The sequence below is a fragment of the Neolamprologus brichardi genome, chromosome 23, assembly GCF_056152115.1.
Source record: "Neolamprologus brichardi isolate AB-2024 chromosome 23, ASM5615211v1, whole genome shotgun sequence".
Lineage (NCBI taxonomy): Eukaryota > Metazoa > Chordata > Actinopteri > Cichliformes > Cichlidae > Neolamprologus > Neolamprologus brichardi.
The window spans coordinates 38,459,557-38,531,645 of NC_142125.1; the positions used below are offsets into that span (position 1 = coordinate 38,459,557).

Consider the following 72,089-nt stretch of genomic DNA (forward strand, 5'->3'; position numbering starts at 1 on the left):
ACTTTTCTGTTGTCCTGCTATTTCTGAAAATTTTGTAGGAAATGTGTTCTTCTTCTTCTTTTTATTATTATTAATCATTTTGGTGGTTTTTCTCTGACTAGAACTTCTTTTTATGGGAAAAAAATCCTCTATTTAAAAAAAAGTGTCAAAATTTGCAAAACCTGGAGTTTATATAAACTCAAAATAAACACAATATTCCCCTAGTATTCGTGTTCATAATGAAAGTATATGACAACTTAGTAATATTTCGCTCACTGATACCTATTACAGTGCGTCAACAACAAACAAGCTCCTCTTTTCTGTACCAGCAGTTACCCTTTAAGGTAGTTTACAGAGAAGGGCTGTAAGTAAACACTGTTCTCATTGGTTGGGTGTAAGCATTCAGCTGTGCAAGCATGAGAAGCTTTCATGCAGTGTGTGTGTGTGTGTGTGCATCTGATTAGATGATTATTTCTCGACAAGATAAGCGGGTGAAATGGAGACTCCTGTTGACCGCTATTCAGGTAATCAAAACACACACACACACACACACACACACACACACACACACACACACACACACACACACACACACACATAATTCATGCCACGTCATGCCAGATTGCATTACCTGTCCCTTTTCATAGACACATAATGAGATCATGGAAACCTTAAACGGATGGTTGGTACAAGAAAGAAAGATGGAAATTAAAAAATATATTAAAAGAAAAAGAAGAGAGGTCAAATCACAGAGCATAGATGAAAAGTTTAAGATATCTAAAGTTTCTAGATTTTAAAAAGAAAATGAATAAAATGCTCTTAAATTGCTGAATTATCCTAATGAGAAATTTTGAAATATCTAACACTTCATTAATGTTAAAAATTCAATAACTTTGTCGTTAAACTGTTTGCAGTTCTGTTTATTTAATAGGATGGAGAGAAAGTGATAAGTAAATATGAATAGAGTGAGATGGAGATAAACAGAGAGGGAAATCTGGCTGCCTATCGGCTCAGTTCACTGTGTCAATTTGTCCAAACAGAGGAAACTCAGGTTGCATTGCAGGGCCAGGTAACACGAGCTCTGACAGACCACACCTATGCAACATTGATCCCGCTGCTTTACAAGCAAACGCTTGCAAAAACAGTAAATGTACAGTGTGGCCGGTTTTCATGCCAGTCTAAAGATGATAGGTTTTAAAGAAATCACTAAAATCTATAACTGGCATTGACTTTAAAGAAAAGAAGAAGAGAAAGTCAGATGTTGGAAAATATTGAACTTTATTAGACAGCTGGAAAAAAGACTTTGGACTTCAAAAAACAGGAAAACATCAACATTATTATTATTATTTTACTGCTTTTATCTCCCCCCATGCACTTGTCATAATTGGTTGGTCCATTAGTTGGCTTGCCACAGTGCTGCTAAGTGCGACAACAACAAAGTTTGAAAAAAGACTTTGAATAGCAGGATATGTAGCTCCTGATGTAGAAGTACAGTGGGGTTAAATGTGGGTACAAATTGGGCAGCCTGTTCTACCTCAGCCTTTTACCTAAGAAACTTTACGGCACTGGAGAGATGCTGTATTTCTCTGTCTGTGTGGAAATTTGATGTTTTCATATCACAGATGGTGATCAGAGGGACTGAAATGTGAGTCTTACAGGTAAAACATGAGACCTGACATGTACATTAGGCTATTATAGGAGTTTAGTGGGTGGCAGCTGTTCTGCTTAATGTGCAGGACTTACTGTAGAGCGAGTGGTTCAGGGACCTTTTTCTTCTTATTCTCAGTAGGGATGCACTGACTCAACTTTTTTCCAGCTCACAGTTGTTATTTATTAGTAAGATAATAAATGACAAACAGCCCTAAAATGAATAAAATACATAATCTCAGCAATTTTTAAACATGTGCAAACATACATGGAAATACAGAAGATAAAGGCAAAACAATTCTGACAAGCTTGAAAGTCAACATCTGCCAAGACCACCTTTGTTCTTCAGCACAGTCGATCGTGGCTCAAGAGTTGGGAGTTCGCCTTGTAATCGGAAGGTTGCTGGTTCGAGCCCCGGCTTGGACAATCTCGGTCATTGTGTCCTTGGGCAAAACACTTCACCCGTTGCCTACTGGTGGTGGTCAGAGGGCCCGGTGTCGCCAGTGTCCGGCAGCCTCGCCTCTGTCAGTGCGCCTCAGGGTGGCTGTGGCTACAATGTAGCTTGCCATCACCAGTGTGTGAATGTGTGGATGACTGGATATGTAAAGCGCTTTGGGGTCCTTAGGGACTAGTAAAGCGCTATATAAATACAGGCCATTTACCATTTACCACAGTCTGAACTCTCTTAGGCAGCTTTCCTGTCATGTCTTTAAGCAGTCTTAAAGGAATAGTTCTCCAGGCTTCTTGAAGGACATTCAAAGCTCTTCTTTGGATGTTTTGTTCTGTTCTCTGTCAACATGATCCCACACTGCTTTTAATAATGTTGAAGTCCGGGCTGTGGGGAGGCCAATCCATGACTGATAATGTTTCATTGTCTGTTTTTTCTATCCAGGTTTGCTTGTGATCATCGTCATGCTGAAGATGCTTTTCCAGATGATATTGCATAAAACCTGATGTTACTTTTCTGAATTTTAACCAAAAATGTCAAATTTGGATTCCTCACTGCACAACACCTGCTGTAATTTTGTACAATCTGGGATGACTTGCCTTTTACCCCTTTTCCCCTTCTTTATGAATAGAGTGTGCAGGATACACCGATATCTGCTCCTGTGTGCAAGGAGGAACAGGATGAGCATTGCCAGAGCTACAACATGACTATCAGCAGGACACTGGTGTGAATGTCTCTGACCAAACAATCAGAAACACTTTATGAGGGTGGTCTGAGTGCCCGGTGTCTTCTAGTGGGCCCTGTGCTCACTGCCTGCCATTGGCATTTGGCACATTCTGAATTGACATGTCACATTCTGGCACCTTGTGTTTTTCACAGATGAGAGCAGGTTCACACTAAGCACATGTGACATAAAGAATATTTTGCTGCCTGTAACATCAGTGAGCATGAGTAGTTTGGTGGTGATGATCTGGGGAGGCATATTCATAGAGTGATGGACAGCACCATGGCTGCCATTAAACATCAGGATGAAATCTTCGGACAGTTGTCACACGCTACGCTGGTGCAGTGGGTCCTGGGTTCCTTCTGGTATACAGCAATGCCTGGACACATGTTGTGGTATGCGGACAGTTCATTTGAGGGTGAAAAAATTGATACCATGCTCACCTGACCTAAATCCAACAGAACACTTCTGGGACATTACGTTTTCATCCATTTGATGCCACCAGGTTGCACCGCAGCCTGTCCAGGATCTCAGTGATGCCCAGCTCCAGATCTGAGAGCAGATCCTCCGGGACACCATCCATCATCTCATTAGGAACACCATTTTGGACTAGCCAGCCACATCATTTTAAGTCTTTGAATTCAGCCCTCTGTAGGTTGATCATTTTCATTTCATGAATATTTCAGCATGATATTTTTTCCCATTGAGATCTGAGTATTCCTTTCATTTTTTTTTTACATTGTATTCCTTGCTGTCCTTAGATAGCAGCATCACACCAGAAAACACTTTACAGTAACAAACATTTTGTCGTGTCATTTGGAGGCGTTTTTTTCGTTGTTGTTTTATTAAAATTGGTACAGGCAGTAACAGCTATCGCAGCAAAAAACGTGATTGAGCGGAGATCTTGGAAGTGCAGTGCATAAGCACCTCACCAAAAATAACCCACGATCTTGAAGATTAGCGGTTTCATCTGCCTGCGTGTCTTTAATCTCGGTGTCGTGTTAAACCGGGATGCCAAACCTGGCAGACGGCTCCTCTGATGGATTTCAGACATCACAGCAGTGGAGACAAGGTGGCTTCCTGGACACATTTCTGCAGCTGCCTGCACGCTTCATTATGCGGCTTATTCTCCTCATATTGCCCTCGGTTAACACGCTGATGCAACAGTCAGCAAGCTCACTCTTTCACTCCTCTTCCCTCCTCTCTCTACTCTGTCCTTTCTTCTTTCTCAGTGACCTCCTTCCATGTTGCCTCCTTTCTTTTATCTCTCCTTCCTCCTTTTTACACTCTCACCATTTGTTATTTCTTTTCCTTACTCCAAATTTTTATTATTTTTTCACCATTAAAAATCATGGCGTTTCTACAACTATTCAGTAGCTCTATATTTTTTCATCTTTCCATCTTTTTGCCCTCGTCTGCTTTCCTTTCTTGTCTGTTATCCATGTGTAACTTCATTTTCTTATCACATCGCCCCTCCCTCTTTATTTCCTGTCTTTAACGTCTTCCCTTCTTTAAAAAAAGTTTTTCTAGTCTTTTAAATTTGTTTATTTTATCACAGTCCTTCCTTCCTTCTCTTCTCCGTATTCTTCCTTTAATTCTTTCCCTCATTTCTGACTCTCTCTCTCTTTTCCTTCATACTTTTTTTTCCTGTTGGAATGTGTGATGAGCCTCCAGCTAATCCCATCCCTAAAGCACCTTAGCAACGCTCGCTAAGGGAATTTGAAGGGAGCTACACAAAAAAAAAAAAAAAAAAAAAATCACATATATACACACAGACATGCACAAAGCCCAGTGAGCAGCCCCCTATTGGCAGCAAGTGGATCCGGGGATGCACTAATACATCTTCAAATGTGCTTTTTAAAGCGTTTGGAAAAGCTCTGTCGTTAGGCGATAACTCCCCACCGGTTAAAGGATGGATGCTCCCGTTGTGTTTCAGCACTGCTTTTCCCTCCCTCTGTTTTTTCTCATCCTTCCACATCCCTCACCATCACCCCCCCTCCCCCAATTCTTCTTCTCATCTCCACCGACCAAGTTGTCTACTTTAAAGACAAAAAAAAAACAAGAAAAAGTTTGTGTCTAAACAAGAGCCACATTGTCGAAAGTTTCTTCATGAGGATGTTTGACACGACTGTAGAGTCGGCGGGCCGTTTGATGTCTTGCTTTTGTTCTTCCTATTAGTTTATTCTTGCGTTTTAAATATTCAAAAGATGCACCAGCTGTCATAAGGTGCAGGTTAAATGATTACGTGAAACTGGTCGCCAGTAATGACAAACCCACAAAAAACCAACTCCGCTCAGCTCTGTGGAGCAGCAGTTGGTTTATTCATCTGCAAACAGCAGACGTGGAGTCACAGTAAACATTTCTAAGCATTTAGAAGCTAAAGTGCCAAATGAATGAATAATAGATTAGCCTGAAATATGACTTTAACTCCATCAGCTTTCACTGATGTGTACAACTTGTTCTACCGGCCCTGTGTTGCTTCGAAATATTTATTCCATGAAAACGGTGTGATATAATGAGGTTATGCAAGAAGCTTCCTGCGCCTTCCCTTTATGTACAAGATGTTCTTTGGTGTCAGCGCCCTGACACACCAGATGTGGCAATAACAGAATCAGTCACAAGTTTAACAGCTTCCCAATTTTTTAGATTTAAGTTAGATTTAAGAGTTTGGTCTGGGGTAAAGTGCACAACATGAAGAATGCTGCAGTGTTCACATACTTTGTGTGTATCCACAAAGTTTAGATCAAGGTGGAATAATCCCTCATCAGCACTGCAGTATTTTCTTGCCGGTTTTTGTATTTTGCTCATTCACATCTTAATAAACATGATTTATTTTTACTGATCAGACATGATATAAATAGGGAGTAGGTTAAGATATTTTTTAAAATCAACATAGAACTTTTCTCCATTGAGATGGACAAGATGGACTTGGACAGTAGATGTACAGGTATAATTTCTGTTTACTGTACTGTGCAAAACTCTTGAGCTGTTGAACTCTTAGGCAGCTTTCTTGTGATTTCTTTAGGAGTGATCTTCAGGAATAGTTCTCCAGGTTTGTTGAAGGACCTTCAAAGCTCTGCTTTGGATGTTTCTGCCTTTTGTTCTGTTCTTTCTCAACATGATCCCACACTGCTTCAATAATGTTGAGGTCCAGGCTCTGGGGAGGCCAATCCATGACTGATAGTGCTCCACTGTGTATTTTTCTATCCAGATTTTACTGCACTGGCAGTGTGTTTGGGATCGTTGTCATGCTGAATGAAAATGAAACTGTTGTCAGTCAGCTGCTTCCCACATTTTATTGCATGATGGATTCCTTTACTTTTGACAAGCTCCCCGACACCACTGGCTGAAATTCTGCCCCAGACTGTAAGAGAGCCTCCACATTTTACAGAGGCCTGCAGGCACTCTCTCCTGACATCCTCTGCACATATCGATAATTGATTTGATTTAATTTGATTTGAATCAGAAACTTCACATTTGGATTAATCTTTCCGGTTGCCACTAATTTTCAGTCCAGTACTTGTGTAACTTGGCATTCCTCAGCCTTTTCTGCCTGTTTCTCCTTTCTGATCTGGAGGGCCAACAAAGTTCCTTGTGATACAAAATAAAGTGGCTCCTTTGCTTTCAGTTTTCTGTTATTTGTACACACATCACTGGTTCATTCTTTGCCTTAGGAGCCTTTTTTATACCTAACATAGGTCAGTGTTAAATGGCTTAACAAACAAAATCATTCCTCTGAAAATGGTCAGACAAGGACTGGACTTACAATCCTTGCACCTCTCTGCATTGAAGCATACTTGTTATTAATCTCTGGCTCTCTTCCACAGCTTGTCTTTTGTCCTGCCTTCTTTCTCTCACCCCCAGCTGGTCGCAGCAGATGGCCGCCCCTCCCTGAGCCTGGTTCTGCCAGAGGTTTCTTCCTGTTAAAAAGGAGTTTTTCCTTCCCACTGTCGCCAAAGTGCTTGCTCATCGGGGGTCATATGATTGTTGGGGTTTTCTCTGTATATTATTTATATTCATACTGTACATACTTCCCAGACTTACCTGAGTTCATAGGTCAGTTCAAGTGTACACGTCATAAAGAAACATCATGTATAGTAGAAACTGAGGAATCAGCTTTTCTTGTTTAGCACAGGGCTGGACAGAGGTAGGCACTGCGCTATAAATATGGTTTTACCTTCTAAATTCAGTGTATTTTCATGTACATTCAAACCTCAAGCAAAGAAGCCAGGTTAAAGTGAAAATATGCTATGTTCAAATTTGGTCTAATCACAGTAAACAGATTAAGCTATATAGGTGATACGATTAGTGTGTGTGTGTGTGTGTGTGTGTGTGTGTGTGTGTGTGTGTGTGTGTGTTTGCACACGCTCGGATTCTGAGGCTATAATGAGAATCTGTAAATACCCTCAAACTGAATCCCTCTCCATGTTTAATCTGAGTCCATAACTACTGGCTGCCAACACAGATCATCCCCATGCACTCACACAAACACACATATAAACACACACCTACACACACACACACACACATGCACGCTCACAATCGCAGCAAAGACAACAATATCAATATTCAATATGCAACATCCACAAATGACACAAACAGGAAAACCATGTATAGATGACACCACATATTCTGACAGATTATTCTCTCACTCACACACACACACACACACACACACACACACACACACACACACACACACACACACACACACACACACTAGAAGGCCTACATAAGTGGATCAGGGAGGTGGGTGTGTGTAGGAAACTTCAGCCAGGCTATCGCTAACAAGCATGCTCCCCTCTCTTTCCCTGTCTCTCTCTCGCTCTTTATACAGCAAATCCCTCCACTCCACGCCAGAGATTAGCATATTGTTTTACCCAAATGCACACACACACACACACACGCACACACGCACACACACAGACGCACTCTCTGCTACTGATTATGAACATGTAGCGTTGCATTGCCCCAGATGCATGGACACTGGAGGGAAATGTTCACTCACAATATCACGAATTAAAAGTTAGAATTAAAAAAGTCGTTCCTCTACCGTAACAGAAGGGGACAGTAACATTTTTTCCCCTCTTTGGAGACTTTTTAGCAAGCGACATCACACACTGCTGGGTAGATAAACAGTAGGGTGTTTTTTACTTAATCTTCCTGAGCAGAGACACTCTCTAACGGCACTAAGAACTGCAAAGTAAACAGCTTTAATAAAACAGCTAATATTAAAAACAAACAATGCATTATATCCTTTAATTTGGCAATAATGATCATTTTACAGTTTGGGTCTTATTTTGATTGTGTTAGTAAGCATCCCTGTCAGCTATAATAAGGTTGTAATTACAAAGTTGAAGTTGCAGATACGTGAGAAACATGTGAAATATTACTGTGTAGATTTCATTCACCCGTGAGTTTGACCTTCAGAGTAATTGGTTTTGATGACCCAGGCTCCACTGTTTCTTTAGACTTCTTTCATCCCTGTTATGTTAACATAACTGTTGGTCTGAAGTATGAGCTGAGCTGTAATAAACTGGGAACATTGTTTAAAGTGACCGTGAATCAGAAGTTAGCGTTAGTTGAGATTGGAAATGTGACAAACTGCAAACTAATGGTAAAGTGCGTCTTCTAATCATTAGCCAGGTTGGCTACTTAATATATAGGTTCACAGGCTGGTGTCTTCATTCTGTCTGATGGCCACCAGATAGTGATAGCTGTGGTTGTAAAAGTACTTCCTGTCCTATGGAAGTCTACAGGAAAACAGCTTTGTGACTGGATAAACACTTTCCCGCTGAGTTTACGGACTCAGTCACTCGCTTTAGATCATATTGAATTAAATAAGTTTATTTTGTAAATGTTCGTGATACCACGTTGGAAAATGGAGCACTGTGTGTGGAATAAAATCACTTGGCTAACAAGCCATTCTTTTTTTTCCATCAACCTTTTTTTGAAAGATGGGGATGGTGGAAACTTGTGTTGAAACTTCAAAAACCAATAGATGACATCCTGGTAGCTAACGTGTTGTGTACTGTTTATCCCACAATAGTGCCATTTCAACTGTATAAGAAAAACACAGTTGGCTATGAAAGTGCTGTATTTGAGATGGATGAGTCATAATTGAGTTGCAAAAGCCAAAATGCAAATAATGCTATCGCTCTTTTCAGACCAAAGAAGGAAATCCTTCCAATTGAACAAAGCACCTGAAAGACCTGAGCTGTTCAAAGACAGTCAATGAGTCATAATTCAATATTCAACAACATCCAAAGTGTTATCCTTCTGAAATGCAGGTAGCCATTATATTTGGGAGACCTTTGTTCCTCTGGTTAAATGCTTCCAGTGGGTAATCTTCTAACAATCTGTGTCCCATCACTAAAATAGAACGTTAACATTTTAAATAAATGGTCTGCTGTCAGCAGTGATATAAAGACACTTTTTCATAAGGAATTAGGTTTACGTTTGAGTGCGTGGGACAATTTCTGCTGGTACTGATGACTAGATTTTTGAGATTGTGACATCCCTAATGTCACTACTGATTTAAAGTCCACTAAAACGTCAAAGTCTTTAGGGTGTTTCAGCTGTACACATGCGGAAAAAAAGATCAAATCATTCATAGCGTGTGCAGAGTGGCAGCATTTAACAGAACTGAAGAACTAATGCAGTTTGGATGCAGTGAGTCCCTCTCTTTAGTGCACACACACACAGACACACACTGCTCTGACAGACAGCCTAAGTAGTGCGACTAATGGCTCTCTGCCCTGTGTCTTACCTTGGCTACTGTGGGTCACCATGTTATAATGAGTGCATGAACTGCCTGTAGAGGCTGCACAATCACTTACACACATATGTACGCACACTCCTTCTATTCACAGTCCAGTTTGGGGAGGTGACTTATTTAGGCCTTTTTAGGGGAAAAAAGAGGATTCTTTCGTCTATAAATCACACGTTTTATATTACTTTAAAGTATTCACAACACTGATACAATATGTGCATTTTGTTAATTTCAGGTAGATAATGGTTCCCTTTTCCCCCAATAAGGTTGTGTTTGGCCATCCTCTGTACTGTTGTAGTTCCTGTAACTGCATCACCGTGCATTGTAACAGTTAGGGTTTCTAGCACAACTCCACTTACTTGGAAGGATATGACACAAAGAACAATCAAACACAATTAATGTGGAGAAAACAAGTAGTGAAACAGCAAGAATCGGATAAGGTTTAGCTTTATCTTTACTTTGATTATACATAAGATTATGTGACATTATGATTGATTTGTACATAACTGGGCATGAATAACTTATTATATTATATTATGCTACAGCATATTTCTAATTAGGTAGCTCACTCTCTTTCTCTTGATCATACTTTCTTTAACGATATAACACAAGATGTTTACAGATCATCATACCCAAATCATAACCCCTCAGTGGAGGAAACTAGAGCTGAATACACGACACATTCAGACATATGGTGACACTTGCCAAGTCATGTAAGATAATCATTACTAGCACGCAGTACTCTTGAGTCAGAACCACGCCCATCTTCAAAGTAACCTTCATTTTGATCCTTTACCTGTAAAGTTTTGCAGCTTCTTGCGTGGATACACCTGTTGGTATTCTGTAAACCACTGTGTTTAATGAGAGATGTACGTGACAGCATGTCTTGTCTATAAAGGTATACCAAAATAGTTTGTATTATGTTTGTAGGGTCTGTTGTTTGCAGACATGAGACTCGGTTATTTTATTAAAATAAAAGGCAAGCTGGTAGTTAGGATGAAGCAAAAATTAGAGCTAAGCCTTGTCCACAGCCGAAGACACAAACATGGGTGGAACACAGTCAGCACTGAAGGCTCGGGCTTAGACACTTCTAACAGTAAATACTTTTTTTCATTTTTAAAGGTCTGAATCTTAAATACAAAAAAAAAAATCCAGCCTGAATATGTTAAAAATGCAGAGTAATAAGATATAAACACACACACATGCACACAGAGTTCTCCCCATGTCATACTACACCAGATAATTATGGAACCGCTGCTGATGAATGGCGCTAATTCACTAGTGTGTTTGGCACCCGGTTTGGTGGAAGTGAGGCGAGATTTGAACCAGATCTCACCTGCAATCTGCAAATGACAGAGCTCCCCTCTGCAGAGGTGAAAGGAAGAGAGAGTGTTTCATTGGCTTCTGGGCTGGCAGGAGACCTTTTAACTCCAGTGATTACCTGAGCCTGAGCTACAGCTGTAATCATGTTAGCGTTTTCCTGCTCTCTTCCATTCCTTCCTCTTCTCTCACCTGCGTTTTTCTTTCCGCGCTAAAGTGCTTTAACCCTCCAGGAAAAGCACCTTGGTGTTTGAGGTAATTGGCTTGAAGAGACCTCACTTTTGCTCCTGCATTTATAATTGCTTAAAGGTAGATAGCCTGAAGCTTTTCTTTGCCTTCTTTCGACCAGTGTTTTGTTTTTCTCAAAGAACACTCGTTGCTTCATTTAAGGCCTTTAAACAGCCACTTGCAAACATTTTGCGTTGTTGTTCAGTGGCTCAAAATTGTGACACTTCCCTCGGAAGAAGACCACAACAGGCTTAAAACTGTGTGCAAGTAAATTGCCGGTGTTTTGAAACATAGACTAGGCCATCGCGGGACAGTAACAATCTTTATTTTGTTAGCAAGCATGAGTCTGGTTTAGCAAACTTTAAAAGGACCAATAAAAAGAAATGTAGTAGTTGTGGTAAGCAATCTGACTACTGGCTCATTTCAGCACCGGACAGCTCCCAGTTTAATGCATTTTACTGTATGTTCAATAAGGGCATCTAATAATGATCGATGATGTAATAAACAGTCTATTTCACTCCATCATTGTCCGATAGGTGAGAATTAGGAAGTGGAGACTACCAAAATATATCTACAATGATGGGATTTTTATAGTATATTGTTACCAATACCAGTGTCTTTGAATAATCATCTACTTAGTTACATACTCGAGCAGTTCTGGAGCAATTTCCCCACCAAAGTAATGAAAATATGAGAGAAAAGCATCCAGATTAAAATGCCCTCTGAAAGACATCTCTGCTGTAGAGAAAAACATCTAACTAATCCTGAACAGACAGACATTTATGGGATGTGTGTGTGTTTGTTTGACTCAAAAACCTGTGATCATGTGAATTATAAGTGTGTGTGTGTATATGTGTGTTACAGTGAAAAATATAGGTACAATATTTATCTCTGAGTGCATCACAGAGTAGAAGCATAAGAGAGCAGAGGATATAGCAGAGTAGAAAATTATATTTAGCTACAGCAAGAGCATATGGTTTTGGGTGGAAAACTCAAGACTTCATTAGTCATCTAATTACTCCATTATGAAGCAAGGTAAGACCCGCAGCGGAGAATTTTGCCATCATTAAGTACTTCATGGTTTCTGTTTTAAGAACAGCGTTTCAGGAAGCTGTGATTTAACCTTTTGGCTATGAGTGAAAGCTGGAAGAACTATTAAAACAAACAAAAAAAGACAAGAAGTATAAAAAGACAGGCAGTAAAGCCTTCCTAGTAAACCCGTAATATGCTGGAAAATGGCGCAGGCGGGTAAAACTTACAGGGGGAAAATCTACATTTAACACACACAGCCAGTGAGAAAGGGGAAAAAAACAAACACAGGATAATATGAAGTAAAATACCCTGAATTAAACCGCAGACTGTCTCCTTGCAGTTCCCAGTGGCCCTGTTACTTTATACTGAAGCGTCCAGGCGACGAGTGATGATTATAGGTCCCCAGGGAGATCTAGGGGGTACTCCCTAATTGATTGTCATGAAAGGCTCTAATTGAATTGAGAAGCGGTGGGGAACGAGACACCACACAGTCTGTTTGATGCCTGGTGACTTGTTTAAAATGCCTCCAGGCAGCTGCTCCACTATAAAGAGTGCAGGGAGATTTATAATGGAATTCATTTTATTTTTCACATTAACTTTAACTGAGGTCATCTTCATATTAGCCAAAATGCTACTTTTACACTATAGATGCCAGGACTTGTGCTTTAAAATCTATTATTTGTGTCACTTGCTTTGCCCTCGGGTGTTTTTTCTTTTGTTTTTTTTAATGTAAAAACCTTACCTTCCTGTTTTGTCTCATATATATATATATTTTTTAAATTAAAGTTTGCCTGTGAGACACTGGCTTTATATTGACCTTTACCTCGGACCATGTTTGCTTGGAATAAACAGAGAAGGGATGTAATGAAAACAGCTCAATTCAATCATATCATGGAAATGGTCTGTGGGTGAATCTGCAAACATTCAGACGCAACTAGATCAGGTTAATAAAAAGCTGATCAGTGTGTGTGTGAGAAGCCAGTTTTAATGCACATTTAAAAGCTTTAAACATCTTACATATATTTCAAATAACAGAAAAAAGGTAAGGGTGAGCAGTGGGAGAAATATTTAAATATCTAACTTTCCCAACCAGCTTAACATGGACATGCACTCTAAATTAAACAGCATGCAAGAATCTGGTGTTTTTTATGTGGAATTTAAGCTAATATGTTCAGTATCTGCTTTTCACATTACTAAAATCACCACAGTCCAGTTCGTGCTCCATCCTTGGGTACAGTTAGATCCTCACATTGTGAATCAGTCTCAGAAAAACCAAAACAAGAGCAATTATGCAGAGCAGAGCATCAAATAATTTTTAACAACAAATGAGAAAATAGACAGAAAAACTGTTCATACTCATTGGGACTTTTGATTCTTGCCTCCAGGCTGACTGAAGCCTTTTTCTGTCCAGTTTCGATCTTAGATGTTACTGATCTTTTTATATCTCTTCCAAAGGAGTTAACTTTTTGGGGAATCTAATTTATCTTAAAAGTCTTTTTTCCAATTGAGAAAAAAGATAACGCTGTGTTCATCCGTATTTTTTCCCCTCTTTTTTGAAAGATTTTGGAACGTCGACAGAAGCTGATAAAGAGAGCAAATGAGGCAGATTTTTTAGACGGCAGCAGAGACTGATGGAGAGAGTCAGACAGAGAGCAGCGAGGCTCCCTCAGCACCAATAGGTCTGCTTTTGGAAAAGAGGAGGGGGAGGAAAAGGGGGGGGGGGCGGGGGGTTGCTCGGATTAAGAGGCTGAAAAATGGTTAAAACGTGTCAACGTGTAATTGCACGATAAGGCCCCCTCGCGAGGAATCTGTTGGCCCCGTTGCTATTTTCTATGGCGTCCCCGGCTAATCTCCTCGCGCCACATTCAGTCTTGTGCAATCGGTCCCCCGTAATCTCCCATGACAGAACCGGGTCCAACGACAGAGGTGAGGGTTTTTATAGGAGGAGAGGGAGGGAAATATGCGGAGGCGTGATAAACTGACGCTGATTATCCACGTTCAGGACACCAGGAGCACATGGAATGGATTGGGGAAGGGGAGGGGAAGCGGGTGCACGGGGTTATGGAGTGGGACGTGCCAAAGCAGTGGTGTCCAAACATGTGCCAAGCTGAACATGAGGAGAGGAGGAAGACCTGCAGACACATGACTGTGGATGTGCGGATGCACAGGTCCAGCCCTCAGCCTCTCCTGATGATAGAAGCTGCTGCGTATAGCACAGTGTGGACCAGACCGAGCTGCACTTCTGACTGATGCATGCGCTGATTGATGTCTTTTTGCGTGGCGTATCTAGACAAGTGTCACTCGGGTATATTTTCATCTTACCTGGGTTTCGCGTCACATCAGGACCCGAGGATAAGCCTGATCATTTGAGTCCCACTTCTCTGATAATAGTAATTACTGAATCCCTTTCTCTTACACTTTGCGGAGGAAACGCTCCCATCATACCTCGAGGTTTAGCGAATCAATCAGAATAGCTGCGGCAGAATCCTCCACTTTCCCCTCTGCCATTTCCCTATCATCATATTAAGACATTTGCGATCAAAAAGTCCAATCAGAGCGGTATTCAGAGGCAATCATCTCACCTTTTATCACAATGAACAAATAATAATATCCTGCAGAAACAAGTTTTTGATGAGTGATAATTAAATAGTCAAATATCTCTTCACTTTTTTTTTTGTTTAAATCATCTTTATTTTTTAATCCCCATTCTTCCACAGGAAGCCACGCTTTAGAAATGCGTAGAAGAGCTGAGAAGGAAGTGAAGTTAACTTCCTGCTCAAACTTGGCGTTTTTGCAAAGACTGCACGACGCTCTTTTTTAGTAGCGCTTCATTTCATGCAGCACGAAGCCTGATTTGCAAGTCTTTTACAGCCTCAACATCTGGCCAATAATGTTGTAAACTCCATGAACAAGAACACGAACAAATGTGGAATGGGGTTTATAAATGTAACAGGAAGTATTCTAAAGTAACGAAGAAAAAGTACATCTGTACCTGACGTCAGTTGGGCTGTGTCAAAACTCATAGAAATCTCTCTAATGTACATCATTGCATTTATAAATGATTTTGTTCTTATGGATTCTAGTTTGCTGTTTTGTATTTTAGCTTCTATATTTACAGTATGTATTTAAAAAGAACTTACCTTACAGTTAGGTACTTTGAGCTGTCTGCGTTAGAACACATGATCTTTAACCTCTGATCCTGAGCTCAGTCAGAATCTGGAGTCTTGCATTTAGCTGTGGACGCTTGCAAAGTGTCACCTGTGTGATGTCCGAAGAGCATTTTTTATTCTGCCGTCTGTTTTTAACACGGTCTTAGTTTTAAACTTTTCCCAGTCTGCTTGGATCAGAGTCCATGTTGAAACATCCACTGACCTGTTAAAGCTTTCTGCTAACTAGTTCATTTTGTTTTTTCTTGTTTTAACCTTTTGTTGAAAAGAATCCAAGTAGTGTCTTGTGAGCTCCTAAATGACCCCCTCTTTCATTGATGGGCTGTTTTCCCGCGTTAAAAATAAATCCTGATGATAAAAGTCTGTCATAGCGTATCGAAATGTTAGCAGCTTTTTTAATATCAGAGAGCAAAGACAGAGCCAAACAAACCTGGCATTTTATGTAGGGAAAGAAAGAAATTATATAAGACCAACTGTGTGCATATTAAATACCTGCTGGAATCATCTTTACTAGATGTGACTCGCATCCACGCTGCCCTCTTGCTTTTGAGTTCAGACCCGAGCGGGAATTAGTCTGATAAAACCACGGGTGTTGTTTGCCGGGCTTTTTGTTGGGGGTGACCCCCGGGTTGCCCCGGCTTACACCAGGACTAATCCCCCATTCTCCTCCAACACAAAAACCTCCTCTCCTCTCCTCGCCTTCTCCCTTCCTACCTCCTCCTGCCCTCATTCATTGCTCGCTCCCTAACCCAGGGGCCTCAACAGATTCAGCCATCAAATTTGAAAAAGGAAATAATGTAACAACCGTGACAATTGCACATACAGATGGAGGCATTTGATGCTGGAGGTCATGGGATGGGGTAAGATTTGAGGGCCGGCAGTAGAGTAAAAGCACCCAGGTGAAAGCGAGCGTTGAAGTGGGCCTGAGTGAGGGCACTGGGTGAATTGGTAGTGCACTGACTATCGGATACTTGCGTTATTGGATTTTCTTCAGATTGCTGAGGTCATGACCCTGCAGTAAATAAGACTGAAGGGGAAAAACAAAAACAAACAAACAATTAAAAATTATTATTATAATAATATTTTTTCTTGGCCTATAAGTAAATTAAAGAAGCCAGGTGCACATTATAAAGTAAGTTTTAAATGATCAAGTAAGATCGGGTTGGTCAAACTGATGATGGAGACAAAAATGTCCTCTCATCCTAAAGGAGGGCATATTTTAGCCGGACATGACTCCCACAAACGCACACACTGAGGCTATTTTATGAGTAATGTTTTCAAATACATATCCTACGTGTTTTTTTAGAATTTGGATGTAAGAGATACTGAAAAACAAACAACAACAACATGAAACAATTTCTCAAAATGGAAATAAAATAAAGCTTTGTATCTATCTATGGATGTGAATCACATGGGGGACAGTATTAAACATGGATATTAAAGAATAAAGGCACAGTTTATATTATATTTAAGAAAAAAAAATCTTGAGTATTAGGACAGTGTTTGGCTAAAAATGTAGTCAATTTTTATCTATATTTTAACCACCGACTCTTACAGATAAATTATCAGATTACAAAATATAGGATCCTATGTTGTCAGCACCTGAGTGTTTATTATTTTAAATGCTTTAAAAAAAAAATTCTAGTGCAGAAAACCCCAAATATAAACAAACAAACAACGAAGAGGATTAAAAAAAATCTGCATTTACACCAATGAATCTGTTCTCAGATGTCTGTTATCATCTTAATAATGATGATGAAAAGAGTAATGATGTAATCATGTAATGTAAAGAGTGATGTTAGGATTTTAATGGCGGGTAAATACCGTTTTTTCAACTGTATCAATAAAACATAAATAAATAAAAAAAAAAGGCTCGATCAGAATGAAGAGCAAAACCTGATCATGTTTTTATCAGAGGAGAAATCATCTATTAAAAACGCCGAGACTAATTCAGGGCATGCTATTATCAAAGTCACCTCTGTGCTTAGGAAACAGGCGTGCGTGCAACGTATTAATTATTATTTATTTCTTGTTTTGTGCATTTTTTGACCAGATTTGTTTTTTCCCGTCTATTTGCGGCGACTTTAACGTTAATCCAGCCATACAAGGACGAGCATGTGTCGTTATATCCTAACAATACAGCCGATGTAGATAACCAGGAATTCTCAGAGCAGTTTAAATATGCAGACATTAAACACACCACGAGCTTTCTCCAAGACAGAAGAAATTCTTTAAAATTTATTAAACTCGGCGCATATTCGTTTCCTCTTTAACCCCGCCCCCTCCCTCAAAAGAAAAGAAAATTGCGGCATTTTTGTAAATTATGTACAATTGCATAAAAGCGTTTTCAGTAGGCCTATTTATTCACAATTTACAAGATTTTACAACAACAAAAACAAAATTCAAATTACACCGACTGACTCACATGTTTACAAGCATTAAAACTGGAAATCATTTTTAAAAACTGCAGCCTAGAAACTTTTTTTTTCTCCTTATTCTTCTTCTCCAACACATCTTCCATTCCCGCCCTCTGCTCATTTTTCGGACAGCTTTTATGGATCCCTTAAACACACCGCTGGTGCCTTTAATTCCACAGAAAAGTCGGGAAAAAAAAAAACCCTTCAAATCGCACCAGCACTTCACGGATTATAATTTAAATTGTGTGAAAAAAATAGAAAACAAAAAAACACTTGGCATGCTCTGTTCCAGAGAGCGATAGTGAACCGTGTGCGCTTTCCTTTAAACTCGGACAGACAGAAGAATCCATCACTGAAAGAAAAAAAAATTAATAACGATAAAAAAAAAAGTTTGTTCAAAGTGATTGCATTTTTATGGCTATAACCGCCTATAATTTACAATTCATCAGCAGCTCGCGCCCACATCTAGAGTGTAAATATTTGGTTGTGGTTTGTGGTGCTTGCAGGACATGTGGGGGGTTTAAATGTGGGTCAGAGGAACCGTCCCGTTTACCGGAGTGGAGCCGCTGCTCTGGTAGTGCTGCGGGTGGAGCACGTGCAGTCTGCTCTGAACGGAGGAGTCCCCCGCCACCTCACCGGTCGGCAGATACATGCTGATCATGTCCCGCAGGTCCCCCGTGGGGCACGGCGGCGGTGCGCGCGCGGTGGACACCGGCGGGCTCACGCTCGGCTCAGATTTCACGAGAGACCCCAAAGTGCCGCCGATGGCCCCGGACACCGGAGACACGCCGGAGCTTTGGTGCTGGTGGGTGTAGCCGGTGATGCCACCGTAGCCCGGCGGAGACGCGCTCATGTAGCTCTGAGAGTTTGAGATGGGGCTGTAAGATAAGGCGCTCATGTCGTACCTGTGCACGGGCTGCGGGTTGTGCGGGTGGTGGTGCGGGTGATGGTGCGGGTGGTGCGGGTGAGCCCCGGTGCCCGGGTGTTGCGTGTACGCCAGCTGCGCCTCCTGCATCATGGCGTGAGCCGCCGCCGCTGCCGCCGCCACCTGGCCCGAGTACGCGCCGTTGGCCCAGCCGTTCACGTGCGTGGCGTAGCCTGCGTTTGCCCCCGCGTGCCCCCCTCCGGGGCTCTCCAGCCGCTGCCCGCCGCCCATCCCCACAGCCGCTGAGGAGCCGAGGAGCCCGCCGGCCAGCGAGTATTTGTCCTTCTTCAGCAGCGTCTTGGTCTTTCTCCGCGGCCGGTACTTGTAGTCCGGGTGTTCCTTCATGTGCATGGCCCGGAGCCGCTTCGCCTCGTCGATGAACGGCCTCTTCTCCGCCTCCGTCATCACTTTCCACTCGGCGCCGAGCCGCTTGCTGATCTCCGAGTTGTGCATCTTGGGGTTCTCCTGTGCCATTTTCCTCCGCTGACCCCGGGACCACACCATGAAGGCGTTCATGGGTCTCTTGATCCTCTCCTGTGGGACTTTGCCTCCGGCCCCCCCGCCTCCGCCTCCCGCGTGTCCCCCCGGGTTGGACGGGTTGGTCTGGGGCACCACGGGGGAATGTAAGTCCGTTTCCATCATGATGCTGTACATTCACCTCGTCTTTGTGGGACACCAGTCAAACACGAAGAAACATTCAGGCTGGCCCGCGCGCAGCTAAACCTCCGAGGGAGAGATGGATGAAGAGTGAAAGAAGCAGAGAGAGGGGATGAAATCCGCTCAGAGGTAAACCTGCTCCCGCACTTCCTCCGTTTTCACCTCTTTTTTTCCTCCTCTTTTTTCTCCCCCCTCTGTCATCCACGAGCGCAGACAAGAATGGAAACCGCTTGTTTGAGCTTACTTTGGTTGAAGCTGTAGTGGGGAAAAGTTACCGGAGCGTGCCCGGGCCGCGCGCTTTGACAGCAGCTAAATGAGCGCGAGACGGCCAATGGAGAGGCTCGAGCGCAGACGTGATTTGCATGCAGGGGGGGGGGACTCGAGGTTCTGGTGACGTCGGAGCGCGAGACCTAAAAATTACTCCCTCTGTCATCTGTTTTTTTTATGTGTGTGTGCGTGTGTGTGTGTGAAAGAGAGAGAGAAAACACACAACATACAAACAGTTTAATTCCGGTAATTTTTGCGCACGTGCTCTTGCTTCAAACAGGCTGATTTAATCAGTGTTTACGATAAAAACAAGACGCCATCAGGGCAAATTAACGCCACAAGCAAGTACGAATATAATACTAATATTAATAATTAATAACAACTGATTCACAGGCATCATATAAGCGTGTTAGCCCGCTGCTTACGGCCAGTGAAAACTACAAAGCAGAGCGCCTTCAGCTACGTGTTTAGCTTTCCCGTTTAGCCGCAGCGCTATGAGATTTAATCCTTTGCTAAGTATTATACATTTAACCTAAATGGTCCCTAAAAAGCTCACCCCCACCATTTTTTTTTTGCCTCTCATTCAGAGCCACAGGTGCTTTTCTGTTGTGCCCGTTGCTAGGTAACAGGTGAGTGACGCCCGGAGCACGTGCCATACAAAGCAGCATCTTTTGTTTGTTTCACCGGCGCTCCCGTGGCGAGCACGCACGAGAGGAAAAAGAGGAGGAGGAGGGAGGGCAGAAAACAAAAACTACAGTAATCCCATAATAAACGTTGGAAATGTTAGAGGCTCTTAATGAAAGCATTTTAATAAACTAATGAGGTCTAATAATAATAATACCAATAATAATGACGACGCTGTCACTGTAAAGCAGCGGCAGGCCCGCTGCATTAGGCCCCAGATATTCTTCCAGGCTCCTGCTTTTGCAGAGATCATTATTATACATTATATATACATATATATATATATGTATATTTTCCCTCTGAATAACTGTTCATAAATTCCTGCACAAGTCACGTTTTATTAGGGCTTCCACAAATAATCATAATCTGCACATTACTGCGTCTATTAATTGTTTGGTCAGAAAAATGTGATAAAAAAAGCCCATCACAGTTTTTCTGAGCTGACTACTCACAGTCCAAAACTGAAAGATATTCAGATTAAATGTAAGCATCTGCAACCCAGTAGAGAAATAATTCAAATAATTAATCAACAGGAGCAAAAAGGAGTGTAATTTATTTGCATTTGGATCCGTTTTTGGGCCCATGTGGTAGCTCCGAAGCCCTAAAATAGAAAAAAGAAAGAACACATAACAGACAGATAACATTAACATTTCAATTTGTTGTTAGGTATTCCGGTCTCCTCCTGCTTCCCTGGCTTCCCATCATGTGCAGGATCTTTTCATTCCTCTGGGATTATGCTCCCAAGTGGCATCTGTCAGGTGCTGCCCGCCTCTCAGCGAGCTGCTAAACTATATTGGCATGTTGGCACGGCTGGATTTTCCTCTCTCGCTCCCTTGTACCAGTTGGGTATAGTGCTGTTAAGTGGCTTGTGTGATCTGTTTAGCGCTCACTGTGAAATCTCTCTCTGCTTTTTCTCTTTCTTTTTTTTTCATGCTTCCAGCACACACACACACACACACACACACACACACACACACACACACACACACACACACATGCACGGATGAGCACATTTAAATCCAGCAGAGGAATTCTTTGAGAAATCACATCAAAAGAATTGACAGAAATATTTCCCATTGAACAAATAATAATATCCTGTCAGTGAATGCACTTTGTGCTATTTTCTGATCTATTCATTTATTGATTTTGCGGCAGTGAGGGAAAGGGACTTTGTCACATACTGAGGGCTCACCTGACAGCTGATAGAGATTAAAACTCTTTGAGAGATTCTTTGTTGGGGACATTTGGATGGTTTCATTTACACGAGAGCCAAGAAAAAGGCCGCAAAGACACTGCTCCCACCCTGTCTGTTACTCCATCATCAGTTAATTGGTCCCGTGTGCTGTCTTACTGCAGGTAAATTACCTGCTCCAGGTAAAAGCAGCCCCTTGGATATCCCTGAAGGAAATCTGGTCTGCTTCTGATTGTCAATGAGCACCAAGTTTAGTTGCAAACATTATTGCTGCTGTTTTTTTTCATCTGTGACATAATTAAAGCTTGTTTGCATGCACATCAAAAGTGCAATTAGAGAATGATTAAGGCTATTTTTTTTAACAAGTTGCACATGCTCAGAGGAATATTTGAGGCCCTGGTGGAGTGTGTCGCTGTTATAGAGATCAACTTTTCTTCACTGTAGTGAAAATTTGATCTACTGGAGTCACTCTGTATTATTTGGAGAACTATTTCTATGTGACCTTGAACCCTATGAAGTTAGAAAAGCCAGTGCAGGTGCCTTCACAATACTAATCAAATGTATCTTTATTTTTTCCCTTCCTGACTGAGCCTGATTTCCAAACCTAATCAGGTATTCTCTTCATATTAATCTTCATTATCAGGTTATTCTGAAAAACAATTTGTGTTATATATTCAAAAAGCACAGAACTGGAAGTGGAAACAAAGGAACAGTTCATCCATCTTTTTTCTCAAGCTATGTCAGTTTTTTGTCTTTGGTAATTCTTTTTTACTTTATTATTATTATTAAAAAAAATAAGAGTAGCTTGCAGGAGTTTGTGTTCCCTGCTGTGCCATGGAAACAGGGGTAAATGGTGACTAAGTAAATAGCTGCTGTGTTTTGCACGCATGTTTAATTGTTATTAAGGAGCCAGTGGACAAAAATAATGTGATGAAATAAAGAACTGACTCATATCAGGTTATCCAAGTGAAGCTTTATAGTATTTACAGAAGGTTAACAACATGTTAAGATTCCAGGTGGTGTAGATTTAACTGAGGGAGTGTATTGACATATGTATTGCCCTAATAACTCCTGTCAATGCAACAACTTGTGTATTATAAGCGAGGCTTTGTGCTGGCTGCGTTAAAGCTCGCCAGCTCCTCAATCGCATCAAAACTATTTGTTTATTGTGGCGCTGAATAGGAAGAGAATGTTAACAAGTTAAAGATGTGGGAGTGACAGAGAAAGCATGGATAATGTAGCTTGAATCATGCAGTTCAATTTTTAATAAGGCAGCGTGTGACATCCATAATCATACATTATCTCCAGAAACCCGGAAGGATACAAGTAGTTTGTTCAGTGTCTCAGTGGATGAGTTAGCAGTTAGTGAAACAGTTTAAAGGAACCTGAGCAACATTTATGTGGTTTTTAGCCATCAAAACTCCTGAGTTTGTGTGTTCAGTAATCCTGTTGTCTTGAGGTGGCAGATGATGTTGATGATGATGAGATGCAGTTCTTCATTTTCAAGCTTCACTTCAGATCAGTGAAAGTCTGCAACAGACAGAGCAGTTTAGCAAACTTGATAATAGGGGGGTGGGGAACAAAGCGCTTTGAAAGAGGAAGCACAAAAACAACAGCTTCATTCAGACAGTTTCCCTCATTTTATACTATTATTACTGCTCTTGATATGAGCGCTGCTGTCCTGACAAGCTCAGCTAATCTAAATAAATAAATAGCCTTTCCTCAAAATCACATCCACAACCATCTACAGCTTGGTTGGGTTTATTTTTTTCCCCCTACGTTTGTGAATAAAAAAAAAAAAAGATGAGTGTTTTTCCTGGAACATTTATCTCTTCAGTGGTTTAAAATTAGACTCGATGCTTTCCCGTCATCAAAATCCTTCACATTTCTAACAAATTGAATGCTTAAACATACTAAACACTAAAATAGCAAAAGTCCTCTGTGGCGAAATGACATAATTAAAATAGTTTGTACTGGTTCAATTACCTGAAAGTTGGTGCACATGAATATTTTTTTATTTTTGTACTTAAAATTAAAAATAGCATATGAATGTATCCAGCAGCTGCTGGATTTTAAGCAGACAGCAGCACTGAGTGAGCCTGGACAGGCTGGAAATATCCAGACTGCTCTGATGGATATTGTTTGTGTCAGGGCAGCCAGCGGGCTGATAGCACAGTGCGGGAAGCTCTGCTGTACATCGACTCTGGATTTTTGGAAAGTGAGACTTTCAGATGTGGGATTAAAACAATTATTAGGTTTTTCAAGTTTATAAAAGTCAAAAAGGAATAATGAAACACTGGATGACTTCTTGTGTTATCAGATACGTTTTTTTTCTTTCAATAAGCGCATTCACTGCTGTATTTTGTTATGTTTTTTTCTGTTTCATGGTCTATATATTAAAAATCTATGTGTATGCACTTTCAGACAGAGGTACTTCATGTAAAAGGTGTTTTTTGTGCTGTCAGAAACCCTCATTTCGTCAGATGATGATCACTCTGTAGTCAATACAATATGTTCACAACTACGAAGGAAGTTCAACATAGTCAGATTTGCTTTGTGTTAGCTATCTTAACAAAGCTTAAACCCCCAGTCAATCAACACAGCTTTCTTTGTTAACCCAGCTTTGTGCTTCAGCCTATGTTAAAAAATTGACATAACTACTGTGACGCCATCCACTAGTTTCTGAAGTCCTGTTTTGAAGGCTCAAGATCAGTTTCCACTGCCGGCATGCCAAACACAGCGTTTTTTTTAAATCAGCAGAAGCTGAACGAGCGACTGAGATCATGAAATCGTGAGGAAAATGTTTAGCAGAGATATTGTCATTAGAACAGGTGATAGAGATTTTACAAGATTATTAAAATATAACAGCAAAATGCAACACTGGTGCGCTGGTGATGATAATCACAACCACGCATCAGTCGCAATCACAAAGAAGATCGTCTCAAGTTCTCTTTATTTTGCTGCTCCCAGTGTTTTTTATGTGCTGCTCTCAGCTGCACATTAAAGCTCTGAAAGTTGATTTAGCCCGGTAAAATCAGATTTTATGCTCCACGTCGGTCGCTAACCTATCATTCTCACTTCATAGTACAACAGACTGGAACCTTCACTAGGTAGACTTTACCTTTTGATGATCCTCAGCAACGTTTTTAGAACTTTAAGTTACTAATTGCATCAAAGACACTTTCCATAATCCTCATCTTTTTATAAAACATACAATAATATTGAAAAAAGGGAAATGTATATAATAAGTTATCCCAATCTGTTTAGCTCTACTTAATAGAGAGATAGACACACACACACACACACACACACACACACACACACACACACACACGGACACGCACATTCTAACAGAATCAAAGGCATTTCTTCTGTGCAGCAGCCGACCCGGTGGGTTTGTTTAAGGCTCACTGTCACAGCAAACTGTCAGCTCTACTGGAGCTCAGCAGCTCTGACTGAACAGACAGTACACAAACACACACATGCATGCTTGCATACAGTATGAATACACAGCTGGAAGGTATGACATATGTTAAGTGTTTAGAAAAATTGCTAAGAAAAACCTCCTGGCATAGTCGAATTAAGCTTTTCTTTAAAGAAAATGCTAGCGCCGCTTCAGATATGTTATCTAAACATGGGCTGGCTCGTCATATAAAAGGAGCTACAGTATCACATCAGATGTTGCTTTGTTTTGTGAAAGCTTCATTTTTTCTACATTTATTAAGAGGCAATATTTACATATATATTTTGAATACTTTTAGAGCATTTTTTTCTGCTCACGCGAAAAAACACACACATGGGGGAGGGGGTGTTATTTTAGCTGAAAAGGTACTCGTAGTAACAATGCGTACAGGTGCAGAGACACCTGCTGCAGTCGGGGGCTGTGTTCTGTATGGTTGGACTATTGTAAATTATGGTGAACATTCAACAGTTGCTTTTATTTAGAAAATTCCTTATCATCCTGATAAGTTATTACAGAATGCTTTTATTTTGAAAACCTTAATACCAATCAAGAATTTAAATGACAACATATAGTGGGATTTTTGATTGGATCGGTTGTTAGTGTTTTGTGTACTGGTTCTTAGCAAAATACAAATGATTTAGATCATCTGTAAAGACTCATACATGCAAGCTGAATGATTGGAAGATGGAACATTCTGACTTGTCTACAAGAATTTGCCAACTACTCGCTGAGCAGCAGTGAATCTTGTAATATATGAGCCAAAAGGAAACAGAGACCATTTGTCTTACTGCTGGAACATACACATTAAAAATTAAAAAACTTTTACTTTGAAAGCGAGTGGTCTCAGTTTCCTCTGTGCCTTTTTTTTTTTTTTACTAATGCTTAGTGACCAGTTGATGAGATGTATACTCTGCTGCACCATATACCTATCTCCACCATTGTTACACCAGCAATGGCCAGCATCAACCACTTTACTACAAACTGGGAAATACAAATTTTTCCCTATAGCGACCGGGGGTTGCTGAATGCTCTCTAAGCCTGTGTGACTGGGAGCTAAAATCTATAGACTCTCTTAGCCCCTGCCAACTGAGGCTAACTTTTACATCACATGAAGGTGACATTTTGTAATACCAATGACAGAGCGACGACATGCATTTCCCTTTCCTTGTGTGGACAATAACGAGTTATGCCCAGGCATGTCTGACAGCGAAGTTCACGTGTTGGCCTCTGATGATTTAGAAAAAGGATCTGCTGTAATGACCTCCAACAAAGCACGATGCTTTCCAGTATATGTAAGAACACTGTTCCTGTCAAAAGGTAGAAACAACAGACTTGAGGTGAGTATAACCAGGATATGAAAAGTATATCATAAAGTATAACTTTTTTTAAAAAGAATTTCTACATTTTTAAGCTGCTTGGTGTAACTTATATAATTGCACTGAGCAAAACTTGACTAACTCATTACTGAACTTTAATACTTAGTAGGCTAACACACAAATAAATCAATCTTTTCTTTCTTTGTAGACTAATGGGGTACTGGAGCATTTGTGCAAAGTGTGTGGCACTGATAGCGATCTCAAATATTAAAATGTGATAGGCGTCTTTCCCAGACTGTTCCAGCACATTTTTCTGATTGCAGATTGGTCTTGGCCAGTATACTTGTGATCCCCCACGTCCCCACCACCACCACCAAAACACTGTGCCATGTTCTAGTGAGATGGGCTGAATTTATGCACAGACAGATACAATGCAGTCTGTGATTTTGTCTTTTGGGTGTTGCCCTTTGGTGGTTACCAAAGCCCTCTGGACAGCACAAATGTAGGAGTTATGACTGACACAAAAATGCAGTTTTTAACCAAATAAGCGAGGAAAAAAATGTTTGCAAATGTGCAAATATTAGCACGAGTAAAAGAATTGAACATGGCTGCATTATATGTCATGTGAGTTATTTAAAACTGATGTATTCATTGTTATTGTTACAGGTTTCAGAACACTGGAGAATCACAGACTTTGTTCGGATACTACGGCCGCTTCACTGAAATGTTCTGAGCTGTGAAATTGTAAGAAAGTCTACAAATTCCTGAACTAAGTACAGTTTAATGATGATTACTGAGAGACAATGCGAGCACTTTAACTTCTCTTCGCTCCACTAGCAATTGGCGGCATCATCAAGCTTTGACTTCAAGGTTTTGAAATTCACTTTCTTTAATAACTTGCATGAATAAATTAACCAGTTGCAACCATCCAGTTCCAGCCATCTCCACAGAGACTAACATCATCTTTCTTCCATCCATTTCCCCCCACCCCATTTTCAAGTGTCAGAGTAAAGTGGCCTGGTGTACCGAACACTGTTAAGCATTTGCACTCATCATTTAATCATCACACCTCGTCCTTTGATTGATGCCTAATGAATGCCTGGGGTCTCGGTTTACAAGACGATTGCTAACAGAGCCTTGCTAATGGGTTTTGCCTGTCTGGCAGACAGCTAAGGGTGCAGGCAGAGAAGTCCGCATTTACACTGGAGCTTTAAGACCATTTACTCTAACATTTCTAATACAGATATTGGACACTTAAAGTCACACATCCTGAGCTTTTCTTTCCGGTCAGGCATAAAATAAAACAGTTTTCAGCTCAGTGTAAACAAGACCTCAGGTCATCTCTTTTCAAATACTTGAACAATTAGCAGCCGCATCACTTTTTGCTAATGGGATCTGGCAGCAATGACCAGAAACTTGCTTTGAGCTTTATATCTCAAAAACAGCATGGAGATGCTTAGAGTGGAGATGCTCAGGCTGTGCCATTTCCCTACTCTTACTCTTACTCTGGTCCACCTCTTGAGGACCCATCTGAACTTTTCAAAGAAAATGCTTAGAAAGACTTACTGAGCTGTGAACTGTGTAATTACTACAAATGATTAAGAGTCTTTGGTGGGAGTATGGGGGTGGAGGAAAAGCATGCAAACTTAAAAATAAAGTCCATTAAAGCCAACTGGTTTTACTGCCGTACCAAATGTAAGAGCGCATGATTTCTGACTGACTTCATGTTTCAGCTTCAGATGAGCTTCTACGTCGTAGCTGAGACCAAATGCTCTGTGAGGTGAGCTGGATTTTTGCTCTAAACCAGGGAAATTACGCATTACGTGCATCCTTGACGCCTTACAAGCATTCTGAATGCATTTCCTTTCCTTAGAAAGGATTTGAAAAGACTGTTTCATATAACCTGCATTGTTTATGCTCTACAGTATTTACTTCTGTCGTTGGCACATTGTCTGGTTGCTTTTTTTCCTTTCCTCTCGTATTAACCGTACAAGATGTAGTCAAAGGTTGAAACTTTAGGCAGAAATTGATATTTTGCCTTCCATCTCAATGATTTGTCCAGCGTACAATGCAACCAGGCAAACAGGGACCTACTTAAGAAAAAGGTAGATCAAAAAAGACATAGTCCATTGTGCAATGAGCAATCAAAAACTGTTTCACAGGTGCAAAAGTCTTTTTTGCAGTAAGCAGGTGAGTATTTGCTTTTCAGACTCATGTTTAACTCTTTGTTTTTTTTTAAGTCTTGTCTGTCGGTGATATGGTGTTAGGATCGGGAATGTTGTGTTCCCAAACACAAGCAGGCAAGGAATGGGAAATTCATTAGCAGAAATTGTCAAACTCTAATGAGTAATTTCTAAAACGTGATGTGTAAAAACAGATCATTAAAAAAAACATGATGCTGTTAATGTAGCAGCGATGATCAACATCCTGCTTTGACCTTTGGCACTTTCAGCTGAGCTATTCATCGAGCCTTTATTCCCTCCATCGCTCTTCCATCTGCTGCAGGCGGGTCAAGCAGTGTTGATGCAGCGGCTACATTTTTATTTGTGCCCTGCTCCCTCATAACATCCCCCACATACCCACAACCCTCCACAGACACACACACACACACACACCAGAATACACATTTAATTTAATTAGAGCATGCGTGGCCTCCCTCTCTGCCAGTATTGTCGAGGCGCTCGGGAGCAGCCAACACTATCACTGATTGCTTCTAGATAGGCAGAAATATGATTAGACCACGTGTTTGAGTTTGCCTGTTTGTGCAGGAACTGGGAAGAAATCTGATTGGGGTTTTGTCAGCGGTGAGAGCAGAGGTAAGCTGCAGGGTTGAGAAAGATGAGATGATTGGAAGGATTGGAAAGAAGTATTTTTTTAATTTAATGGAGGTCTAAGGTGTTTGTCGTATACTCCATAGAAATGTTACTCCCTGGGATTTATGACATAAGGTGCTTTGCAATCAGCATTTACTAAAAAGAAACTAAAACTGTGTGTTGAGAAGCAGTAGAGGATTCTTGCAAGAAACAGCATCATAGAGATGGCTTCAAATCAATCATCACATTTTTGCTCAGGCAAGCAAGAAGGTCAGACTCAGCCACACTCCTGGTAAATCAGCTCTTTATGAAGTGAACTAGCAAATCCCACATGGAGTTCTGCATTTAAGTAGCGCTATATGTGTTGACACTGATGCCTGCTCTGTTGTTCTGCCTGCTCACATTTCTACATATGTGTGCATGGAAGGGCACAGAGGTCCCAGAAAAGACTGCAATAGCCACAAGATATACATAGCTGCAGATGGAAACTGGCCACTCCTGTAGCTCTTACATGATCAGAGGGAAGTTGGAGGAAATGGTAAATGAAGAGTGGAAGGATCAGGAGGAGGAAGAGCACAGAGGGGGAGGAAGGAGATCCTTAACCTCTTATTATTAGTTTGATTTTCAAATGGACAGGAGGTAAACATGAAAGCTTTGATTCTTTGTATAATAAGATTAGTGTTATTAAAGGGAGAAGGGCAGATAGAAAGGAGCGAGGGAAGAATAAAGAAGTGACCTTTGAAGAACAAGGTAAGGAGAGAGGGAGGAACCCTGCTGAGGAGTGGTGAAAAGAGAGAAAAGGGAAGTGTGTGTGTGTGTGTGTGTGTGTGTGTAAGAGAGAGAGAAAGAGAGAGAGAGAGACGGGGGGAGGGAGGGAGGGCTGGGATGGAGTGACCCGGCGAAAACAGATTAGTCGGCCATGAAGAGGATTACCAGCAATGATAGTCCCTCAGAGAGCAGTCAGTCTCAGCCAATGCAAACACACACACACACACACACACACACACACACACACACACACACACACACACACACACACACACACACACACACAATGAACACATCAAAGTGATCAGCATCAGTTCAACCTGTCTGGTTAATGCAAACACACACATATCTGTCAGAATACACAAAGCACATCCACTGCACACACAGTGTGAAATCACGATGCATGCTGGAACCTCACTTTCACTCCACTGCTCAAATCCAGCAGCTTGAATTCTTTTTTACGACAGGGTTTTTACATAAAAACCAACTGTTTGCTGCTTTAAACGACTCAACGGGTGGGCTCAGCTCAAGTCTCCTGGGGGCTACCGGTCAGGTTGTTCTCTCCTATATGCAGATCAAAATTTGTTTTTGCTAAACTTTCAGAACTTGCAATCATAATCCAAGGTAAGAGCTTTAAAGTGGGGATGTAAAAGGAAGAGAAGCAAAGTAAGTACCTACAGTAGATGGTGGTTGGCACACCCTAGTTTGGCCCTTTTCAACACAGAACTACAGTCAATGCAAATGTCAAATTTGGATTATCTACTTTTCAAATAATAACCAAACGTAAAGTGAGACTACACACCATTAATCATAGAATATGGATCTCAGTACTGTCAGTGCATTCACCTCTTTCATTTCCCTGGGACAACGTGACGTCACAGGTGTGAGTGCAAGAACTGCAGTGCAGTACTTCCTCCAGAGGAGGTGGATGCATCAGCAATTCTGAGATTCATATCCTCCTGGAAGATCTGACTTTTCCCCCCTACTGTAAATCATAAATGAATGAAAGAAATTAACTAGTTCTGCATGACATTCAAGATTTACTTTTTGTTTGTTTGTTAACAAAACTGCTGAAGTTAAATGAGTCCAGCTCACTGTTGGTATAACACATGTGCAATAATATCACAAGCACAGCGCTACTTTCATACACACCCCTGCCCCTATTTTCTCTGTCATCAGCAGAGAAAACAGCTGACTGTCAACAGATACCTCTGTGTGTGTGTGTGTGTGTGTGTGTGTGTGTGTGTGTGTGTGTGTGTGTGTGTGTGGTTAGTGTCAGTGGCAAAGAGCAGCTAATCCCACACAACCCCACTGTGGCCGAGTTTACCTGACACATCTCAAAATGATTCTGTCAGCTGAAATCACAGTTGTTCTAACTTTATGTTAACTTACCAGTTTATGAGGTTGTGGAGTACGGTGTGTGTAAAAACATTAATTTACTCACTTGACAAATGTTTGGCTAACAATCACGGAGATCGGATTTAATTAATTAATTTTTTTTAACTTAAACATTTAAACAACCAGTCTTGGGTGCATTTGGGGAAACATGATTTAATATTTTATTAAGAAAAAACAAGATTAATTATGAAATCTACTTTTTTTTTTTATGTCTATTACAACACAAATTCACATCTGATGAAATTAAAGCCCACTTCTTTATCTACCTTTAAAAAAACATGCAATACAGTGAAAAAGTAAAAGTCATAAAGTTCAAATTACAATTAAAAATGGTGACATTTACAAATTAGCTGTCTGATTTATTAGTCTAAGTTTGTTTGACAAAGTAAGTTTGACATATTCTGATTTTTTTGGAGGTAAAGGTAGTAGGAATTTGAGAGTATGTAAAAACTGTGTATAATGAAAAAAGTATAGGCAAATATAGAAATTCAGCATACAGATGATAATGATCCTTTCCCCCAGACGCACAATTATAACTTAATTTTATTAACAAAGAAAATAATAATAAAAAGCAACACCAAAAACTCAATGAACTTGTGAAGCTGGGAGCGTATGGTCGGTTAGCAATCTTCAGTTGATTTGCTTTCTGAAAGCAAAAATAACTTATGAGGTCGGTCTGAGGGTCATCTTTGCCAATTTTAATAATGACTGGAAAGAAATTATGGGATGGGAATGTCTTCAAATTAGACGCTTAGACACGACCTGATCCAAAAAATCCAGCAGTGGCTCTTTTGTGGAAATTCGGGCTCCTATGAGCTTACTGATAAAGACACTATAAGGAAGTGTGAAGGTCATTATTTTCAAATAAAATTGTCCCCTACCCTCAGTACAAAGTAACACAATACCAGTTCTGTTATCTAAGGAAACAAATTGTAACATGAAGTAGATCATTTTCATTTGAAATTAAGTTTTTGGAGTATAAAGAAGTTGAAAATCATAATTATGTTTTTTTTTCTTTTACTTGTATATGAGGGGATCCACAAAGACCAGAGGGAGTCTGATATATGTTATTACACGACCTGAAGAATCTTAATAATTCATTTTTTTTTACCAGTCATTTCTATTAGTGTCCAGTAATGGACTGGTCAACTTTAAATTCAGCATCACAAAATTCAGAAAAGGCCAAACCTACACACAAATCAATATCCAAATAAAATGATGAAGGGCAGGAGCCTGAAGCAGTCTTTCTTGCTGACATTTCTCTCTATCCTGCTGAGGGAAAGTTTTGATATTGGACCCCCCTCAGAGGAGGATGGGGGTCTTCTCTCTCCCCCTACACATCCTAAATGAGGGCTTTTTCGTAGCTGTTGGTAGGGGGTGTCCGCTCTGGGAAGAATGAGGACTTCCTGTGGAGGGCCTTTAAGTGTGGGGTTGAGGAGCCGCTACCTCACTCTCTCTCGCTCCCTTGCACTTGTTCTCAATGTCTCTTGCTCATCCTAAATGGGTTCAAGCTTCAAGCCAGGGCCAGCTGCTTTCAAAGACCCCAAAGAGCAGTTATCCCGCACCTGCCCTTTCCTCCCTTCTCTTGATAACCTTTTCTTCTTATTTTGTTCCTCCCCTATTCCTTTTCACCCCTGTCCTTCACTTAAGCGTTCTCTCCTCTTCCTCCTATTTATGTCTCTTTGTTTATCCTGTTTGCTTCTCTTGGTGTTTCCACCTGGAGTTACACTATCTGCTTTCTGTCTTCTTTGTATGATTCTAGTTTGAGCATGCTAGAGGAGTGATTTTGAGTGAGATTTTTCCTAGGCCAGTGTTTCTACGTTGGGCTTAAATCACCCCTTAAATGAAATCTGAGCTGTTGTCATATATTAACAAGCCACACGTTTCGCAACAATCTGTAAGTACGTGCTCACATTTAAGAATCTGCTCCCAGGAATCCAATCCAAGACAACAGTTGCGCTCTGCAAAACACCGATGTCATATTTAAGGCACTAGAGCTTTTGCACACCACGTAAGCTGTTCCTTTCTCTGATTCTGCATTGTGGTCATCTTCGGTGGTAATAAAACCATTTTGTTAAAGCTGAAAATCTGTGAAGGCCTACTTTTCTTCCTCATCAGAAAATCAGCACTGAGAATTGAATGTATAAGGATAAGACACCAGCATTAATCTTCCCATGATCGGAAGAATCTTGACTAAAACTAAAAGACACCACATGGCTCTTGGCGAATGCACATAAACTCCCCCAATTCACTTCTTTCCATTGCCAGCTAACAAACCCGGCCATCAACAGTAGTCATAGTAGCTCTTTGCAGGGACCCTCTGCTACAACTTGGTGCAATTATTATATTTTTTTCGCCAATGATGTTGAGGCTTTTTGTGGGTTTTGTGAAAGCAGTGCTTATATGAGAACAGTTGTTGCCTAATTATACAGATTCCCTGCTTTCAAAGCAAGAAAATATACATTTACCTCCAGCAACTTATTAGCAAAAGAACTTCAACCATGCAACACACACACACTGTCAGGCCTCAAAGGACCCTCCCTCCTTTAGAAGAAGCAACATACCTTCCCTCATCTTACCAGCATCCATGCATCCATGACAATAAAGCAGCAGGTAGACAAGCTGAGAACTTTCCCCCCAAATATCCATTTTGTCCTTGCAGTAATCAACGAGTCCATCAAGAGGCAAGAGACGCTTTGATTTGTACACTTTTTAAAAGCAATGTTTTCTGGATAGATGGAAGGTGAGCAGAAAAGAATGGATGCCACGTGCTGTCTCCATTTTTCCTCATAAGTTCTTGTTTTTCCTAGTTAGATACATTTCCCACTACTTTTCCAATAGTCTGTGTATTGGCTAGCAGTGACAGATTGTCCCCTAGCACATCTTCGTTAGGTAGCTCCCACAGAGGTTTATATATCCATTAATGGCACAAACTTGGTTACGTGTTGGAGAACTGAACTCTGTCCCTGTTTTCAGTACCCATCACTTTTTTCTTCTACTTCACTCCTTTTCCCAGTGCTTTCCTCCTGGGTTATTCTGAGCTCTTCCTAAAACCTCTTCTGGTGCTGCCTTGAATCAACTCCTCGGGCCTTCCCCGCTTGGTGTTCCTCCCATCTCTGATTCTTTCCAGTGCCACCACCGATGGCCGGCGTGGCTCTCTGCTCCCCTCCAACCAATACCGGGTTTTATTTAATTTGTCCATATAATAGACGTGAATGAACCCTGGGGTTTAGGGCTACACAGGCAGAGAAAGCGACAGAGGAGGGAGGGGCAGGGCGCTCAGCAATGTGTGTTAAAAGAGAAACAATAAGTGCCATTATTTTTGATTGGCTTCCCCTATTTGAAAATTACTTCCAAAGTGTGATGTCCTATTGTGGGAGCAGAATAACGCTGAACAATGTGGCAGGGGGCGGGAGCGAGAGGATAGTCTTATATACCCAGACTAATATTCAAGGGGGCTTTGGCTGATGCCGGCTGGCCCGCACTGGCTAACCCTGCAGCGCAGCACTGGGCCCGGGGTTAGGCTCATAATGGGATGCATTGGGAGGCCTTTAGTTCCCATTGTGGCGGCTATGTCAACAGAGAGGCCACTGGGAGCTGCCTGGCATGTGGAACGGAAAAAAGGCCCTTTATCCCCTTCTTTCTATGCTTCGTGTGTGTGAGAGAGGGAGACGTTATCACAGCAGTTCAGTGCACCAGCACAATCCATGTCCTTTTTTACCCCAGTAAAAGTCTGTTATAGACTGTAAAACGTGAACAAAATGTACCTATATTAAATACCTGTGCATGAGTCATTGCACCTACTATGCTACAGACTGTTTGGATGAAATTAACATATTTACTTATTGGTCTGTGGATTAAAGTCCCCCCTTTTTAGGCAGCTAAAATGTTATGTCGTCAGGCCTAGAAGCAGCCTAGAGGAAAATGTCACAGATAGTTGAACTCATCTGAGATTTTTAGTAGATGTTGTCATGGTGGGGTGCACCGGTGTGAAGATGAGGTAGACCCAAAAGCAGACACAGTGGAGACAGAAGTAAGTTTCTAAAAATAAAGCGAGCCTTTATTGTGGCTGATGGCATGAGAAAAACACCAGAGACACACTGAAACTGGGAAAACTAAGGAGACTAAGAACACTGTGTAAACTAAAAGACTATGACACTGAAAGAACTATGAAAAACTATACACGCAGAGTTACTAGGAATGCTATGAAACACATTGAAACAATGAGGGAAAACTATGAAATCTGTGGTGAGGATAACAGACGATCTGACAAGGACTGAAATGAAACACACAGATTAAATACCCACAGGGATGATTAGGGGAAGTGGAAACACATGAGGGAGAACAGCTGACACACATAAACCTAATGACAGGACCAGGGATGTGAAACTGAACATAATGAACAAAGAACTCTTTCAAAATAAAACAGGAAACATGGAGAAGTAGACATGACAAACTTGACAATGAGAACCATACAGACCAGAAATATGACAGATAAGACACATACAGCAACGAGGGGAACTTGATAAACCATGAACTAAAACTGTAAACTGGGCATGACCGAACTTAACTAGAAAACTGAAAAGAAACTGGAATACAGATGAAAAAACAAAATAACATGGAACTCAGAAACACTGGGTGGCCTGACCCAGGACCATGACAGATGTACTCATGGCGCCAATTTGAAAATCCCATGTTGCCTTTGTGGTGGGGCGTGGCCTCCGGTGGCGTGCAGGGAAGGCGGATGCACCTGCACGGCATCTGCAATCGCGCCCGCCGACTTAAATATTGTAATGGGTGCTGTGTTTGGGGTTGTTGTGATAATGTTGAGCGGGCAGCGGGAGAGCTGCAGCTCTGTGAGCATTGTGAACAGCAACCGTGTGAGTCAATAAAGTATGCTGCAAAGCATGAACTTGCACCCGGTTCTGCCGTGGTCATTTACAACCTTGTTCTCAAGTTATCATGTTTACAAAGTTACAAAAATCAAGAAGTGCCCCTTCTTTCTGAAATTTTTTTTTTTAAATAACTCGACCATTTAATTTTTACTGCTAGATATGCATTATTTTTGTACAGTCCTGTATTTTGCTACCCAAAATGTTCATGCTATTCAAAATCACAGTGAGTTAGAGATTCACCAAGCTAGCTAGTCTATGCTAGCACTGCTGGATAACTCTCTAGCTTCTATCTGTTATTACATTCATAAAATATACCAGAAATAATATGCCACCGTACAAAATGCCAGAAAAAATAAAGTCTTGGCACAAAAAACACTGAGTCAGTTTAGCTGAACACAAATGGGACACAACATGATTAAGTTACAAAAAAAGATAAATAGTTGTAATAGATTGGTAAATAGTTAAACATCTGATAAAAATTTCACAAAATTTATAGAAACTGTCAATTTACAGATACTGTACACTATATAGTCAAAAGTATTCGCTCATCTACCTTCACACTCATATAATCCATTCTGAATCCACAGGTTTTAATATCTCGCCAGCCTACAGTTTACAGCTATAACACCTTCAACTATTGTGGAAAAGCTTTCCACAAGGTTTAGGAGTGTGTTTACGGGATTTTTGAACATTCTTCCAGAAGTGCATTTGTGAGGTCAGACACTAATGAACGAGAAGGCCTGGCTCACAGTCTCCGCTCTAATTCATCCCCAAGGTATTCTGTCGGGTTGAGGTGAGGACTCTCCCACAAAGTTGGGAGGATGCACCTGTTCAAATTGTCTTGGTTTGAAGCATTAAGAGTTCTTTCACTGGAACTAACCCATATGGAAAAGATATACATAAATCTTATAAAGTTTGTATCTGTCTTGTGTGAAACTTGTATGAAAAGCATACAAGAGTGAAAACAGATATAAGATCCCTTGAAAAATTATATAAATGAAACTTGTATGTTTTGGATTCTTACTAAAACAATATATGAAAGTAATGAGAAAGTGGCCACTTTCATGAGTAAATCATATAAGCCTTATATGATTCACTATATGAAGTAGGCCACATCTTATGCAAGTCTTTTATAAGTTTTTACTATTTCTTTTCCATATGGGAAGGGCCTGGGCCCAAGTACCGAAAAACAACCCACACCTTAATCCTCCACCAAACTTTACTTTAAGTGCCGTTAAGTACCGTTCTCCTGGCAACCACCAAACCTAACCTTGTCCACCCGATTGCCAGAGGGAGAAGTGTGTTTCATCACTCCAGAGAACACATCTCCACTGTTTTAGAGTCCAGTGGCTGCATGCTTTACACCGCTGCATCCAGGTTAGATGCAGCTAATCTGACAGCTACATGGCGTTTGGAGATTTGCAGTGATTGACTCTTCAGACAGTTGTCGACCTCTGTTTCCACTTTCTTATGATACCACTAACAGTATATCTAGTTGCTAGAAAATCTTATGACTGGACTTGTTGCACACGTGGCATTCTTTCACAGTACTACCCTGGAATTCACTGAGCTCCTGAGAGCGAGCCATTCTTTCACAAATGTTTGTAGAAGCAGTCTGCATTGACTTGCACTTGATTTTTTTTTATACCTGTGGCCATGGAAGTGATTGGAACACCTGAACTCAATCATCAAGAAGGGTGAGTTAATACTTTTGGCAGTATAGCATAACTGCTGTAAAGACAGAAAAGTCGGCAGCCTCATTAAAGGGACACATTTCACTGCCGGGCCAGCTGGAAGGTGTGGCTGTGCTGAGCACGGTTTTCTCTCTCATACCTGAGAGGTTTCTTGGAAAAGGATTTGCTGCTAAATATTACATTTTATAACAGCAGTTTATGCTTCACAAACTCTTAAAATTCTCTTTTTCTGACATAGTTTTGTAGACCGTTTAGTTAAAATAACAAATATTGTCCAGTTTCTGTTGGTTGTGTCATTGCTTGGCTGTTTTTGTGCGCAGCTGGGTTTCTCTGTCTTTGGCCATATGCAGGATGACAAATCTGTGCTTTTTTAAAAAAATGACAGTTCAAATTAGGCAAAATTTCCAAAATCAAAATCAAAGACCAGAAGTTCCTTCAATAACTATGAGTAAACAGCTATTTGAGCAGTTAGTGAAATTTCTATGTTACAAAGAGTACTTTTCCTCAAAAATATCTCACAGTTTTCCTGACAAACAATAAAAAACAGAAATGTGAACAAGCTAAGCAGCCAGTCTACATGCACACACACACACACACACACACACACACACACACACACACACACACACACACACACACACACACACAGATGCACACAAAAGGTAGCTGCTGGCTTGTCGCTATCACTGAATTCATTCATCCAACTCCACCTGGGAAAGAGACGGACACGTGTGTTTACTCTAGATTCTATTCCCCCCGGGCAAACACACACACAACAGTATTATTCTTGTCTCCTGGCTGAGAAGAGGCAACCTTGAGGAAGCTGAATAAATAGTGGCATCCCAACACACGTGTACACATGTATGCAAATACACCCATACACACACCTAAACAAACAGCGATGGCAGAATCACACGCTAAGCAGCTCTCATTACCAGCAGGCACAATAAGCTGATGTCCAGAAACACAGAAGGACTACACTGTCAGCCCAGCGAGACTGGAAGGACAAACCAGCAAGCCAGACACACACACGCTATGCTAATGTCTCCAACTGCATGTCCAGTAAAGCTTTTTGGATTTTGCAAAAAAAAAAAAACACAGATAAAATTCCTATGTGTAAATGTTTAAACATCATACAGGCTCACATAAATGTCTAATTTTAACCAGAGCAGAAAAGATGAGATTGGGTAAAAATGGGAGGCTGATGGACAGCTCTGGATTCTGTTTGTTTGTCACAACCCGAGCAGCATCAGCAGTTTCCTATTGGTTCCTTTTGTTCGACTGACATAGATAAAGCACGAGAGAGCGTGTGTAAGTGGTCAGCACAGAAGGCAGTAGAAAGAAAAACACTGGCAGAGTGACTTCATGTGTCAGGGAAAAAAAAGCCAAATTTATAAATAACTCTTTATTTTGCATTTATATAGAGTTTAACCAGTCTTTTTATACACAACTTTCCAGTTTATGTGGTAGAGCTTCATGCTTTTTCTTTCTGAATTGAAGTTAAATGGAGCAGTCTTTCCATGCGTTCATGCTAGGCTTTAACTCAGCACATCCCAGCTGATCTCTAAAAACATCCAAATCTGGGATTTTGTCTTGGTGTCTTAAAACTTAAGTCAATGTCCGATGGTGAACCCGTCTCATGTGTTATGTTCAGATAAAATTAATCTGTAATAGTAGTACTGCAGATTTTGGTGTCGGTGTGATACCATGTAAATACAGGGCCAGTGTTGCCAATACCAAGACAGATACTTTTACTTTATAAAGTCAGTGTCATGGTTCTGGGTCAGTTTGACCCAGTATTTTGAGTTGTCATGTTTTGGTGTGTTTTTGCATTTTGGATTCTTTTCTTATGATGATTATGAATCTATGTTTCAGTTATTCTTGTTTAGGGAGATGTTCGTAGGCTTTGTGTTCTCATGTTTTTACAGGTTTAGTTCAAGTTCCATGTGTCATTTTCTGTCTGTCTCTCAGTGTCGAGTCTTTGTGTGATGGTTTCTTGTTCCTGTTTTATTGTGAAGGTCTGCGTCTCATGTGAGTGTGTTCAGTTTTACCTCTTGTCTCGTCTCGTGATTACTCCCAGCTGTGTCCCCCACCTGTGTGTAATCTCCCTGTGTTTCTCTGTGTGCATTTAAGTCGCGTCTTCTGTCTTTGTAGTCGCTGGTCCGTCTGTGTATCCACCATGTTTCATCCGTGTGTTCCCTGCCGTCATCATCATGTACCATCGTCTTCCTTCCTTTATGTTCAGGTTCGTGTTCTTGTTCATGCTCTGTAGTTTAGTTGTCCCAGTATAGTTTAGTTCTCCGTTTTGCCGTTTCCCTCTCTATATTTTTGTGTTCAATAAATCACCTTCACACCTTCACGACTGCCTGCGCTTGGATCCTCCTTTTCCTTTTCCACACGGCTCTTCTCACTCGCCGTGACAGGCAGCTTATGTAGGGGAGAGCAATGTGTCATGATTTATGAGATGATTACCATTAATTAATAATAATTAATAATCACACATTTTAATGACCACTAAATCAATAAACTTTTTTTCTGTGGGATACTTATTGAACGTGCCAGAAAGAAACAGTGTATTGATCCTATGGTACTAGCATCGAACCGATACCAATATCAGAGTTGGTATGGATATTATTGATATTTGGATCGTTCCGCCCGCCTCTATGTAACAGTAAAGATGGTAGCCTTGGAAATATTTTAAAAAGAAACTGAACAGGTTTAGTTCCTATATACTAATACAGTATATGTGCCAAACAGATGTATGTTTATAGTTTCCTTCTCTGACACAGCTTCCTCACAGCGATCAGTAAAGGCCCTCATATCTTATGTACACCTGTACACACTTTACCATGTGCACACATACGTGCACGCGCACAGCTAATGACGAGCCCTCCGGCTGACCCGCTGACCCTCATCACAGTAACAAAGAGGCAGATAGCAGCAGCAGGACAATAGGATGAAGAGGTTGCTTAGGGTGACGAGATAAAAGCAGTGACACTAAGGTGATGGAGAGATCAAGAGCGTGACAGGAGGACAACACCAGGAGTAAGGGTTAGAGGAAGTGAATGCACAGAACTCATCTTGGATCTACCCGGCCGGAAAGTGAGATAATTATTTTAGAAATGAAATGAAAATATCTCTGAAGAGAAAAATCACTGTAAAAATCCCTCCACATCCTGTCCTCCATGTGTGCATCAGGCAGGTATTTAGGTGGGTGTATGCTGGGTGAAGACTCCAGAGCATCACTGCTCAGTCAGTCAAACTGGACAGATGATCAGGATAAGAGTAAGAAACAGGCACGTCCATCATTCTGGCTTTCTCCAGCATGAAGACCACACCTTATCATCTCATCACTGTGCTGTCAGCAGCATACTCCCGAAATACACACACACAACCTGTCAATTTGCACTGATAACACGTCCATTATTCTTGGTTCAGTTTGACTGACAACATAAGCGTATTTTTAGGGACACAAAATCACACAATCCTAGCACTGCTTTAGCACCCCTACATGTGTGTTTATTACACATCTGAATTTCACTGTGCACCAACCCCCTCAGCATCGTAGTAGCTGCACCATAAATGTAAAAATCCTTGGCGACTTCTTTCTTGAGACATAGCATTTACCAGACTTTCAGAAAACGTAACCTCATGGTCTAGGTCAGAGGTCACGGTCAGTGACATCCGAACTTGTCTCAGATTTTTAACAGATGCCCCTATTGTATTAATTTAGAAATCCTATGCCGCCTTGTTCTTGAGTAATCATGTAATCAGGTTTAAGGCTGAGGACTAAAAATTCTGTTGGGTGTTTGGAAAAGAATCATCTGATCATCTGATCTGAAAATAGCGGACAAAGAAGTTTGCAGTAAATTTTAAATACATCGTTGAGTATAAAGGTTCTTAAAATGTTAATAAGTACTCAGTGTGTCCCCTTCTGCAAGCGCGGCACATGTCCACACGATAGTCAAACTCGTCCCATACTCCAGGTTTGCGAATTTGAAATGAACCGAACCTGACCTGATGAACCTGACCTGTATCTCCTCCCCATGTCTCATCTCTCACTCTCATACCATCTCTCCCAGGGTCTTCAGTCTCTGCTGAGCCTGGAAATCACAGAAGATCAATCCTTAATTGTTTCTGACGAAGCTATAGCTTGCATCCTAGTCCACCATTCCCGCCCACAAGTCACTACTCCATCATTTACTGTTAAATTAATGGATTTATTATAGTACTATTTTTTTAAATAAAATGCAATTATAGAAATAAATTATATACGTTTATTTTCATCGAATTTAATGGGGTAATAATTGTTTACGAATTGAAAAAAATAAAGCAGGGTCATTTTGTAACTTTATGAAATGCTGGTGAGTTATTGTCTGTCCGTTTTCACATTTTATGCAACAGAATATTCCTGGGACTATAAATAAGTCAACTGAGAAGGAGTTTAATGCCTTCTGTATCATTTGTATTGTCCTGTACTTTTTTTTTTAAGTACGTGAGGAAGTTTTAGGTATTGTCGGACAGTCTCTTTCACGCAGTAATCCAAACCTTATACTTTTCCTTGAAAGATGTACTCATTTAACAACAGCCCACAGTCTCACCTTGGAGGAGGAGCTAAAACTGCATGCTCCTGATCTGTAGTCAGCTTCATCTATTTCCTCTTTACCTCAAATTGGCTGAGGCAGATGATCGTCCACCTTGAGCCAGGTTCTGCTGGAGGTTTCTTTTTGTTACGAGATTTTGTTCCTTTCTGTTATCACTACATACTTGATCAGAGGGAATCGTTTGTTTTCGATCCATAACACTGCAAAGTACCTTCAGATTATTGTTGTTGTGAATTGGCATGCCATGAATTAAATGTATTCAATGGATCTCTGGGTATTAGCCACTGCATTGACCTCATCCAAACTACATACACATTGTTAAACTGAAGGGTTCAATTGGATTGTTCACTGAGGGAAACCAATATTTCTACTGAGCCTGTATTAAACATTATAGATTTCCTCCTGTGGAGAATCTATAACTCAAGTGTTTATCTCACTGAAAGCTCAGACACACACACACACACACACACACACACACACACACACACACATCGTCAGCCCTGGAAAGACTGAAAGAAGAAAAACTTTTTATAGAATAGCAATCTGATCAAAAAATAAAAGGTGGGCGAAAATTGTTTAACCTCCTAAGACCTGAACTCTTTCATGGTATGCATTTTTAATTTCTCTTTGATATTTGGGCATATTGGGACCCGATGAATGTAAAAACAAATTATCACCAGATATTTTTTTTTTGCAGTATAATGTCCTCTTAAGTGGATATCAGGCCCTTGCAGAGCAAAATTTAGTATTTTGGTCAAGACAACCCAAAATGTGATGTCCACATATGTGGACGCCAGGTCCTAGGAGGTTAAATGCAATTTTATCTTGAATCTCATCACTTTGATTTTAACAGTAAAGTTAAAATGAAAATGTTTAAAATGGACCCTTTGCAGTATGTTTTAAGTTTCAGTTTGATCTGATGAACTAACAGTATGATGCTCGTTGCACATCATACTGAATTGGAAGAATGGGCTGCAAAAACAGCTTGATTAAAGCCAGCAGAATCACCTGATCTGTCTCTGGATTCTTCATATAAAAGGATGTAGAGAAACAGAGTTGTCTGTCGAGGTTCAAATTTCAATGCTTATACAATTCTTACCTTTGGGAAGTACTTCAGCACCATGAAGGAGCCCTTTTTTTGCTTTTAGCTTCAGCGTTGACCGCCACAAGATGTTTGTCCTAGAAAAAGGGGATAGATGCAAGAAGATGGTTATTCATGCACAAACTGCAAAGCCATTTACTGGAGTACCTTAAGTATTTGGGCTTAAACACAGCCTCTTTTCAGATGAAAAGAGGAAATAGAAAGGACCAAAGCCTGGAGACAATGAATCAGTGAAGGAAAACATGAGGTGGAATGAAAGCAGCCACACGATGCCTCTCAAACACTCTGGATGAAATTTTTCAACCTGGCATGATTTCGTTTTTTGAACTTCTTGCAAAGTTTGATCAGCTACCATGTTTACCACATTTTGACATCAGATAAAAATATGACACTGTTGAAGAGGCAGCACTGTCAACTTTTTCACCTGCTGTCATCTCTCAGCCTTGAGCAAAGTTATTTGCTTTAGTTGGGAATTGTCAGATCAGGGACAAGAATGACAAAGAGTGAATAAATAGTGATTCCTGCAAAGACAAAGTATTAAATCGTTCACACAAAGCTTCAGGTCAAAAATGTCTCTTCTGCAGAGGTGAGTTTGTGCTTGTGTTGTTCTGATGGTCAGGTACAGATGCAATTTTAAGATCTCTGCATTTTACTTACATAACACATTTGTAAATGTTGCAGATATGAACAATAGATTCTAATATGTACTCTATAGACTGCTACACAACAGGTTTGATCTTAGTTTGAATTATTTTACAGACATTTTTCAAGAAACTCAAACACCGTCTCGAAATAATTAACAGACATTCAGCTGAAAATATCACAAATGTTAACATTTTGTAGTTAATATTACATTGCGTCATGTCAGAGTGCTTCATGGCTTAACTCTTGTTATGTCCCCATGTTGGTCCCAAGAGTAAACAAAGTAACATGAAGAGAGTGTTTGAGTCAGCTTGAAATGGTTTAATGATGAGATGTTAAAAAGGAAGCATAAATTTACTTCAGGGAGAGCCAAGGCCAACTTAACTAACAAAACAAAAGAGCATTAACTTTAAACAGAACTCCATCAACTATATCAGCGGTCCCCAACCCCCGGGCCTCGGACCAGTACCGGTCCGTGAGTCGTTTGGTACCGGGCCACGAGAGTAGAGGCTCAGGTGTGAAATGTATAGTTTTCAGGGTTTTTATCGGTTTTCAGCGTTATTTTGTTATCGTTTTGATCGTTTACTCGGTTTTCCTTGGTCTTTTCACGTGTGTTATGAATAAATCTTCTTTTTTTCGGTACCGGTACTAGTTTTATGTTGTTGTATTTATCCGCGACGCCTTAAAGGCCGGTCCGTGAAAATATTGTCGGGCATAAACCGCTCCGTGGCGCAAAAAAGGTTGGAGACCGCTGAACTATATAACTTAAGTCAAAAGAAACTTTACAGCACCTCAAGGTGGTGACAGCTCTCCTTTTACGAGCTTCTCCTACCAATGTAACAAAGAACCGATTAATAAAGTGGAATAAGCACAAACAAGCTAATGAGAAGCATAAAAATCTGAACCTAACAAGCATAAAGCAAAGACTAACAGTGCATTAACCACACCTACATAAGTCCTGGCTGCAGGACTCAAACCCGGCCAATGACATGAAAGGCAGAACATGGAAAACCTAGACCTGAAAGCAGCATGGTAAACATGACCCTTTATATACACATTACATTGGTTTTAAGTGAATGTACAAGCCCTGAACGTACTTTGTAGGTGAATTGTGAATGTGGGCTGACCGTGGTTCAGGGGGTTGGGAAGCTCATCTTGTAACTGGAAGGTTACCGGTTCAATCCCCTCCTCTGTCTGTCTTGGTAGTTGTGTCCTTGGGCAAGACACTTCACCCTGCCGCCTACTAGTGTTGCTCAGAGGGGCCGATGGCGCGATATGGCAGCCTCGCTTCTGTCAGTCTGCCTCAGGGCAGCTGTGGCTACAACTGTAGCTGCCTCCACCAGTGTGTGAATGTGAGAGTGAATGAATGGTGGAATTGTAAAGCGCTTTGAGGGTCTCGAAAAGCGCTATATAAATGCAATCCATTATTATTAATTAAGCTGTACTACTGTTTATCTAATGAACTGCGGGACAAGCCTAGCTGTAAATGTCAACCTCCAAGTTCTTCCTCACAGGGAGTCCTCTACTTGTTTAGGTTTTCTCTGTATTATTGGTGGTTCTTTACCTTACAATATAAAGCGTTTTTAGAATGTGTTTCCTTAAATCAGAGAAAGTCAGTTTCTAATGAAATGAACCTGTTCATGTTTCTGCTGGATGGCAGTTTAACAGACATGTCCACCGTCTCAATCACCTCATCACCACAATGCCTCTCCCTGCCTCTCTTAGTTTTCTCTCTCTCATACTGGCACCCTCTCCTCTTATATCACGAATTTTCTCTGCCACTCTTTTCTACTACTAATACACTCTAACACAAACACGTCCTCAACAAAAGGCTCATTCATAACCTTGCCATTTTCTACTTCTCCCCCTCTACTGTCTCACTCCCTCGTCTCTACCTCCATCCTCTCAAGGTCTCGGAGAATAATGGCAGATAGCAGATTAGCATTCGCCTCTTTGCGATGTGGTTTGACTCACAAACACACACGTGGGTACATGCAGACTACTGCAAGGCTGCTTGCCAACAAAGAGATAATAAATGTGAAACAATTATCACTGTGGAGCTGTACTGAACTAATCTGTGACCACACGGACACACACGGGCAGTTATTAATCTGTATATAAGCCTATGAAAGACTGTCACATCACATTCTGTGAAGTTTAGTTTTCTGAATGTGTGACCCCGAGTAAAATGTAATGAAGTCTGGCACCATGTCAAAGATTAAAATAAGCACTATTGTCCATTTCACTGCCCCATCACGGTTCTATGGAGTGACACATCAGTGTCCAATGTAGTGGTTTATGTGCAAGTACACCATTAACACTGACACAAATACAAGAAAACAGCCTTTGAATAGCTGCCCACTGCAGTGACCGATATGTGTGAAAGGGTTAAAAGGAGCCGGTTTAGATGGCTTTTACATCTGACTAGGATGCCTCCCTCCTGCATGCCTTCTAGATGTTTAAGAGGGCAGTCCCAGGACAGACTATCTCTACTTTTAAGATTAGGCTTAAAACTTTCCTTTTTGCTAAAGCATATAGTTAGGGCTGGACCAGGTGACCCTGAATCCTCCCTTAGTTATGCTGCAATAGATGTAGGCTGCCGGGGGATTCCCATGATGCATTGAGTTTTTCCTTTCCAGTCACCTTTCTCACTCACTATGTGTTAATAGACCTCTCTGTATTGAATCATATATGTTATTAATCTCTGTCTCTCTTCCACAGCATGTCTTTATCCTGTCTTCCTTCTCTCACCCCAACCGGTCGCAGCAGATGGCCCCGCCCCTCCCTGAGCCTGGTTCTGCCGGAGGTTTCTTCCTGTTAAAAGGGAGTTTTTCCTTCCCACTGTCGCCAAAGTGCTTGCTCATAGGGGGTCATATGATTGTTGGGTTTTTCTCTGTATCTATGAAGCGCCTTGAGGCGACTTTTGTTGTGATTTGGCGCTATATAAATAAAATTGAATTGAATTGAATTGAATGCTGGAGAGATTGCGCTCGGCTTGCTTAGGAGCACTCTGGTGTCCTACGTGAAGAGGTACAGGAGTGGGCTGGAGAGAAGGGTTTCTGGGCGTGTCAGCTTTGACTGCAGCCCCGTGAAGCAGACAGGAAATGGCTGGGGGGTCATCAGATGTCTCAGTGTAGAGTTTCAGTGCCTCACAATGACCAAAATGTCATTCAGAATATTTCCCACCCCGAAAAGAATAAACAGAGTTATTTTCAAATGTTTCGTCGTTGCTTATTTGACCTGTCTCCTCTTCTCCTCTCTCCAAAATTCCTTTTAATATCTCACAGATGGTTTCACTCATTAAATAGAAAAGTAAATTAATAGCATGTCAATTCGTTTCTGACAACCCTCTCGTGCGTGTGTTTATACATCTTGATGGTTAAAGTTAGTGTAAGCAGCTAGAGAAAGCATTATGTCAATTAGATGTCCTCGCTAAGATATGAAAATGAGTGTCTGTGTGTGTGTGAGCAAGAGAAAAAACTGACGGTATTATTCAGCCAACAACCTCTCTAACACACACACACGCACACGCACACACACACACACACACACTCTGTGAAAGCGACAAAGACGCTGGGGGAAACGGTTGATGGTTATCAGCCCCTGTAGGAAATTAAAGGGATGGTCCAGTGTTAATATTTAGATATGCAGATTGGTGACAGAGGCCTCTCTCGCTGTCTGTCAAGCATGTGCACACCACCAACCCACCCTCCCATTCATACAGACGCACACACAAACACGTGCACAGCTACCTATAGGTACAGGTAAATTGAGTGGTGTGTATCAGTGTGGAACTGCAAATGGGATGAGCAGCTTGATTAATCTGTGTGACATGAATACCAAATCAGAGGCTAAAAAGTGTGCGTCCATGTCTGAGTGAGTGCAAATTGAGGCTGTGATGATGATGGATGTGTGTATGCATGATGCAAATATAATAATAACATCAAACTTTGTTTATATAGAACTTTTCCCAACAATAATGTGCTTCACAGAAAGACTTTTTTTAAATCCAAGAAATAGTTAAAAACGCAGCAAATACAGACTATGAAATATTCATGAAAGCTTCATGATAAGCATTTTAAGAAGAGATATGAAAAGATAATAAGGAAGTTACCATTCTGGTCTGAATGGGGGCTCTAATACCAAAAGTCTGCTGGCATTTGTTTGCTAGCCAAGACCTCAGAATAACCAGCAGCACCCCACTCACCAATTCAAGTAAGCACCCAGGCCCATTAGGGATTAATAAGTCATAGAAATAGTTAAGAACAAGGCCATTATGTGCTTAAAATTAATTAGTAAGATTTTAAGATCACTTTTAGATCTTAAAAAGGCACGACTGGACACTTTTAATGTAAGCATCAAATCAGAGCGTGGTGTTAAATATAAATCTGAGGTTTTTAGCATTTTGACAGCTTTGATCAATGAACCAAGTTTACTGTAGGCCAGGGTACTGAAAATTACTAATACTGTAGTTTTATCATGACTCTTTTTTGTAAAGTTATGTGACAGCTAGCATTTAGGCAGGTGAACACAGTATCAAGGCTTCTGGAGTTGTTTGAGGGAGAGGGACATAACTGTGTGTCATCTGCATAGCTGTGGTGAGTGATTTTATCTCTATTAATGATCTGGTTGAGGGGAAGAAATATACTGAAAATAAAGGTGGACTAAGGACGGAGCCTTGAGGAACACCATAAGTAAAATGCCAGCATGAATAATGACAACAAAAAAGGTTCTTTATAAATGTTAAAAAGAACATAAAAGATGCAGGAATGAGGACAGGAATGAACCAGATGCCTTAATCCCAACCCAGATTTCTTTATTTTGTGGAAAAATAGAAAGGTCGACTGTGTTAATGAGGCTTAAACTGTATCAATTCTTTCATCTTCCAGGAAATGCCAACATACTCTCACCCAATGAGGCTGGGCATTGTTGTGCACCAGGAGGAATCCAGGACCCACTGCACCAGCGTAGGATCTGACAGTTGCTCCAAGGATTTCATCCTGACACCCAATGGCAGTCAGGGTGCTGTTGCCTAGCTTGTAGAGATCTGTGCATTACTCCATGGATATGCCTCCCCAGCCCATCACTGACACATGCTTACCAATGTTACAGGCAGCGTAACTTTCTCCACAGCTTCTTCTGATTCTTTCATGTCTCAGGGTGAGATTTGAGGAACTGGTGATATACAAAAGCTACTATTGGCAAAATTACATTTTGTTTTGCAAGTAAGCAGTTTTTGGTGGAAAGGAACTAAAATGTGAATTAATCACACAATGTTTGATCTAGTGTTCTCCGTCAGTCCTAGCAGCTGATTAGTGGCAGTCCAGTAATGATCACTAGGATTAGATCATATTAGATTAGGAGATAAAGATATTTTACTGATATTTGTACCCACTAGGTCTCCATAGAACTCAGCAACTTCTTTGTCTGAGCATTGATGCTGTTACAGGAACCAGGGAAAATGAAAATGTCACTTCCAGGCAAGAATTTGCAAACATGTTCACAAATAGAAAATGAAAATGACCCCCTTTGGTGCACTGCTTATCTTTACTGTGTGAGTTTCTATATGTTTCCTTAAAAAACCCTCTACATAGCTGCATACAATGACTGTAAAGAAACATGAGCGACACATTTAGACAGAGAGACACAAAGTGAGTGAGAGAACATGAGTGAAGTGATTCAGAGGAGTGGTGATAAGGCGAACTGAAAAGAAAGTGAGTTCAGGCCACAATGTTGTTATTACAGATTGATATACTCTTCAGGTCCCCTTTATTCAAACAGCTCACCTCTCAAAATCAGATGCTCAAAGCTCTTTTGATGACTACTTTGAGCTGAATGTGTGTTATTACAGGTATTACATGAAATTGCCCGTGTTAGGTGAAGGGGATTATGGTGCTTTTGGGTCAATACTTCCTCTGAGCTGTTTGGCTGCTGGAGCTGAGGAGCGATTAGGCTTTTGTCTGTCAATCCGACTTCATAGCGGCGATTATCACACAGACACACACCACATACACGTAACCACCACCTATCAGCACACATACCCGTGCAGTGATTACGGCCTTAGGTATATCAGGCCCATTCAGTATGCTGAGAGGTGTCAGATCTAGTGGAACTGGAGCTGTAACACATGCACGCTCAGTTTGTTGGCTGCAGGAAGGGTGACAGGTGAAAGATGAAAGTGGAGTGCTGAGCTGAAATGAAGACTTGACAAGCTAAAACGTCAAGGGAAAAAAAAAAAATCCAGTTTACAGGTTATTACTACAGGTACTTCTTTCATATTTTCTAAGCTTCTCTGAATGTACTTTCCCAAAAAAGGTGATAGATTTTAATTCCATAAGAAGTCCTAATTTCACTTTACTGCATGTAGAACTATAATTTAATTACTGCAGAAGTTTCAGTGATGAATTTTACACTTTTGGTTAGAATAAATAATAATTAGTTATATCTATGCTACTCCATTATGGTAAAAGATATTCAATCTGAAAGAGCCCTGGTACATAGAAACAGAAACATATACATAAACATACGCTATGTTCTTAATTTTCCTGATTTTCAAATTTCATGTAGAGTAGAAATAAATATATGTTCCTAGTTAAATTTAAAAGAAAAACACTAGTTTATAAAATGACGTCACATATGCTGGGGAATTTCAGTGTCGGGCACTGACCAGCAGCTTGCACATCAGCTCAAATCGACCAAACTACACAGGCAAACAGCCCAGAGATCCCCTTAACTGAACCCTGCAGCTTAAAGAAAGAAACCACAGTGTGCACGATAGAATATTCTCTTCACTTTTGTCGCTTCTACTAATGTTGTTGTTAGGATACGCACAGTAAACACATGGCCCACATTTTGCAGGATGCCAATGTTTAACACTAGAACAGTAATCTTTTTCATGGCAATATTAATCCACGCAAAAGAGAGTTACTGTGTTAAAAAAATCAGAAAGTTACCTTGCATATTTATAACAGCAGGTAAAACATCCAGCTTTGCATCTGTCAAATATCTGTAGGGGAAATGCTGGGAATTTACTGGTGACAGATCTATTTGGAGGACTGAAACAATGTTCAAAAACGTGTCAGCAGAAGCAGAGATATCCTGACTTTTAGATCCTGCGGTGAGCTGAGCTACTGAACAACTGGATCCTTTTGTTAAAGCCTTGCTGCCAGGTAAACGGCCTTTTTCATGAAAAGGTTAAAGTCTCAAGTTCAAGCAGAGATTATTTTCCGCGACTTAACAAAGCACCTCTGAAGCCTTTTATTTACACAGGCTCTGTGTTACTGCCAAGACTGCTATTCTGATCCTGATGTGTATTATTTGTATTTATTTATTATTTATCTGACAACAGAATCTGGGATTATATTACTTAAAATTAAGAAATTGGCATTTTGGATTAAATATACCAATTAAAATGTAGCCTGTGATGGAACACAGCAGTTGTTCTTTTGGGATTAATAAATGACTAACTATCTGTGGACACAAGCTAATTATTATTAATTAACAGTATCAATGAAGTAATTTGGGGTCTATTAACTTTATCTGCTGTGGTTCCATTTTTTTCACAATAATTTTTCACAAAACCGATCTGGATAAATGCGATAATGAAGTGATGCTGTTTTTTTTCTTTTAAAGCTTTTCATTTTTGAGTCTATTAACGTACTTTTGTAAGTGTCTCTTGTATTCATACAGCACAAGCTAGAGCAGAGTGATGTTATTAGGGGGCCTAGTCAGCCTCACAGTAGGAGCTGAGCTGACTGGGTATGGTGATTTCCACTTTACTTTTGTGTGGGTTAATGAAAAAAAACTGAAAAACCCTGAGCCTAATGGGATTTGGTGATAAGAAATTACCAGCGCCAGGTCCTTCTCCTTTGTCTCTTGCTGGGAGTTCAGTGGCTCAGCCAATAAGAGAGCTCAGGGCCACGGTTACCGTAGAGACGAGAGAACACAGGCCACGGCGTCGCCATGGTAAACAGGGGAGCTGTTTGTCAAAGTTCTTTTGATACACACACTCAGAGACACACAGAGTACTGTACGTACACGAGTGAAGCCTGTATCCAACGCTCCTTTTTTCCAAACTGCTGCAATCCAGAAGTTTAATTTAGGGACAAATTCAAATGGATACAAATGCAGAAACTGTATATAGTTACAGGCAGGTATTCATCTCAATGCTTTAGGGGCTAAAACTGCATTCCTGTAATAACAATGAACTCTCACTGTTAGATTACAGTAATTTACTAGAATATCGCTTTTTCACCCTGTTACTGTTATTTTACAGTTTCTTACTGTGAAAAGAAAAGTACTGTACAATGCCATAGAGAATATGAGCCTTCCAGTGTGATACTGTCAGCTGTTTGACTGCCTTTCCTACTGCAATCTCCATGAGCAGTATCACTGCTTAACATAACCACACTTTGGATTCGGATTCTTCTCTTTTGTGAACTATCAGCAGCATTGTGACAATTCCCCTAATCACGCCAAGGTTACTGATATGCTGCTGTATTTGACATTTTAACACATGCTAGCCAGACTTTCAAAAATCTGAGCTGTGCAAATCCTGGAAACCACATCAAACATGTAAAACCAAGGTGTCAAACTCTGGCCCGCGGGCCAAATTTGGCCCGCAGCCTAATTACACTTGGCCCGCAAAACCATACCAAATTATTATTAGAGCTGGCCTACTGGTATTATACAGCTAATATATATATTGTTTAATATTAAGCTTTGCTTGTTCCATATTCAGTTTTTCAGCAAAACTTGTTTGAGTCCATAAGAAAAGATTCATTCTTATATCTAGAGGAATTTTTTTTCAATAAATATTAATGTTAGCCCGCAACTTTGTTCCAGTTTTGAATTTTGGCCCACTGTGTATTTGAGTTTGACACCCCTGATGTAAAAGATTAAAAGTATAAAGACAAAATGGTGGCGTACACTTCTAAACACTTCTACATTTGAACTTTTACATTTATATTAGTCTTTGCATTTATCAAAAGAAAAATACAGTATTATACCATAAAAATGTACAATATGGTTCCTTAAAGCTGTAAGTGTTTGCTATAAGGTTTTTTTTTTGTTTAAAATCAATTTTGGGCACTATTAGGGCTCTGTACTGTATAAAGTTGCAAAACAAATAATCCACATCTATATACTACTACACTAGTACTAATAGAGATTTCGGTTAATTAGATTTGCAGCTTTAGGGTAGGAAACATTTTCTACATATTCACTATATTCATGTAACAACTGGATTTTATATTCAGTTTAGAAAAACTAACTGTAACAGACTACTCTATCAAACTATAGTCATATAATTTTGGGGGCATACACACAAAAAAAATTAAAACGTGTTCTCCTATTTGGGTGTTCTGTTGACAAAACAGGCCATTTTTAGAAATCTTTTACAATTACACAAAATGGGAAAATTAAGCTAGATGTTGATATTTTGGCACCTTTTAATTTAGATTACAATCAAAGGAGGATGAATGATGAACAGTCAGTTGAATCATCCTCAATTCTTTACATACCGTACAGGCAGCATTCATATTTTAAACTCAGAAAACCGACAGAGTGCTGTGTTTTCAATCATTCAGTCTTTTTTCGTCACTGTGAGACATTAGGCTCTGATTTCTGTGGTGTTTGTGGCCTGTGTTTTTCTTTTTAACTCGGGAGGCCGCAGAGCTGAGCTGAATAACACAATGACAACAATAGAAGAGAGCATAAACCGAGCAAATGGGCGAGTGAGCAAGGGAACGAGATAGTAAGAGAGAGAAAAAGAGAGAAAAACGCTCTTTGGCTCGCCTGCTCCTGCAGTGCGTCAGCTCTATGGCGAAGTGGAAAACAAGCAAATTACAGAGCACAGGCGCAAAGACAGTGGCCTTGTCATTTCAACCTGCCAGTAAGGATTTCCTAAATTACCAGTAGTGCACTGGGAGGGCTGCCCTATAGCTTGTCTGCCGCTCCAGCAAAGAAAGAGACGGCAATCTTTCTGTGAAGGTTAGAGCACTGCCAGACATGAAGCCAGTGAAGTAGTGAGCACTGTCAGGTGCCCTGAGCTCATCAGTAATCATGCAGTGTGGAAGTAACTAAATAAATACATTTACTCAAGTACTCTAATGCAGTTTTGAACTGCAGTATAACTCCTCAGTTAAATGTTATTCTTGTGAAACGTTATTCTTGTGAATGTAGTGCACTATGAGTTTAAAACACTGAACACATCTCATCATAATGGACATTAATTACCTGTTAGCACGATATGCCCTTAATTGCTTGCTACCAAACTACTTTGAGAGCAATTAGCTAACAGCTAGTTGCTAGCTAACTAAGTAGCTTTTAATCAGGCATTAAGGTTACATGTTACTTGCCCATATTTCTAGTATTTGTAAATTATCGGCTTCACTGTAGAGTAATTTAGTAATAAATGTGTCATTAGATGGTTGCAGCTGTTGTTCTTGTTGTAAAATGTATCTACGCTGAACCAACATGAATAACCGGTAGGTTTTCTCTGCAAATACAAGTAATAGGAAAAGTATAACTTAAAAATGTAAATAAGAGCCAAACAACCAGGAATTTAAGTGTTCCAGATTAACGTTCTAGCACTTATATATAATGTCCTAAATGCATTTTGATTCAGATATTTGAGCTGTACATGATGGTTTGCTAAATAAATTTTATTAAACATCTTGCAAACAAAACTGAAGTACATTAAGTTTGTATTATTCTAAGGTTGTATGAAAACATTAGACAGTTTAATGCAGGCTGTTTAGTACTGTGAAGAAGAAGACAGTGATGCACTGTGTTGGACTGGTAGGGTAGCAGACATCAATTGATATTTGTAGTAATGATGTTGATTTACTCACAGAATTTATATTAGCTTTGTTCTGTGTGCGGGTTGGAAATCAGGCATATAGCTCATGAAACATCTGTTTATATTTCAGTTGGATAAATCCACAAAGAGCGGTGAATGTGAAGCAGCAGCACAGGTCACCTGATCACAGTCACTACATAAAGAAAAATATGCTGAAGCTCACAACACAGTTTGTTCTGACTTATTTCAGAGTAATTCTTTTTCCCATGCTGCGGCGCTACACACAGTCTTAGGGTTCCCCCACCTACCAAAATCCCACTTTAACTCCTGCAAACAACATAATAACATAAACAGTTTTTAGCATGACTACTGTTGGACTGTTAGACTGTTAGACCAGCTCTGGTGGAAAGATAATAACCAGAATAATCTACTAAAAAATTCTATTAGCTTTCCACTGTTTTGAAAAGAGGAAAGGGAAACTCAAAAACAGATTGTGTCCAACTCTAAAAATCGCAAAAGGAAGCTATTGGATTAGTGAATAATGATTCTAATTTCCTGCATCATTATGCTATGGCCCATTGCTTATATAGTAAACAACTGAGGAGAGTGAAATGGACAAAAGCTTGAATTTATGTCACAATGAAAAAAAAACATTTAAAAGTGAATATTGTTACTGTTGCAGCAGCAGAGAGTGAATGCTAGTAATTTCGCATTGTAGGAAAAATGACAAGACATGAATGGGCCTTGTAAAAAATGTAACACACATACACACCACAGAGGCAGCCCTACAGTAATGACATTTAAATGGCTCATTTGAAGATAAAAGGCCTGCTGACATCAAATGGATCCTTGTTATCATAATAGCAAACAACTAACAAGAAATGAAGCAGCATAAAAAGACATGCCTCATATTTGTCTCCATGAATACAATAACTAAGCAAACAAATATTGTTAACAAACAGCGATCTAAACTGTCTATTCACATGAACACATTATGCGAGTGTTTGCCAATTTATCCTTCACCAATAGCTGAAGGAAATTAGTGCGCATTACAACCAACTCTCCAAAGGTTTTCAATTAATTTCTATAAACACGCAGTACAAAACATAGTGCTGGCATTATAAAGACTGGATTTTTGTCAGCAAACAAAATCCAGATTAGAAAAGGAGATTCATTAGGCATGGCATGTTGTTTCAAGAATGAGACCCAAATTAACCAAAACACCATGAATGGCTCTTTACAGCTGTTTAATTAACACTTATAGACCCTCTACAGGAGCTAACATTTGCAAATATTTTTTCAACCAATACACTGAGTCAATAGATCCTCCCTTAGAGCCGGACTTTAAACACCCAAAAGCTAAAAGTAAAGCGTGGCATAAAGACCAAGGCTTGTTTTATAGTAGTGCATAATTTAATACATCTAAAATGAGAAAAAGCACCATTAGAGCTAAAAGTGTTTTGTTTTTTAACAGATGCTGACTCTGTGGGCTTTAATAATAAAGATTTCTCCATATATGTAGTACCTTTGGGTGGAGCTGTAAGCATACTTGGCATTTTTAGACTGCTTCATGAAAGTTCTGTTCCTCAAAGGTCAAATACACTGCAACTACAAACAAGTAGAACAGTGCTGCAAAAATACACAAAACACAACAGAAGTTGATTAAAACACAACAGAAGTGTTTTTTAGGGACATAATAATGCGACCAGACAGCTGTGAAAGTGACTGAAACCTAAAGATGTGCACTGAGGCATTTGTCAGTGTTCTGAGGGAGAAAAAGATGTGAGGTAATGTGTTTTTCTATCACATAAGCAGTGTTGGGTGAGTTACTTTAAATTAGTAACTTAGTTACATTACTAGTTACTTCTATCAAGAGTAACTCAGTTACTTCAAGTTACTCGTTACTTTCAGAGTAACTAGTTACTAGGGAGGGTAACTGCATTCCTTTTCACCTCAATACCAAACTCGTAATATTTTCTCTGAATATCAGACGATTCCGTTTTTTAGGGGACGGTTGGCAACTCTAATAATTAACCTTATTAACAAAATAAAGTTCAACATCAACATCATAGCACCACCCAGCTGTGTAGAAACTCCGTCATGCTAGCTAGTACCCAGTACAAAAAAGTCAGCATAATGAAAATAAACTACACCTTAACTTGGTTTATATCTGACCCAAATTGACTGCAGGTCATAACGTCTTACCTGACGTTCAGTCACCTGACACTCGGACCAGCGGCTGCCTCGGGTGTCTGCTCCTTCTGCCTCCCCTTTCCCTCATCCACCTGCTAGCCTCCACCACTTGCTAATGTTACTGAATCTGTGGAAGCTCCGCGATAGCCACCACAAGAAGTAATGAATAACGACCCTATCTAAATCCCAGTAATGATTAAGTTAGCGTTACCGTGCTCGTTACCACAATAAAAACGTAGTTACTGTAACGCGTTACTTAATAAGGTGTTATTCCCTACACTGCACATAAGTCATATAATGCTGTAGATACATGTTTGCTGTTAGCTGTTTACTGTTAGCTTGTCACTTCCACAGCTGTTCCTTCAGGTTATTGTCTCCTCAAAAAGATTTTTCTCTACTTTTGTTTTGTTTTGTGTGCTTTTACAGCATTTTTCTATTTGCTGACATTCTCTTAGGTTCCAGTGCATTTGACCTATCAGGGGCACCTGAAAGGTCATAACCATATAATATCCTAGTAATATCATGGTAACAACAGTGGTTGGCACATGACATGCACCGATGTCAGATGCCAGACCAACAACTGAAAAAGTCAAACATGCAGTCCATGCGCTAGAGAATGGGATATCACCTGGGCCGGACCAATTTATTGCAGAGGCAATCAAAACTGGAGGAAACATCCTCCTTTCTCAACTTCATGGACTAATTCAATAGATCTGGAGAAGAGACGAGAGACTATTCTCTCATCCCACTTCACAAGAAAGGCAACAGCCGTGAGCGCAAGAACTATTGTGGAATTAGCCTTCTTTCCATTGCTGGTAAGGTCTTCATGAAAATCATTCAGTCGCACCTAAAAAAGCATCATAAGCAGTCAAGCGGAGAAGACCAAGCTGGCTTTCGACCTGGGCGCGGATGCTGCAATCAGATCTTCATTCTTTGCCTGCTGATCGAGCAAAGAGTTCGATGTGGACAGTGGACAGTGATTGCCTTCATCGACTTCAAGTCTGCTTTCGATTGCATCGATTGGACTACCCCGTGGAGAACGTTAGAAGCAGAACATGTCCCCAAGAAGATCATTACCCTCCTCAAGTTGGCCTACCACGGCTCGCCCATGCTTGTGTGCATATGAAATGTCTTTTCTGGAGAATTTAAAATCAGGACTGCTGTCAGGCAAGGTAATTTAGTACCTCTGCTCTTCAACGTCATGATCGATGCAATTTTGTGCAGGACCTTCAATGGCCACTGTCTGTTTCACCGAAGACCAATCTGCAACCAAATTGATGTTCGCAGATGACAGCGCCATCTTTGCCGAAAATGACGCAGAGGCTACAGGCATCTTACACGACGTCGCCCAATTTGCTCAACCTTATGGCCTGGTGTTTGGACTATAGTCAGACCCTGCTCCCATCATCAGTGATGATCCTCAGTCATTATTTTGTAATCTGTTGGGTTTGACACTGAAGTTGATGTTTGCTGTCTGTGTAAAGTTGAGGCAGATGGGGAAGTTGCAGATTTGCTGTTGATCAGAAAGAAAAGGTACATAATGGGGCATAAAAGATAATGTACTATATCAAAGCAAAGCAATGGGCTGAGTTGCAGATTTTTCTTTTATTGTACCTTGTAAATCTTTTCTACGTACCCAATTATGGTGGGTGCAGATTTCTAGTCTTTTGAAGGTGGCTTTTGAGATTTTCAGGAGCCGTAATAAATACTACTGCATAATTAGTGTTGGAAATTTCCATTTCCTGCAGTTGTTTGGCTGTCTCTGTCCCACAGTTGTTTTGTACTGATGTTCATGATAATCTGGATTATGAGGTTCAACAATGCAGCTACAATCTTTATTATAATTTAGTGTCTTTATAAATGCTTTTTTTCCCCTTTTCATTTTCATTTAAATTGATCAAGAAGGTCTGTTGCAAGTCAAAAGCAAAAAAGCACAGCACAACCTGTGCTTGAACCTTAATTTTCAGCCAAAAGCAATCTGCCCACAAGCAAATATTAGATTTTAACTCTTTTTTTTTTCTTCAGGGAGAAATAACATGTTTTAAACACAGCAGCGACATCAGTGCCACCGGTAAGTAACAGAAGGACTGTGGTGTTCTGACCTTGGATGCTTGCTTTAAAAAGCTTCATTTGGATAAATCAGCCACATTTTCAAAATCTCAATTTCTTGTGGACAAAAATTCCCAAGTATAAAGAAGAGAAAGTATGGCAGATGGGGCCCGGTGTTGTTTTATAATTTGTTTGATTTTGACCAATCAGCTGCTTTCTTTTGATTTTTCTTACTGTTAAAAAGTTTCCTCACACACAGAACGGAGACCTATACGCATTCAATTGCTTCTCAGCTTCCCTTTCATCTTTTTCATCAGTGTCATCATCCTCTCTTTTTCTCTTTCCCATCATTCATCGTTTTTTCAGCTCCTTCCTCCCCCTTTCCTCCCGTCTCGGAGGGTCTAGCTGTAATAGGCAGGTAATTTCCCCCCCTATTACAAGATAGTACATTAGTATCTCCCTGCACTATTTACACAAGTTAGCGGTCCAACCAAGCCATTTACAGAGGATCATTATAGCATGTGGTGTCCCGATACGCTTGGGAATTCCAAGATGAAATGATGGCTTGAATGCATTATCCCATGAGTGTGTATGTGAGCGAGGAAGCGAGGGAGAGATCAAGGCAGGATCACACAATAGATCCTTTTAAAAGCCCAGCCCAAGATATATGATACTATTAAGATTTTTGAGTACCAATTACACCACCACTACCTTAAGTGGTATTCCAGCCATTCAATTTTGATACATTATGAAGATGGTTTCATATATTATACCAGAATCTTCTTTAAGATGTTCAGCAGCTGACGGTAAGACCTCAAAGTGCTGCCGGCAATTTGACAAAATTATCAATCCTCCTGCATTTGGCTGCTGCCCCTTTTTCTGGGAGCGATATCCTTAAATGAGTGCACTCCCCTTCCCACCTGACACTATCTTAACACCATTTACTGGTAACAGTGTAAGATCTAGCTGCCTAATGATATGGGACGACATCAGGCCAGCATGGCGTCTCAAGGATGTGAAGTAGTAGTCTGGTAGTCGGGGTATTGAGCTAAAACTGTTAGCTGTCCATATGCCTGCTGCTCACATGATACCTTGTACGCGCTGAGTTCGAATGTCAGAAATATAAAGCATTTGTGACTGCAGGGAAATCATTCAGATCAGAGCAACATTGTTCACACATCATACAGTGCTGTCACCACCGAGCTGCTGTCACTGTTCAGCAGTGAAAAGTGCATTCATGCATGCTGGTACGAGATGGAAAAGGCTCGTGGCTGCGTTTGGACAACTCAGTTTCACGTACATTCTGCTTTAGCGTCAGCCACCATATCAACATTATATCACCATATTTTAAGGAAAGTCGTGATAATCACATTTGTGACAAAAACAAAAACGAAACCATATTCTGTCGCTGATTGCATCTCGCAGGCATTTATTAGTGCAACTCAAATGAAGGGAGTTGTCCCTTCTCTTCTAATAAGCCACTGTCACTGATGACACTGCAGCAGTCAAAGTGTGAATCAGTTGCCACAAGATGCCAGCAGCAGCATTACAGTGCAAAGTAAAGACACAGCATAATACACAGTGACACAGCAGAAGTCAAACATAAGCCAAGAACCCACATGGGCTGTTTCCCCTGCAATTTTAGACTGCTTCACACTTTAACAATAACTAAACTAACCCAACCTTTTCGCTTTTTATCAGCCAACACAATATAATAAAATAATAAAATTAGGATGCCTACCTGGGATGTTGTAACTTGTGTCAAGCTTTTTAAATCAGTCAATCAATCCAAATATCAACCAGACCGATAACAACACTGGTGGTATTTGATTAATAATTTGTTTCTATTCTCAAGTTTAGTATATAGCCAACTGAATTGTGTTGCATTAATTATTTTTTTAAATGGAAAAAAAATATACCTCAAACATGCACTGTGAAAAATGTATGAACCTTTCTTGTTGACTGTCATGCTTATTTATAGCCAATAGCACATTTAAACAGCAGAGTTGGCCAAGTGTTTTAGAGACAGGCACATTTACATATCAGGTCCAGTCCCAATTCAATGGGCATTTACTGTACATGCTTTTTCCAGAACTATTTCTAATGCTAGGATGCATGTGGCCCTTGTGCTGATTATTCAGTCCATAGTGTAGAGCTGATTGTTGCACAAGAGCACAATTTCTTAGAGACAGAGCAGCTGTAAGACAAAATCTGTGGCATTTAAACCATATAACTGTATGTCTGTGGTGGCGTGTTAGACTTAAAAGAAGGTGGCTATGATGGCAAATGCTCTCCTGTAATAATGTCTTCTCAGAGGGGTTTCCTGTCTTAAAAGGGTGGGATAGACCCAACACACACACCCACGCGCACACACTGTCTCACACACTGAATGGTCTCCCACGGCAGTATCAGTAGGACATTGTCAGGCCAAACAAAAGGCCTTATCTTTCTTTCCCCTTTCAGTCTGGGTGATTGGCCAAGAGAAATGAGTAGAAAAGGCCATGTCCTCACCCGAGGAACCACAAATGTCAGCCACCTTCCTATCTCCATCCAGCCAGTGTGTGTATGAGTGTGTGTGTGTGGGTGTGTGTGCACGCGTGTGCAAGTGTATGATGGAAGATCTTCAGCAATCATATGTCTGCCAAGGCTGCAGAGGCTAGGGAAATCTTCCTGTCAGTATCAGTGTCATGAAATATGGACACAAACACACACGTGTGCATGCAACATGTGTCAGTGCATTCAAGTACATCACAGCTCCAGATATGCTGGTCTCTGTTAAAGCCCCCAAAGGCTATTTTCTTTGGGTATAGTGAAATTTACAGAGCCCTTTGTACTCCTTTGTGATGTGTGGTAAAAAAAAAAAGTCAGCCTATGAGTTATATTAATGAGAACAACAGCACTCACAGTTGTGTGTATAATGCTTTTAATACTGCATTGCATTAGAGGTGATGCATGGAAACAGACTGTATATTTAAGATGGACATCATCTGGCATTTTGAAGCCTCGTCATTGTTTTTTTTATATAATATAGGTTGAAGGGCTCTGTTATCATCTAAGACTCAAGAGTTAGCAGCCTGACTGAAGCCTGCTAACTTTGTGGGTGCAATGCACAGACACATACCCCTGCTTGAAAAAGGAGCACGGATTTCCTGGGTGGGCTGTAACTTGCAGCAAGAAAGAATATTAGTGCCTTAGCAGCACAAACACAATCAACACGTCCACATCAGTGATCCAGCTGGCAGAGGTGAGGCCTAGCTGTCAGCTGCATTGTTCTGTGCTGGCACCTGCCAGTCACACCTGAGCTTTGAGCTTTAACACTATGCAAAAAGGTAAGTTTCAGAAAGATGATGCCTTTTTAATGCAGACAGGAAACATTTTAGCTATAGAGGCCAAAAATACTTTTTTCCACACTGGCTTCAGTTTTCTGTACAAGAGGCTGGTACTTGGTGGGAACTATAGCGAGTGTTGAGAGGTAGCGCTTTTATTTTTAAATGTAACAACGTGATCTGGAAAGAAGTTGTGTATCTAGCTGTAGTGATGTTTTAAATACTAAAAATCAGCACAAACTTCCACTGAATGTGGACAGTACATGACAGATCTGAATATTCTATGCCTTAAATCATACCTAAGAAATGTCGAGAATTTAGTTATCATGATTCCTGTCATTCTCAAACTGGTCATAACTAATTAATGATTAATAACTGTGCTGTTCTGGGTTATTGATCTTGGCTGATTTTTTTTTCATAATAACATGAGAAATCCACAACACCAGAGCTAAAAATTCTTACTAAAATTTGTGAACCTGTTTTGCAGCAGGTCTCACGTTCTGCCATTTATTTCTCACAATGTCCCCGAGAAATTTTGGAAATACTACCCGCCAGAATCAATGAAAAGCAGTCTTTTGAACAACTGTTTTTAAGTTGTTTATAGACTAACAAACACATGATTTACACAGGTGGCATGTGGACAAAAAACCTATTGTTCTGAAAAATATCCAAAATGAAACTGCTTCACAATTTGTCCCCCGTGTCCATTCCACATTTCCTAACAAAAGGCGAGAGGCCTCCCTTTGCGGAGCACACTTCAAAAATTACATGGCCAAATAAAAACATGTTTTTTTAAATGTAAAACTGGCTCTTGGGCATTAAGAACATCACTGACATATTGGAGCAGATTATAAAAAACAACAGCTTTTTAGGGTTTTTTTAACCTTTCTAAATGTAGCTTGATGTAGTTGGAGTTAATCTGCGTGGGTGTGTTTGATCGGTCTTTTTTTAAATATTTATTTTTAGCTCACCTACAGACTACCTGAGGAAACCAAACAACAAAAAGCAGCCACAATCCTCTAATGCAGCGCTTCAACACACCCAACCATCACCGTCCATCTAAACTTTCTTTTCTTTCTCTCATTTTAAAGTGACGGCTTTAAAATCCCATTCTTGCTGTCCATCATGTGACGTGCTCTCTTCATGAGCTTTCCATCACTAATTGAAGGATCATTTTAGCCACAGGATATGGCTGAAGACACTAATCAAGACCTTGTTAAGGGTCGTTAAGGGACAATTGCCCATAATTCCTCTAATCCACTGGATATTTAATTAAACACCTATTAGAGACCAACAACTATACAGCTGGCATGTTCAAACCAGACAGCCAATTCTAGATTGGCTCTGCTGTGCCATTAATTAGTATTTGAAGTCATTTTTAATTATAAATCTGTCTGAATTATGAATCCTGCTGGGTCTCAGGCCAGGAGGACACTTCTTTCAGTTCCAAGGTTTGATCAGCAAAATCACCGTGGAGCTTTCAAGCAGGGCTACTTTTGATGTTGTGCATCACCTACCCACTGTGATCAAGTTCAAACTATTTTAAAGTTTAAACTAGTTCCCTTCGATGGTCCCGCTGCCTCAGTCCCTGCTCGACTTCTCAGATGATAGATGAGTCCTACTTTTCTGTAGCTTTACTCTGAGACTGACCTTCATAGGTTTGAGTTAACTGTCTCAACAGTTGCTCTGTGGACTATCATAAAACCTGGCACAGATATTAAGATAACCCCAGCTTTAATAATCGCTTTACTATTTCTTAACATGTTAAACTAAAGTTAGAATGGGAAACATCACACACGATGCATTCCTTTTGACAGGAAGAAACCTCAGGCAGAACCAGGGTCAGGGTGGAGCAGCCATCAGCCACAACCAATGAGGGGTCAGGGGAGGGAGACAGGACACCGGATATGATCTTATGACTTTCTCTAGTGAATCTAATCATTTTGTGAGCTACACAAAATTGATCCAGTCCTTAAACAGCTGTGTAACCCTGCACAATATATTTAATCAGGGTTGTATGCATATGATTGTGTTTCTTGAATTTATTTATTTTTTGTCTGGAGGGGAAGTACACAGTAAGGCCTCAGCGAGCTGGTGAACCTAAATGGGAACCATTATGCTCATTTCTAGCTTCTAATTTTTACCCTTGGAATCATGCTAAGCTAGCTTTCTATGATTCAGTTTCATCTCATGCACCGTTTTAGTGTAGCCAGACAGCCAACTTTCTTCTGATAGGCTTCCCCTCATAAACAAAAGGTTTGAATAGCAGATTGGTGGGGCTTTTGTGTATGCTTCCCTATATCAGGGATACCTGCACTTACTGACATCATAAAGTCTTAAGTCTGTGCTTTTGACAGACAGACTTTTTGTACATCTTTATTTGGGTGTTTTTTTTTTCAGGTTCCATGAAAACATAGTTAATGTGAGCATATATCTTGCATAAATCAGTATTTAGTGTAACACAGCACTGCAAAGAAAGTACAGCAGAAGAAAAAGCTGAAAATACTTTGCATGTGTGTTCTTGATGATCTTGACGGTCTAATCTTTTGGGGTTGGTCACCTCAAGTTAGACAAAGCGCTTAGATATAGACAAAAGTGCTTGTATGAATGTGAGTGAATGAGGCTTGAAGTAAAAAAAAAGTCCACAGTTATACTAGAAAAATGCTATATAAGCACCAGACCATCCAATCCTACTGAGGGTCATATTACACGTTTCTGATTTCATATGGGATTTAATAATAACATCGGGCCTTCATAGGCTGCATCAACCTCTGCTTTTTAAGTGCGACTAATGAAATGTGATGACATAGAGATAAAAGTCTAACAGTGATGCACTGGATGTATTTTCAGTATGCCTCCTGGCCGAGAACCAGAGGATATCAGTACACCTGGGTCAGCGGCTGAAAGGAGGAGCAGTAAACAATGAGCAGACAACAGCAGGGAGAGACCGAGAGAGGCAAACAAGTCGTTTGAGTGTGTTACTAATGTGTCCCTGCAGCAGGTGGGAAATCTATTATTGCCGTTTTCGAGACGCCTCTCAGCATAAACAATTAGAGGCTGAGGGGAGAAGAGGAAGAAAAAAAAAGAGCGGGAGTGAGTGAGGGGAAGATGGGGATGGATAAAGAGAGGCTACAGAATCAATTAGTCTTGTTAGGAGTAAGTTCATCTCTCTCTCTCTCTCCCTCACACACACACACACACACACACACACACACACACACCTGCCCTCAGCTGCAGTCTTCCCATGCAGAGCGGGCCACCCGCAGACCATACGCCATCACAAAAGAGCGAAGTGGCATGGAGGTTTGCCCCCCCTCCACCCACCCCTCCATTCTCTTTACTCCATCTACCTCTCTCGCCCACTCGCTCACTCTCGCTCTGGCTGCTTCTTGAAAGTATGGGCTTTATCAGCCCCCCTGTAGAGATCATTCATCCACATAGTAACACACACACACAGAGACACACAGACACACACTAGGGGCTTCTAATTAGTGCTCAGACCGCCTGCCCAATTATTACCAGCCGTGCTCTAATTAGGACTTATTTAAAGTGTGCGTCAATTAGTCTTTAACATCATTGTGTGCTTGAGGGAGCTGGACCAGTTAACACTTCCTGAACCAGAGGCAGAGCAGAGAGGCTCAGACGCATCAACAGTTGGGGTCTGGCTTCATTTAACACAATAAACTTGATTTAACTACACGACAGACTCAGACAACACAATCAGACCTTGTTGACATTGATATATTTCCTTATTTGATAAAACACCTCCCCACTAACTCAGTTTATTAGCTTTTTTAGAAAACTTAGTGGAGTCACATTGTCCTCAAAGTTAAGTTTGTCTCAGCTGCGTTAAACTTCATTTTTTAATTTTTTCCTCTGATCACTTGTCATCCATGTTGGTTTAAAGGCATGGTGAAGCAGCCTCACCTCACAGTCTGCTATAGTAGCTGTCCTGGAGCTTTTGATCACGCCCCATTACGTAGAACAGGGACTTTAAAACGGTGAGACTCGCCTCCACAGAGAGGCGGGGAGAGATGGTTAATGTGGAGACGCAGGGGGTTGAACACGAGGGGTGGAGAAATGATATTCCTCAGAATTACGAGTGTGACTTGGGCTTTGTGAACGAGCGCATTACTGCTGATTCATCTTTGTGAATACACGAGCAACACGCTGCTTAGAAAAATAAAATGTTCCTATTAGTGTAAATCCTTCAGCAAATAGGGGTGTGGGAAAAACCTAGATGTTATTGGGGTTAATTTCAGGGCTGGGACAGAGACAGCTTGCATCAACCCCCCCCCCCCCCCCCCCCCCAACAGCTTTACTGGGTCATTGTAATACCCCATTTGTATAGTAACAGAACAGTAACAGAAGCAGAACTTCAATTCACTCCAAAACACAATGAAGCCTTTCAAGGCTCCTTCGTATTGTATATGTATGCACAGAAGGCCCAAGGCAGAAAAAACACTCGCTTTTTTCCATTGGCAGAAACATAACTGTGAATATACTGTACAGATGAGGAAAACCCCCTCGACCCTTTACCCTAGTGGCAGCATTGGCAAAAAAGGATGAGAAGAACAGTAAGAAAAACCCAAACAAATAAAACACTTTGCATCGTATACCTCATTAAAGGCAATGAAGTATAAAACATTTCTGATTTCAGAAGCAATATGGTGAGTGTTTATAAAGTGTATATAAAAGATGGATGTAGCGTTCAAGTCTGAAAAGTGAAGCCGAAATGAAAGTGGCTTAAACCTGGATTCTTTCTAATGCCCCGCCAGAGGGGTTGGGTGGTGGTGAGCACAAAATTGTATAGAACCTCACGTTCCCAATAACTTTAGGGTCTCATTGACTAGCTACTAGTATTTTTCATTACAACATCCTTTTCTTTTAGCTGCTCCCTTTAGGGGTCATCACAGCGGATCATCTTCTGTATCTCCACCCTATTTCTAGCATCCTCTGCAGACATGTCCTCCTTCACTACATCCACAAATATTTGTTCTTTTTCTCCTGCCTGGCAGCTCCATCTGCAACATCTTTTGTCTAGTATATCCACTATCTCTCCTCTGCACATGTCCCTCACAAGCCCATCTCAGCCTCTCTTGCCTCCCTGACTTAGTCTCCAAACTGCTCAACCTGAGCTGTCCCTGTGATCATAAAAACCTTCTCGTTCACTCTTCTTCATCACCCCTGACATTCATCTCCACCCTGCCTGCACTCTTTTCTTCACCTTTAACTACAACTTTCTTTGCTTCTTTCTTGCAAGTTGAAGATAAAGCCAGGTTTGATTTAGGGTGGGCTACCTTGTGATTGGCAAGTCACTAATGAGCAGAGTGGAGTGTCCAGATGACATCACAGAGGCTGTATAAAGTCAGCGTGCCCCTGAAGCGGCACATGAAGGGGACACTTGAACGCCAGTAATCTTTTCTCAGCCCTTGGGCAGCGCTGCATTAAAATAGGCCTGATTCAGTAGTGAGGACAAAATTACTTGATGGGCTCAAACACCGATGAAACTACTGTTGATGAACATGGTCCATGCAAAGGAAAGAAAAGAGATAAAGGATCCTGAAATGTCATTGCCCCATCTACTTCCAGAATATCCAGAGTTTAACCCACTGGGACAAAAGCAGTATAGCAACACATTTGGCTAGAACTGTCGGTTACATATTCCAGAACTTAATTTATGTAAATCTGGTCCCTGCATTGTTCAGAGGAATCAGAAGCCAAATATTGCTTTGGATGTCACCAGCTGTCACAAACTCACCAGGGAGAAGACTACTAGTCTGTGATTGAGACTGCTGTTGTTCTACCGGTACGACTGATAAAACAGATACAAAAATTACACCAACGGCTAGGCTAAGGTTGCTATAATCCATGACATGTAGGGTCGTAGGAAGTGCATCAGATATTTGCAAACTCTTTCCCCTCCTGCTTCCCTCCCTCCCTCTCTCCCTCCTCAGAGCGGTAATCTGTCTGTCAGTGTGTTGCCAGTGGTTCTCTGTGGGCGGCTGTCTGTTTGAGGCTGTTTTAATTAATTTTCAATCAGAGCAAAGTAAATTCATTAAGCACTCACAGCTCTGTTTGAAGACACACAAACATGCGCACATACGCACACATTTCACAAGCATGTCCTGCTCGCAGAAGTGAGCATTAACATGAACCTATGAATGTGATATGCACTAATCATACTGTCTTTTTTTTTAATGTGTGTACGCTGTCAAATAGCTACACGGCAATTAGAGTGAAGATTATTTGAGTTTAACAGGATGAATAAAAAAGACAAACAGCAATAAAACAATATCACGTCCGACAGGACAAACACAGCTCTGAAACGTGACTGCACTGACATTACACTGAACACAAGCTAAAAGAAAATAGTATTTTGATATAGAAATTCAATATTATATCAAAGCACAAGAAAGGAAATAAATATATTTGAAATGTTATTATGTAGATGATGACATGACCAGTCTGGTTGTTATATTCTATCCACGGCAAGCTCCACACAACAGTTGTTATACCCAAACAGTCTTCAATATTACCTCATCTAACGATGAGCCTCAGTGTTGTGTGGTATGCAGAATTTGGATGGACAAAGTGTGTTTGTACCAAAGAATCAAAAATTGGTAGAAATTGGTCCAATGTATTGCCCTCAAGTTCATCAGTTAAAACTATATATTTATTTGTTTTGAAAATGCTGTATTTCATACTTTCATATGTCAGATTTTTACATTCTTAGAGATTTATCTAGAAGGTCCAAACAAAATGAAGAAAAATAACCACAGAGTAACATTCATCTTTGAGTAAATAACTTATTATGTTAAAAAAAACTCTATAAAACTCACTATATAAACTATTAATTGAATGAATTTGCAGAGAATGTACCATATTGTTGTTTTATTTTATTTTATTATATAAAAAAATATTTTATATAATGAGAAAAAAGGTAAGTAGTGTCATGGTCCCCGTGCCTGCCCAGCCGGCCTCACAAGGCTACACTTGTGTTTTTGCTTTCTCTCTCTCTCTCCCCTACCTCTCTGCCTGGGCGGAGCTCACTGCTGGCTCCCGCCCTTGGCTCACACACCTGTTGGCGATCAGCTGATTTCCCGACTACTATTTGAGGCTGGGCCACAGATCTTCTCATCGCTGGATGATTGTGCTACTAACGTTAGTCTCCCTTCCCAGCTCCCGTGGTCTTGTACCTTTACGCCCTACCTTCGTGACTTGTGAGTGATTTTTCCCTTTCTTGTTCCACTTTACCTTCCCGGACCTGTGACCTCCCAGCTGTACGAACGTGTGTGAGTTGGATGTGAGGACGTGAGCGAGCGTGAGAGAGAGAACCTTCCCCTAACCCCTGGAACCCTGGATTTTTCCCTGTCACTGTATATATTATCGCACTGGTGTGTAAATAAACGGTGCTCTGAGACGTCAACCTGTTCTGCGTTTGAGTCCCTGCTTTCAGATTGTGACAAGTAGCTAAGAAACTGCTGATCTATGAGTTTTCCGCACAACCATCATTAGGGTTTACAAAAAATGGCCGTTCTTGAGGTCAGAGGAGAATGGTCAAACTACTTTGAGCTGATAGGAAGACAAGAATAACTCAATAAACACCATATGAAGAAGAGCACGTCACATCGGACCTTAAAGTAGATGTGCTACAGCAGCAGAAGACCACAATGGGTGTGACTCCTATCAGCTAAGAACAGGAAACTAAGGCTACAAGGACCTGGTAGAAACTGGTTGGACAATAGAAGACTGGAGAAACGTTTCCTGGTCTGATGAGTCTTGATTTCTGCAGTTTTCTGAGATTTGGTAGGGTCAGAATATGAAGGAGACAACATGAACGCATGGATCCATCCTGCCTTTTGTCAACCACTCAGGGAGGTGGTGCTGTAATCATATACAGGATGTTTTCTTGGCACACTTGAGGCCCATTAGTACCAGTTAAACACTGTTTAAAATACCACAGCCTACCTGAGTATTGTTGACAACCTTGTCCATCCCTTTATGATGACGGTGTACCCCAAAGCTCAAATCATCTCACACTGGCTTCTTGAATATGACAATGAGGTCACTGCACTCAGATGGCCTCTACAGTCACAAAACCTTAATCAAGTAGAGCCCTTTTGGGATGTTGAGATTGGATGTTTAGCCAAAAATCCGAAGCAACTGTATCATGCTATCATGTCAATATGGACCAACATTTCTGAGGAATGTTTCCAGCACCTTGTTGAATCTCTCCCATAAGGAATTAAGGCAGTTCTGATGGCAACTGCCTTACACTATTTCCTCAATAGTGTTTTTGAGAAGTTTCTACTGTTTCTCTGATTGGTGTGTTTAATTTTTCACCCTGATGATGATGCTCTGTAACTGGTCATAAACAGTTAGTACAATGTTTGTGTAAATCCCCTTGAATTGAAGCTGAAGGTCTGCACTTGAATAAGTGTTTCATTTCATATCAGCGGCGGTGGTGTGCAGAGGCAAATTTACCCAAACTCTGTCATCATCCTATTACTTTTGGATCCAGATCTGTACATCTTTAGTATTCTAACATTATGATTCCCCAGATTACTCAACCTAACATGCTTCATTCATTTTTCATATTTTATCATGTAAAGATTGAGAACAAACCTTTAATGGAGCCATTAACACAGTAGACATGAAATGAAACTCAAGATTTCCCATTATTTTACAGTGCACAAATCATCCAGTGTAAAACTGTTGGAGCAAACAAAAAGGCTTAATTACATCATCTAGCACAGTGGTCTCCAACCTTTTTTGCGCCACAGACCGGTTTATGCCCGACAATATTTTCACGGACCAGCCTTTAAGGTGTCGCGGATAAATACAACAAAATAAAACTAGTACCGGTACCGAAAAAAAGAAGATTTATTCATAACACACGTGAAAAGACCCAGAAAAACCGAGTTAATGATAAAAACGATAACAAAATAATGCTGAAAACCGATAAAAACCCTGAAAACCACACATTTCACACCTGAGCCTCAACTCTCGCGGCCCGGTACACAGCAAATCCAGCATGTCCAAATTAACACTGTCAGATTTGATTTCAACACTATTAAAGTGTCTATATGGGTCCACACCAGAGAGTATTAATTTAACTCTTTTTGGAGAGTTGGTATGTTAACTCTGATTTAGTGTTAAACACCAAATCTGTCTGGAGTTGATAATTTAACACTTACTAATGCTAACTAGGTGTTACGAGTTTATATATTAACTCTCAAAGAGTATTTTAGTTTAACTACGTAAGAGTTATCTTCTAATTAATTCTAAAAAGTGGAAATTTTACTGTTCTGAACTTCTAGAAATTTCTCTTGGAAATAAACATTTATTAAAAAGATGCAATGGTTTTTGAAAAACATTTATTCTGAACTGTGCACCACAATTTCAAAACATTTTCTGAAAGATGTAACAGTGTACATGTTCTCACTTTCATTAGAATTTTGTTTATTTAAAGGTCTGACATAGGTGAGCTGGTAAATGCAAATAACAGCATTCTCATCACTTATTTCTTCAATACAATATGCATGTCCTTCATTCATCACTTT

The 72,089-nt window shown here is 40.5% G+C and overlaps 1 protein-coding gene and 1 long non-coding RNA gene across 2 annotated transcripts; both read right to left on the bottom strand.

Moving 5' to 3' along the window:
- Window positions 1-17,631: 17,631 nt before the first annotated feature.
- On the bottom strand, window positions 17,632-19,632 carry sox1b (SRY-box transcription factor 1b). The gene has a single exon (XM_006804946.3). The coding sequence runs from the start codon at window positions 19,311-19,313 to the stop codon at window positions 18,255-18,257; it is 1,059 nt and encodes a 352-aa protein (XP_006805009.1). The 5' UTR covers window positions 19,314-19,632; the 3' UTR covers window positions 17,632-18,254.
- A 2,785-nt stretch (window positions 19,633-22,417) lies between these two features.
- On the bottom strand, window positions 22,418-34,355 carry LOC118455320 (uncharacterized). The gene is made up of 2 exons (XR_015717213.1): window positions 33,782-34,355; window positions 22,418-22,989 (listed from the first exon to the last, which is right to left on the bottom strand). It is a non-coding gene; the product is annotated as an uncharacterized LOC118455320 (long non-coding RNA).
- Between the last annotated feature and the right edge of the window lie 37,734 nt (window positions 34,356-72,089).

Coding starts and splice junctions, on each gene's coding strand:
- sox1b (XM_006804946.3), bottom strand. CDS start 19,313: ATGTACAGCATCATGATGGAAACGGACTTACATTCCCCCGTGGTGCCC.